Source organism: Ranitomeya imitator, chromosome 1 (genome assembly GCF_032444005.1).
Source record: "Ranitomeya imitator isolate aRanImi1 chromosome 1, aRanImi1.pri, whole genome shotgun sequence".
NCBI lineage: Eukaryota > Metazoa > Chordata > Amphibia > Anura > Dendrobatidae > Ranitomeya > Ranitomeya imitator.
In genome coordinates, this window is record NC_091282.1 from 130,832,811 (window position 1) to 130,904,899 (window position 72,089).

The following is a 72,089-nucleotide window of genomic DNA, read 5'->3' on the forward strand; positions in this document are numbered from 1 at the left end:
GGCTCCCCAGACTTCCATTGTCATCTGTAACCAGTGCCAACTGCACTACAACATTCACTTCTACCATCATTGACTTTAACATCGTAATTGCTCTGGGACTAAGCTCTACCTGTGTGAGCTGCAACAACTCTGCTGCATCACCATCAGCCCCAGTGGTCCCCTTTAAGCAGCGTCGGCCATTCCTGGCTGAGTACCACAGGTGACATCACGAACAATGCCCCTAACAACTTTATTTCTCCTTTCAATTCATTGACTCTTTTATTGGACGCCCATGGCCACAGATCAAGTCACTGCTGCCGTGACCACACCCCTTTAAGAATCAGCCTGGTACCGAGTATCCCCACGACCCTGGCGGGCGCTCCAGAATCTATCAGTAGGATCAACCCTCCTAGGCCGTCTATATGGGCATGTAGGTCATAGGAAGCTGAATAAAGTGATACCTTCATATTTGTGATCTGATGTTTTATTAAAGATAAATCCATATTATCTTAATATGTAAATGAGCTGTTCAGGACTATGGGCTGGACACTGATCTTCCTGAGAATCTGTCTCCAGAGATTACTGTAAATGAAAGGAGATGTGGATGTGCAGTACCTGGTCGTGGCCATTTTACAATTGATGGAGCTGTGTAGCTCTGCTCCACAACTGAGCTGCTGATCAGCGGGCGTGCAGGGTTTCACTCGCCCACCGGTCTAATATTGATAACTTATCCTAACAGTAGGCCATCAGTATAAAGAACTGGACAACCCCTTTAACCCTGTTTTGCACTTTTGTTTTATCTTGCTTTTGTTAGACGAGCCATAACAGTTTTATTTTTTAGCTAACGTAGCCACATCAGGGCTTGATTTTTACTGGATGACTTTGAGTTTTGAATGAGACTATGCATTTTACCATAAAATGTACAAAAAAATGGAAAAAATGCCAAATGGGATGAAATGGTGGGGGAAAAAATGCAATAGTGCCATAGTTTTTTGGGTTTTATTTTTCTGTTAATTAAGCTGTGTGATGTCTTGTTCTTTTTAAGTGTCGAACTGACTGGTTTTTTTTTTATACCAATTTGGTGTATATATGGTATTCATTTTTTAGGGAGGTGTAGTGACTGAAAAACGGCAGTTATTATGTTTCTAGATTTTTTCTATTCACGTTGTCTACCGTAGGAGTTAATTAATGCTATATTTTAATAGACTGGACTTTTATCGACGTGGCAATATGAAATATGTGTAGTTTTTTTTTTATTTCTTTATGTTTATTTTATAGAAAAGGTGGTAATTCTAATTTTTCAATTTTTCTTTTAATTTTTTTCTTTTTTTTCATCTTTGTTACTTTACTTATTTTTTAATCCACTTATAGAACTTGAACCTACAATCATTCGATCACTTATACTTTACACTGCAATATGAAAGTATTATAGTATCTGATGAAAATCACGGTCGGAGAGAATTTCAGCCTGTGGCTAGGCTTCTCAGGGGTACCAGAGTGGCTGTGGGTCACCGGCATATTGCATCGTAGGATGCTGATGGGAGCTGGTGACCCAACAACCGTGCCACCTCCTCGCCATTTAAAAGCTACTGTCAGAGATTATCAACAGAATGTAAATGGTTAATAGCAAGAATCAGAGATGAGCTCTGGCCTCTGCTGTTAGATACAGATGCTGGCTATACCGAGCAACTGACGCATGTGGAGAGAGCTCAGCTCCTCAGCCCTCTTGAAACGCAGTCACCCCGCACTGACGTACCAATAAGTCATTATGCATTAAGGGTTCAAATGTAAAATGAACTGTACAATGAAATGTTCAGTCCAACCGAAGACCCCCAACTAATCATAAGAACAAGGGGCCCGCAAGCCCCAATGTAAAATGTGCTGTAGTCCCACTATGTGCCACTTTTCTATTTATTGTGAGTGAAAAGACGTGGGCACTGCTACTCAGGTGCTCGGGTAGGTTCCCAAACCGTGTGCATATACAGGTCCTTCTCAAAAAATTAGCATATAGTGTTAAATTTCATTATTTACCATAATGTAATGATTACAATTAAACTTTCATATATTATAGATTCATTATCCACCAACTGAAATTTGTCAGGTCTTTTATTGTTTTAATACTGATGATTTTGGCATACAACTCCTGATAACCCAAAAAACCTGTCTCAATAAATTAGCATATTTCACCCATCCAATCAAATAAAAGTGTTTTTTAATAACAAACAAAAAAACCAACAAATAATAATGTTCAGTTATGCACTCAATACTTGGTCGGGAATCCTTTGGCAGAAATGACTGCTTCAATGCGGCGTGGCATGGAGGCAATCAGCCTGTGACACTGCTGAGATGTTATGGAGGCCCAGGATGCTTCAATAGCGGCCTTAAGCTCATCCAGAGTGTTGGGTCTTGCGTCTCTCAACTTTCTCTTCACAATATCCCACAGATTCTCTATGGGGTTCAGGTCAGGAGAGTTGGCAGGCCAATTGAGCACAGTAATACCATGGTCAGTAAACCATTTACCAGTGGTTTTGGCACTGTGAGCAGGTGCCAGGTCGTGCTGAAAAATGAAATCTTCATCTCCATAAAGCATTTCAGCCGATGGAAGCATGAAGTGCTCAAAAATCTCCTGATAGCTAGCTGCATTGACCCTGCCCTTGATGAAACACAGTGGACCAACACCAGCAGCTGACATGGCACCCCACACCATCACTGACTGTGGGTACTTGACACTGGACTTCAGGCATTTTGGCATTTCCTTCTCCCCAGTCTTCCTCCAGACTCTGGCACCTTGATTTCCGAATGACATGCAAAATTTGCTTTCATCAGAAAAAAGTACTTGGGACCACTTAGCAACAGTCCAGTGCTGCTTCTCTGTAGCTCAAAAGTGGCTTTACCTGGGGAATGCGGCACCTGTAGCCCATTTCCTGCACACGCCTGTGCACGGTGGCTCTGGATGTTTCCACACCAGACTCAGTCCACTGCTTCCTCAGGTTCCCCAAGGTCTGGAATCGGTCCTTCTCCACAATCTTCCTCAGGGTCCGGTCTCCTCTTCTCGTTGTACAGCGTTTTCTGCCACATTGTTTCCTTCCAACAGACTTACCATTGAGGTGCCTTGATACAGCACTCTGGGAACAGCCTATTTGTTGAGAAATTTCTTTCTGGGTCTTACCCTCTTGCTTGAGGGTGTCAATGATGGCCTTCTTGACATCTGTCAGGTCGCTAGTCTTACCCATGATGGGGGTTTTGAGTAATGAACCAGGCAGGGAGTTTATAAAAGCCTCAGGTATCTTTTGCATGTGTTTAGAGTTAATTAGTTGATTCAGAAGATTAGGGTAATAGGTCGTTTAGAGAACCTTTTCTTGATATGCTAATTTATTGAGACAGGTTTTTTGGGTTATCAGGAGTTGTATGCCAAAATCATCAGTATTAAAACAATAAAAGACCTGAAAAATTTCAGTTGGTGGATAATGAATCTATAATATATGAAAGTTTAATTGTAATCATTACATTATGGTAAATAATGAAATTTAACACTATATGCAAATTTTTTGAGAAGGACCTGTAGATCAAAAGAACCCGGCACTCAACTTTAAGTCAAACTTGTGATTTTTATTTTGTAGTACGTAAAACGTTTCGGCCTGGTCTGGCCTTCGTCAGTTACTACAGTGTTATAAAGAAAATAAATAGTGAGTACATACATGGCTACATCTGTACATACATCAGAGAATACATGCAGTGTATGATACATCAACAAACAAAAAAACAAGAAAACAGAATAAACAGAAGAACAAAAAACAGAAGTATATACAGAGTATCCTATGGTCCTGGTATGATAATCTTAGAAATCCACCCTAAGAGGAATCAACTAGTATATCCCGGCCCTCCCTAGTGGTGAAAAAATGTGAGAAACAGGGTGCTACTATGCGTACCGTACTGAGAGGTGTCTGGATAAATGGAGGAGTGCTTCTATGAGCGTAATGAGCTCCAGGGAGATCCCTGGGGAGGGAGAAAGGGAGAATAAGCCCATAATAGGAGCTACCATCAATATGCTGAAGTGGGACAGTGACAGTGTTATGTGCGGTCCCTGTCGGTGCTAATACCTTGAACAATGTAAGTCCCTGGGCAGAGCCGCGACTGCAGACGATACTGCAGGCTGTGGAGGGAACAAGGGTGAATGTCAGGATATTGAACACGAGGCTGCAGGCTGAATCGCCCGGTGGTATGCCATGCTGGGAGGAGGCAGAGTCCCTGCAAGCGGTAGTAGTGGGGAGCGAGTTACCTGGATAGGAGATGGGTCAGGACGCGGTGTCCACCGCTGTCGGATGAGCATGCCCGAGTGAGGAAACGCCAGTGCGGCGTTCCTTATGTGCGCGCTGGTCCTACCGGATGTGATGTACCGGAAGTGACCGCGTATGTTTCCCCGTGATTGACAGAGGAAAACCAGCCAATCCTGTGGCTCTCTAGTAGGGAGGCGGGACAAAAGCCAAGTGTGCACTGTGAGATGGAGCCGATGGACAGCCTCAGATGGTACGGAAACAGTGATAGTAGCGCTGGGAAGGTGAAGGTGGTGGTTATTCATAACATATCCACTTGTGACCCCGTGGAGAGGTGGAAGAGTCCTGGTGATTCAATAAAGGCGACTCTAGGAAGATAAATAAATATGTTAGAGACATAGATCTGCTTGGAACATAAATATGAAAAGTAGACATTTAGTAACTAGATCATAATGTGTACAATCAGCATCTCGGAGTGCTAAGTTGTAGGAGCCCATAATGATGAGACCCGTAGATAAATTCTAAGATTGGCACATGTCAATTAGGTGAAGGAAACAAGGTCATAATCCCTGTTGAGACCTTTAGGGTGCAGGGTATCGAGGGTATGAATCCAGAAAGCCTCCCTGTGTTTTAGGGAGGCTAATCTGTCTCCCCCCGTCTAGGTGCTGAGACCTTGTCTCCACTGCACCCAATGCAGCAATGTACTTAAGGGTAGCTCATTCCACCATCCACGATCTGGTAGATCGTTTCCCATTAAGAACTATTTCAATTGCGATTCATCATATGTGGTCTACCTTATTAAATGCCCCTGTGGCATGCTGTATGTTGGCGAGACAACCCGGCCTATCCGGGAACGCATCTCCAAGCATAAATCCACGATCAGATGCGGCAACACACTCTTACCCATCCCACACCATTTTATATCGCAAGGTCATAACATTTCTCAACTTTCGTTTCAGGTAATAGAGCAGGTCTCAGCACCTAGACGGGGGGGAGACAGATTAGCCTCCCTAAAACACAGGGAGGCTTTCTGGATTCATACCCTCGATACCCTGCACCCTAAAGGTCTCAACAGGGATTATGACCTTGTTTCCTTCACCTAATTGACATGTGCCAATCTTAGAATTTATCTACGGGTCTCATCATTATGGGCTCCTACAACTTAGCACTCCGAGATGCTGATTGTACACATTATGATCTAGTTACTAAATGTCTACTTTTCATATTTATGTTCCAAGCAGATCTATGTCTCTAACATATTTATTTATCTTCCTAGAGTCGCCTTTATTGAATCACCAGGACTCTTCCACCTCTCCACGGGGTCACAAGTGGATATGTTATGAATAACCACCACCTTCACCTTCCCAGCGCTACTATCACTGTTTCCGTACCATCTGAGGCTGTCCATCGGCTCCATCTCACAGTGCACACTTGGCTTTTGTCCCGCCTCCCTACTAGAGAGCCACAGGATTGGCTGGTTTTCCTCTGTCAATCACGGGGAAACATACGCGGTCACTTCCGGTACATCACATCCGGTAGGACCAGCGCGCACATAAGGAACGCCGCACTGGCGTTTCCTCACTCGGGCATGCTCATCCGACAGCGGTGGACACCGCGTCCTGACCCATCTCCTATCCAGGTAACTCGCTCCCCACTACTACCGCTTGCAGGGACTCTGCCTCCTCCCAGCATGGCATACCACCGGGCGATTCAGCCTGCAGCCTCGTGTTCAATATCCTGACATTCACCCTTGTTCCCTCCACAGCCTGCAGTATCGTCTGCAGTCGCGGCTCTGCCCAGGGACTTACATTGTTCAAGGTATTAGCACCGACAGGGACCGCACATAACACTGTCACTGTCCCACTTCAGCATATTGATGGTAGCTCCTATTATGGGCTTATTCTCCCTTTCTCCCTCCCCAGGGATCTCCCTGGAGCTCATTACGCTCATAGAAGCACTCCTCCATTTATCCAGACACCTCTCAGTACGGTACGCATAGTAGCACCCTGTTTCTCACATTTTTTCACCACTAGGGAGGGCCGGGATATACTAGTTGATTCCTCTTAGGGTGGATTTCTAAGATTATCATACCAGGACCATAGGATACTCTGTATATACTTCTGTTTTTTGTTCTTCTGTTTATTCTGTTTTCTTGTTTTTTTGTTTGTTGATGTATCATACACTGCATGTATTCTCTGATGTATGTACAGATGTAGCCATGTATGTACTCACTATTTATTTTCTTTATAACACTGTAGTAACTGACGAAGGCCAGACCAGGCCGAAACGTTTTACGTACTACAAAATAAAAATCACAAGTTTGACTTAAAGTTGAGTGCCGGGTTCTTTTGATCTATATGCACACGGTTTGGGAACCTACCCGAGCACCTGAGTAGCAGTGCCCACGTCTTTTCACTCACTATATTATTCCCTTACGTGGAGGCACGCACACTTGGTCATGTCCACCAATACCTTCTCCTACAATCCAGAGGAGACCACTAGTATCTTATCCCACTCTATATATCCCTGTGACTTCTTGAAAACCGCACCCCGTGAGACGAGGGGACGAGATCTGGAACGGGAAGTAAGACATCATATTAACATTGAACTTCACTGCGCAACATTATCCGAGTACCTGCGGGTACAACGCATCCCGAGAGGCTTAAGGGTTCCACTACGTCCCACACTCTTCCGGGATTCCCCGGAATACTGCACTAAATTTGAACAGATTCTCAATAAGTGCTCCCTAGACCTAATCACCCTCACTATAGAACACCTACAAAAAGAGATTACGGCCAGCTTAGAACGGGTCAAAGCTATTGAGATCCAGCTCTCATCCACAGGTACCCCAGAGGAGCTGAACCTACTGAAATCCGAAATTAAGACGAAAACTGAACAACACCGCAGAGACATTGAGAACAGGAAACGACTGAAATTCGCCCGGGACACCGAGGACTACGAGGCAAAGAGGGTATACAGATGGCAGGACAACTATTCCTCCTCTCGCCCCAGCGCAAGAACTGGACATCGTTCTTCCACGGACTACTCCACCTCGGGTTCGGAGCAAGACAGGAGTTCCTCCATTCCCAGCACATCCCATTTTTTAGGTCAACGCACCCAACGAGGCCGGAAAAGAGGACGCGGCGGAGCCAGAGATTTCGGCAGAGACACGGAGCTTACACGAATGACAAGATCTCAGGTACTGAATCTCTAATCGTGAACATTTCCTCCAGAACTCTGGGCGCATCAGACTGTAGTGTCCTTCAAAAAGGTCTTTCTTTTTGCCCCACCTATCGCTACCGGACCTTTGACCTGGACATGGACCTACAAAGGTTCTTTAGATCCCTAAGGCTTAAAGTGTATTTCTCTGATCCACAGAACCAAGTAGTAAATACCGTACGAGCCCCTACAGCACCTCAACTTCTTACAGCAGAAAGTTTAGGCTTACGTACTAAGAGCCCATTTAGACCCCCACGGGGCTCTCACGCCCTTGAGACGTTTATACAATTCATTCAAAATTCTTTCCAGTCACTCCGGGGGGAAGTTGAAATGGGTCGCCTTTACTATCCTCCTAATTTAACGTTAAGTGAACGTCAATCACTACAATCACTCCAGTCTGACTCCAGCCTAATAATTAAACCAGCAGACAAAGGGGGTGCCATAGTGATCATGGACAAAAGTGATTACTTACGGGAAATTAGGAGACAGTTAGATAACACCACCGTGTACCAAAAACTGGATTCCAACCCCACCCAAGCCATTAGAAACAGAATTTCACGTATACTACAGCAATACACAGAATTAGGGGTCTTAGACCTTAAAACCTGCAACTACCTCACCAACGACCACCCGGTGACCCCGGTCTTTTACACACTCCCTAAGATTCACAAAAACGTGGAGCATCCCCCGGGACGACCAATAGTGGCAGCCACTAATTCTATACTGTCCCCTATAGCAATCTTTCTAGAAAAAATACTTACCCCCCATATCCAATCCACTAGATCATTTCTGTTGGACACAGGGTCCTTTCTGGGTACAATACGGGACCTAGGTAGTATACCGGCTGATGCGATACTGGCATCACTGGATGTTAAGGATCTATACACTTCCATCCCACATGCGGATGGCATTAATTCGATCAAGAAATTACTATCCACCACAGGGACCCACAAACAACAAATTGACTTAGTTGTGGATTTACTCACATTGGTTCTTGACTCTAATCATTTTCTATTCCAGGACCAATACTACCTACAGATACGGGGGACCGCGATGGGCTCCAACGTAGCGCCCCCGTACGCTAACTGCTATATGGCAGATTTCGAAGAGACCATCATCTATTCCGACTCTCGCTTCCAGGATAATGTCCTACTCTGGAAGCGTTACATAGATGATATTTTTTGCGTATGGGGGGGCTCGTTGGAGTCCTTCCGGTCTTTTGTGGATTTCCTTAATACCGCATGGCCTGGTATCTCCTTCACAATGGCTCATGACCAACACAGAATGAATTTTCTGGACACTGTGGTCATTAAAGATAACACTGGCAAGCTGAGCACCGATATCCACATAAAGAACACCGACCGAAATAGCCTGCTGCATTTTGAAAGTCTACACCCCAGAGCCATCAAAAAAGCGATCCCTAGATCTCAAATTCAGCGGGTAACACGTATAGTCACGGATAACGAACTACGGACACTACGAGTGTCTGAGATGGAAGCCAAGTTTCTGGCACGCGGCTACCCCCACTCGGTCCTCCAAGAATCCCGGACACCTAGCCTTAATAGCAGACCAAAGTCCAATAAGCGTATACCATTTGTTCACTCTTTCCATCCGTTTTCGTATATTCTCCACAGTAACATTCGCAAACACTGGCATCTACTTACAACTGCCCACCCAAACATCCCGGAGTTTAGAGAACCCTTTCTCCCATGTTTTAGGAGACCCCGCAACCTAAGGGACACACTCGTAAGAGCTGATGTAGGTCCAGACAAAAAAGCACCCATCCAACGGTTCCTCCAGAACCCACGTCTCGGGACCTTCCCTTGTCTCCACTGCACCCAATGCAGCAATGTACTTAAGGGTAGCTCATTCCACCATCCACGATCTGGTAGATCGTTTCCCATTAAGAACTATTTCAATTGCGATTCATCATATGTGGTCTACCTTATTAAATGCCCCTGTGGCATGCTGTATGTTGGCGAGACAACCCGGCCTATCCGGGAACGCATCTCCAAGCATAAATCCACGATCAGATGCGGCAACACACTCTTACCCATCCCACACCATTTTATATCGCAAGGTCATAACATTTCTCAACTTTCGTTTCAGGTAATAGAGCAGGTCTCAGCACCTAGACGGGGGGGAGACAGATTAGCCTCCCTAAAACACAGGGAGGCTTTCTGGATTCATACCCTCGATACCCTGCACCCTAAAGGTCTCAACAGGGATTATGACCTTGTTTCCTTCACCTAATTGACATGTGCCAATCTTAGAATTTATCTACGGGTCTCATCATTATGGGCTCCTACAACTTAGCACTCCGAGATGCTGATTGTACACATTATGATCTAGATACTAAATGTCTACTTTTCATATTTATGTTCCAAGCAGATCTATGTCTCTAACATATTTATTTATCTTCCTAGAGTCGCCTTTATTGAATCACCAGGACTCTTCCACCTCTCCACGGGGTCACAAGTGGATATGTTATGAATAACCACCACCTTCACCTTCCCAGCGCTACTATCACTGTTTCCGTACCATCTGAGGCTGTCCATCGGCTCCATCTCACAGTGCACACTTGGCTTTTGTCCCGCCTCCCTACTAGAGAGCCACAGGATTGGCTGGTTTTCCTCTGTCAATCACGGGGAAACATACGCGGTCACTTCCGGTACATCACATCCGGTAGGACCAGCGCGCACATAAGGAACGCCGCACTGGCGTTTCCTCACTCGGGCATGCTCATCCGACAGCGGTGGACACCGCGTCCTGACCCATCTCCTATCCAGGTAACTCGCTCCCCACTACTACCGCTTGCAGGGACTCTGCCTCCTCCCAGCATGGCATACCACCGGGCGATTCAGCCTGCAGCCTCGTGTTCAATATCCTGACATTCACCCTTGTTCCCTCCACAGCCTGCAGTATCGTCTGCAGTCGCGGCTCTGCCCAGGGACTTACATTGTTCAAGGTATTAGCACCGACAGGGACCGCACATAACACTGTCACTGTCCCACTTCAGCATATTGATGGTAGCTCCTATTATGGGCTTATTCTCCCTTTCTCCCTCCCCAGGGATCTCCCTGGAGCTCATTACGCTCATAGAAGCACTCCTCCATTTATCCAGACACCTCTCAGTACGGTACGCATAGTAGCACCCTGTTTCTCACATTTTTTCACCACTAGGGAGGGCCGGGATATACTAGTTGATTCCTCTTAGGGTGGATTTCTAAGATTATCATACCAGGACCATAGGATACTCTGTATATACTTCTGTTTTTTGTTCTTCTGTTTATTCTGTTTTCTTGTTTTTTTGTTTGTTGATGTATCATACACTGCATGTATTCTCTGATGTATGTACAGATGTAGCCATGTATGTACTCACTATTTATTTTCTTTATAACACTGTAGTAACTGACGAAGGCCAGACCAGGCCGAAACGTTTTACGTACTACAAAATAAAAATCACAAGTTTGACTTAAAGTTGAGTGCCGGGTTCTTTTGATCTACTTTTCTATTTATTGTCACTAGGACTGCTGGAAATAAGTGAGCGCAGTACTCTGCTAACTCTGGCAGTCCCATAGACAATGAATAAAGGGTTGGCGTTCTAGTCTATTGGGGAATTTCTCAGGGTTGGTCGGGGTCCCAGAGAATAGCAAGTTATCTTACCAAGACAGGAATAACCCTTTAAGGAACGTGATATTTTATTTTATGTTTTTCTTATGTGTTTTCCTATACACTTATGTTAGTCTTTATTAAGATCTCATGTTTTAGAATGGACTGATTTATAATCCCTCTTCTATTTTTCTGTTTATTGCTATTTTTTCTGTTTTCTAAATGTCAAAAACATTAATAAAATAAATTTTTTCTCATTTTGTATGACTTTTATACAATAAAAAGTGATTTTTCACAATCTTTTCATTTCAAAAACTTGAAATTGTGATACAATCAAAGTATTTAAACAGACACAATATTCTAATTATGGCATAAGAATGTGGATGAGACATGACTGACGCACTCCTCTCCATTATTTCTCCAACATTGTTTTTCTTTTGTAATGCCACAAAAGTCAGAAGAAGAATGCAAGAGGCAGACATTGTAGACAGAACAAAACAGTTCTATTTCTGCTGCATAATATCCAGCTATATATTGCACAGGGGGCCATTTTTCTCTTAATATATACAGTCATGGCCAAAAGTATTGACACCCCTGCAATCCTGTCAGATAATACTCATTTTCTTCCTGAAAATGATTGCAAACATAAATTATTTGGTATTATTATCTTCATTAAATTTGTCTTAAATGAAAAAACACAAAAAGAATTGTCCTAAAGCCAAATTGGATATAATTCCACACCAAACATAAAAAAGGGGGTGGACAAAAGTATTGGCACTGTTCGAAAAATCATGTGATGCTTCTCTAATTTGTGTAATTAACAGCACCTGTAACTTACCTGTGGCACCTAACAGGTGTTGGCAATAACTAAATCACACTTGCAGCCAGTTGACATGGATTAAAGTTGACTCAACCTCTGTCCTGTGTCCTTGTGTGTACCACATTGAGCATGGAGAAAAGAAAGAAGACCAAAGAACTGTCTGAGGACTTGAGAAACCAAATTGTGAGGAAGCATGAGCAATCTCAAGGCTACAAGTCCATCTCCAAAGACCTGAATTTTCCTGTGTCTACCGTGCACAGTGTAACCAAGAAGTTTGAAGCCCATGGCACTGTGGCTAACCTCCCTAGGTGTGGACGAAAAAGAAAAATTGACAAGAGATTTCAACGCAAGAGTGTGCGGATGTTGGATAAAGAACTTCGACTAACATCCAAACAAGTTCAAGCTGCCCTGTAGTCTGAGGGTACAACAGTGTCAACCCGTACTATCCGTCGGCATCTGAATGAAAAGGGACTGTATGGTAGGAGACCCAGGAAGACCCCACTTCTTACCCCGAGACATAAAAAAACCAGGCTGGAATTTGCCAAAACTTACCTGAAAAAGCCTAAAACGTTTTGGAAGAATGTTCTCTGGTCAGATGAGATAAAAGTAGAGCTTTTTGGGCAAAGGCATCAACATAGAATTTACAGGAGAAAAAAAGAGGCATTCAAAGAAAAGAACACGGTCCCTACAGTCAAACATGGTGGAGGTTCCCTGATGTTTTGGGGTTGCTTTGCTGCCTCTGGCACTGGACTTCTTGACCGTGTGCATGGCATTATGAAGTCTGAAGACTACCAACAAATTTTGCAGCATAATGTAGGGCCCAGTGTGAGAAAGCTGGGTCTCCCTCAGAGGTTATGGGTCTTCCAGCAGGACAATGACCCAAAACACACTTCAAAAAGCACTAGAAAATGGTTTGAGAGAAAGCAGTGGAGACTTCCAAGGTGGCCAGCAATGAGTCCAGACCTGAATCCCATAGAACACATGTGGAGAGATCTAAAAATGGCAGTTTGGAGAAGGCACCCTTCAAATATCAGGGACCTGGAGCAGTTTGCCAAAGAAGAATGGTCTAAAATTCCAGCAGAGCATTGTAAGAAACTCATTGATGGTTACCAGAAGCGGTTGGTCGCAGTTAATTTGGCTAAAGGTTGTGCAACCAAGTAGTAGGTTGAGGGTGCCAATACTTTTGTCTGGCCCATTTTTGGAGTTTTGTGTGAAATTATCAATGTTTTGCTTTTTGCTTCATTCTCTTTTGTGTTTTTTCATTTAAGACACATTAAATGAAGATAATAATACCAAAGAATTTGTGATTGCAATCATTTTCAGGAAGAAAATGAGTATTATCTGACAGAATTGCAGGGATGTCAATACTTTTGGCCATGACTGTATATATATACACGGCTGTGAAAAAGTATTTGCCCGCTTCTTCTATTTCTGAAAATATGTACTTTAAAATGCTCAGTTCATCCAATTAATTTTAATATAGCAAACAGGCCATACACATCATCACAATATGCAGCATTAAAATGACTCTTTCTATTTATTGAAGATAAAGATTATTCAAAACCTAAATAACCAACTTCACAAAGTTGTGGAAAGTATAAGCTAGCACTCAATCAGATAAAGTTCACGGTGCCAGTGAAAGGGATGCTAGATCCCACAAGTCATAAAGTCAAAGTAATCACTGCACTCGTCTATTTTCAAATTGCAAAAAGTTTATTAAATTTGAATTCATGAAAGGTACTTGGCGAATTAAATTCGCCAAGTACCTCTTTTCACGAATTCAAATTTAATAAACTTTTTGCAATTTGAAAATAGACGAGTGCAGTGATTACTTTGACTTTATGACTTGTGGGATCTAGCATCCCTTTCACTGGCACCGTGAACTTTATCTGATTGAGTGCTAGCTTTCAATACTTTCCACAGTTATTAGCCTCGTAAGTTATAAGCACCAATCGAATCCATGTCAGCCGAGACATACGTCTATGATGAAACTACAGGCTCCACCATCTTGTCTAAGATAAAGACGAATACTGATTTTCTTCATCTACCAAGCAAAGATGTAAAGTTGAGAGATTGGGAGAAGGAGAGGAAGAAGCTCATCAGCTACGATCTGCATTGTGCAACATTGGGAGAGTACCACCGACAAGCCAGAATACCTCGTGGTTTACGCTGCAACTTACGTCCAACACTATTCTCGGACAATGTAAAGTACTGTGCCACATTTCAAAAAATTCTGAATAAGTGCTCTTTCGATATAATACTATTAACTATTGAATACCTGCAAAAGGCTATAAAAAATACTGAGGAAAAAATCGAGAGTATCGAAACTCAATTAACAGCCACTTTGAACACTACTGAACTGTCTACACTCAAAAGTAAAATAGACTCAAGCCTTGTAACCTACCAACGGTCCCTTGAAGAAAGGAAACGGACTAAATTCCAAAGGGACACCGAGGACTATTTATCTAACAAGGTGTACCGATGGGAGGAATCAGCTCCCCGCCGAACAAGATCAAGGTATCGACGCACACCAGGAGGGAACTACCCCTCAGGGGGCTCCTCGCCGGCCGGGGGCTCGTCTGCAGGATCCGGCAGCGAGACTGGTGGGGCCCAAGCCATAGGACCGCGTTTTTTGGGACAAACCGCGCGCCCACAAGGAGGGGAAAGAAGAAGAAACGGGGACCGCCACATGACATTGAGATCACAGGTAGGAGTCCAAACTCTGTAGTAAACATCTCTGACTACACCCTTTCTCCTTTAGAGCTTAAAGTCTTGAACATGGGCCTATCTTTTTGCCCTACTCCCAAATGGGATTCGTTCCAATTAGAAAGAGATCTCCAACGCTTCTATAGGAACATAAGGTTAAAGGTACACTTTGAGGAACCCCCCAGTTCAACAGTCAATAGATTAGGCATAACACCAAGTCAGAGAGAAGAGGCTAAAATCACCTTAGGATCACTTGGCCTGAGAAATCCTAGTACCTTTGTCCCGCCCAAGTCCAACCACGCGGTAGAAACTTTCATTAATCTCCTAGATAGAGATATCAAGGGGACTATACATGAACAGCGCCTTGGTCTCCTCCCAGTCCGGCACAATCTCAACCCTTTAGAGAAACAAGCTTTAGACACGTTGAGTGAGAATAGGAACATCGTAATCAAACCAGCGGATAAGGGGGGAGCCATCGTCATCATGAACAAACACCAGTACGTCACCGAGGTGAGGAGACAATTATCTGATACCGGTACTTACAGGAAACTTCAAGGGGATCCCACATTTTCCATACAGCGGAAAATCAATACTGTGATAGATAAATATATGAATTTAGGAACCATAGACAGCAAAACTAAAACCTTCCTCATTAACCATCACCCAGTAACTCCAGTATTGTATATCCTCCCGAAAATACATAAGAACCTCCAGAATTATTATTATTATTATTATTTATTTTTATAGCGCCATTTATTCCATGGCGCTTTACATGTGAGGAGGGGTATACATAATAAAACAAGTACAATAATCTTGAAAAATACAAGTCACAACTGGTACAGGAGGAGAGAGGACCCTGCCCGCGAGGGCTCACAATCTACAAGGGATGGGTGAGGATACATTAGGTGAGGGTAGAGCTGGCTGTGCAGCGGTTTGGTCAATCGGTGGTTACTGCAGGTTGTAGGCTTGTCGGAAGAGGTGGGTCTTCAGGTTCTTTTTGAAGGTTTCGATGGTAGGCGAGAGTCTGATATGTTGTGGTAGAGCATTCCAGAGTAGGGGGGATGCACGAGAGAAATCTTGTATGCGATTGTGGGAAGAGGAGATAAGAGGGGAGTAGAGAAGGAGATCTTGTGAGGATCGGAGGTTGCGTGCAGGAAAGTACCGGGAGACGAGGTCACAGATGTATGGAGGAGACAGGTTGTGGATGGCTTTATATGTCATGGTTAGGCTTTTGTACTGGAGTCTCTGGGTGATGGGGAGCCAGTGCAGGGATTGACAGAGGGGAGAGGCAGGGGAATAGCGGGGGGACAGGTGGATTAGTCGGGCAGCAGAGTTTAGAATAGATTGGAGGGGTGCAAGAGTGTTAGAGGGGAGGCCACAGAGCAGGAGGTTACAGTAGTCAAGGCGGGAGATGATGAGGGCATGGACTAGGGTTTTTGCAGATTCTTGGTTTAGGAATGTGCGGATCCGTGAAATATTTTTGAGTTGGAGGCGGCAGGAAGTGGAAAGGGTTTGGATATGTGGTTTAAAGGAGAGATCAGTGTCAAGGATTACCCCAAGACAGCGGGCTTGTGGGACTGGGGAGAGTGGGCAGCCGTTTACTGTAATGGATAGGTTCGTTGGGGAGATCGCGTGAGATGGGGGAAAGATGATGAATTCTGTTTTGTCCATGTTAAGTTTTAGAAATCTAGTGGAGAAGAAGGATGAAATAGCAGACAGACATTGAGGGATTCTGGTTAGTAGGGAGGTGATATCTGGTCCAGAGATGTAGATCTGTGTGTCGTCAGCATAGAGATGATACTGAAAGCCGTGAGATTCTATGAGCTGTCCCAGGCCAAAGGTGTAGATGGAGAAGAGCAGGGGTCCTAGAACTGAACCTTGCGGGACTCCGACAGATAGGGGGCGAGGTGAGGAGGTGGTGTGTGAGTGGGAGACGCTGAATGTACGGTCAGTTAGGTATGATGAGATCCAGGATAGGGCCAATTCTGTGATGCCAAGGGATGAGAGGGTCTGCAGCAGCAGGGAATGGTCCACTGTGTCAAAGGCAGAGGACAGGTCCAGGAGGAGGAGGACAGAGTAGTGTCGCTTGCTCTTGGCGGTTAATAGGTCATTGGTGACCTTAGTTAGGGCAGTTTCAGTGGAGTGGTGTGACCGGAAGCCTGATTGAAAGCGGTCGAAGAAGGAGCAGGAAGATAGATGGGAGGACAGTTCAGTATGGACATGTTGTTCCAGTAGTTTTGAGGCAAAGGGGAGAAGTGATATAGGGCGATAGCTAGATACAGAGGATGGGTCAAGAGAGGGCTTTTTGAGGATAGGTGTGATTGTGGCATGTTTAAAGCTTGAGGGGAAAATGCCAGTTGTTAGTGATAGGTTAAAGAGATGGGTTAGGGTTGGGATGAAGACTGTGGTGAGGTTTGGGATGAAGTGGGATGGGAGTGGGTCAAGTGCACAGGTGGTGAGATGCGATCTTGAGAGTAGAGTGGAGAGTCCGTCTTCTGTAATGGTGGAGAAGTTGGTTTTGGAGGTGGAGGGCTGGGTAGTTGGGAGGAAGGGTTCTGGGGGTTGTTTACTAAAATTGTCTCTGATGTTCTCAATTTTCTGCTTGAAAAATGAGGCGAAGTCTTCAGCTGAGATGAGTGGGGAGGGAGGAGGTGCTGGGGGACGGAGGAGAGAGTTGAAGGTGTTGAATAACTGTTTGGGGTTGTGAGACAGGGAGGATATGAGAGATGAGAAGTAGGTTTGTTTTGCTGTGGCGAGCATGGTTTTGAAAGCAGTGAGGGACTGTTTGAATGCGATGAAGTGTTCGATGGAGTGGGATCTTTTCCATCTGCGCTCAGCAGCTCTGGAAGCTCGCCTCAGTTCTTTTGTCATGCTGGTGTGCCAGGGTTGTCTGTTGATTTTGCGAGCTTTGGTATGTGTGAGAGGGGCAAGAGATTCCAAAGCTGCAGCTATTGTGGTGTTATATAGAGTGGCAGCATCATCCGCATTGTGTAGGGAGCTTATGTCTGTGAGAGGGAGGAGGGATTCAGAGAGTGAGTGAAGATCAAGGTGTTTAAGATTTCTGCGAGGGTGTGAGAGTTTGTGGGGTGGGGGTTGTAGACAAGGAGTGGAAAGGGAAGAGAATGTAAGTAGGTTGTGGTCAGAAAGAGGAAGAGGTGAGTTTGAGAGGTTAGATAGGGAGCAGAGGCGGGTGAGAATGAGGTCCAGTGTGTGACCATCTTTGTGGGTGGCTGTAGAAGACCATTGAGTGAGGCCAAAGGAGGAAGTGAGAGATAGAAGTTTAGTGGCAGCTGAGAGGGAAGTGTCAATGGGGATGTTGAAGTCGCCCATGATGATAGTGGGGATGTCAGCGGCGAGGAAGTGGAGTAGCCAGGTGGTGAAGTGGTCGAAGAAGGTGGTGGCTGGCCCTGGGGGACGGTAGATGACAGCCAGTTGGAGGTTGGAGGGGGAGTAGATGCGCACAGAGTGCACCTCAAAGGAAGGGAGGATAACAGAGGGTGGCAGTGGGATTGGGGTGAAGGAGCAGTTATCTGACAGGAGAAAACCAACTCCTCCGCCATGCTTGCTGCTGGGGCGGGGTGTGTGAGAAAGGTGGAAGCCACCGTAAGAGAGTGCCGCAGGGGAGGCTGCCCCCCGGCCGCCCCATTGTAGCCTCGACCGACTCAATACTCAACCCCCTCTCCAAATTTTTGGAGAAAATACTCACACCGTACACTCGGGTGACCAAGTCATTTATATTGGACACCAGCGACTTTCTAACCAGAATCCGCAACATCTCGAGCATTCCCCCTGACAGTCTTCTATGCACATTAGACGTCAATAGCTTGTATACCTCCATCGTTCACGATAGGGGGATTGCAGCTGTTTCACTTACATTACAAGAAGCAGGAATTGACAACAATACACATGACCTATGCATAGACCTCTTGAATCTGGTGCTCAGGGAAAACTTCTTCCTCTTCGAGGATGACTTCTTTGTACAGACATGCGGCACAGCCATGGGGTCCAACGTGGCCCCGGCATATGCTAATCTGTACATGGATCATTTCGAGAGGAAGCATGTATATGCCAACCCCCACTTTCAACAACATGCACTGATTTGGTATAGATATATCGATGATATATTTTGCATATGGAAGGGGAACCACACCAGCCTTCAGGAATTCTACAATGACATTAATACCACCAGACCAGAACTCACCTTCACACTTTCATACCACCACAGTGAAGTCACCTTCCTGGATACTAAAGTCCTCAAAGACTCCGTGGGTAACTTGAGTACAGATATATATTCTAAACCAACTGATTGTAACAGTCTTCTGCTTTACAACAGTTGTCACCCTAAATCCACAAAAGACAGCCTTCCAAGGTCCCAGTTCAAGAGAGTATCTAGAATTGTTTCTGATCCTGAAGTGAAAACAACCAGGTTACAGGAAATGTCAGACAAATTTAGGGCCCGCAACTATCCCGCTGACCTCCTTAATACTGAGTCCATCAAGGTTCTTAATGAGACAGAGATTGGTGCAATAAAACCCCAAAAGAACCCTAGACTCCCATTTGTTCATAGTCACCATCCGACAATGCGGAGAATACATAACTTGATTCGGGCACATTGGCCACTGTTGCACAGGGCATATCCAACCATTCCCATATTCAAAGAAACCCCACTGATGTGCACCAGAAGGCCCAGGAACATAAGAGATAGGGTCGTCAAAGCGGATTTGGGCACACAAAAAACACTAACAAATAGAACACTCTCGGGGCACAAACGATCAGGGACCTTTCCATGTTTGGGCTGTATGAGCTGCTCCAACGTGATTAAGGGCAGTGAAATAGTACACCCACGGACAGGCAAGTCATACAAAATCAAGGACTACTATACTTGTGAAACAAATTTCGTTGTCTACATTATAAAATGCCCCTGTGGGCTATTGTATGTAGGGGAGACAACCCAAGCAATCAGAGATCGGATATCTAACCATAAGTCCACGATTCGTTGTGGTAAACTATGGCTTCCTCTCCCCCTACACTTCAAAGAAGCCAACCACAATGTAGCACAACTAAGGTTCCAGATTATAGAAAAGGTCTCCCGCCCTAGGAGAGGAGGTGATCATGTGAAACTTTTGAAACAGCGTGAGACTTTCTGGATATACACGCTTGATACACTGCATCCGCGTGGCTTGAACCGCGAGATAGACTGGCTAACCTAATTTTATCTCCTATATAGAACCAGTGACTGCTTGCACTAACAACCTCTGTGAGACACGCGCTCGACTTGGTAAGACGCATACCCCACTAGTCTCTCCATAAGTTTCATTTTTTTAGCGTTTTTTTAGCCTTTTTTCCGGCTTATTTTTTGCATTTTATTTTCCAGTCAATTAATTTCCCCCCCAATTTTTATTTATTTTTCAATTATTTTTTATTCATTGTTTTCATTTATATATTTTTTTATTTTTTTATTTTTTCTCATTATTTTTATTTTTTTTCATTTTTTTCATTTTATTATTTTAATCATTTTTTTCATTTTTTCAATTTTTTCATTTTTCTTTCATTTGTTCATCTATTTCATTTCAGTATTTCATTTCTCTTCATTTCATTTCATTTCTTTTCATTTGCATTCTCATTTCTTTTTTCTTTATTTTCAGTATTCAGTTTGGACTCCTACCATTTAATATGTTCTTGTATTATTGCGTGATCTGTTGCATTCACTGTGATTTGTCAATTCCCTTCTCCTGTGGTCAGCTCATATCTAAGTCCTGTGCGTGATTTGTTGCATTGACTGTGATTTGACATTTCTTTCTCCTGTAGACAGCTTATATCTAAGTCCTGTGCCTCTATTATACACACATACAATGCCGGCAGACAGTCAGGCCATCCCCCTTTCCCCCCCCCCTTTTCAGGTACCTCCTGGGCACGATTATACACTGGTAGGCTTCTCTGAGCTGGATACACTATGCCAGCATCAACCACTGAACGTAGAGCGCAGGCGCCAGTAACGCAGTAACATACTAACTAGGACGCAAGCGCCGGCCTCCGTTGACATCACACTTGCGTCCAGCATGGCTCCTAGTGCGCAGGCGCCGGGACTTTGGCACACTAGCACCAGGGATTACACTTGTGCGCAGGCGCCGGCGTTCCCCTGCACTTCCGGTCCCATGACCGGCCGGGGAGCTTCTTATACTTCAGACGCCATGACACATATCAAGCTGATTTACCGCCAGGACACAGGATTGTGTCGGCTTCCTCCACTACGCCACCAACGCTTGCCCCCTGCATGCAAAGGGAAAACAGAGATGTGAGATTCCGGCACAACATTAAGATAAGTGTACCACCACCCCTGATAGTTGTTGCTTAGTTTGTACCATCCTCTTTTCAACAGGGACGCCACCCTGTAACATACCACAATATACAGGGAGTCCTTTTCCGCAACTATACCCCTGAACACATCTATGCCTCCGAATACATATGGGATACAGGTACCATCAGTGACTCATGGAGAGTGTGTGTGCACTATTCAGCATTTCCCCTATAAGTCTCAGCCAGATATTACTTTCTTGCCCACAGCACTACATTTTCTCGTTCCCTCTGGGGCTCTCCAGATTACGCAGGAAGAACATAGCCTGAGCTGTACCTCTGACATTACACGCAGGGCAGGTATTTCAATGACTATGTATATTTCTACAGTCCGGCTAGCCTATATATTTCCTCCCTGATCCTCACATATATGTAAACGTGTGTTTCAGCTACAAGTCTCTTTCCAGCCGGAACTGCGGCTACAATACACGGGCAAGCGTCCTTTATGATTTCAGTCTGGTTAGTATGTCTAGGGCATACTTTCACTTCTGTGGCAATAGAGGCATGTAGTCATATAACAAGACACATAGACGGGGTACAGCAGTTTACTCGCCTGACGGCCTGTATGTGGTGTTTTATATTTATCCGGGTTGATTTGTATTACCCTCTACCCAACACTCTACCCTGGAAGGTCCGGTTCTCCTATATGGGGGGTTGTGTATGTGGGGGCATGTGTATATATTCAGTCCTAATTGCAACCTCACGCTCTATTGCTCTTTCCAGGTTATGCAACTTTATTCCTTTACCTGACTTACCGGTCATACAGGGTCCTTTCTGTATATACAACAGAGTCATAACGGGGTATGTCCTCTTTCCAAGTTAAATTCCACCATTCAACGTAATCTTGTCCTTTGAACTTCTCTCCGCCATGTTATCTTCTGGATACAGTAGATGGTCTTTTTTCTTGATGGAGTATGTCTGACCATGGCAGCTACACTCTTTTGACATGTATTCCTTTATGTATATAATGTAAATATGTATATGTGTATATGTGTATATACCTGTCTGTTAGTAACATTGTTCTGTCTTTTACTTGTTACAGCGATTTTGTGAGCAAGGCCACGGGTTGGCCGAAACGTCAATTCGCCAAGTACCTCTTTTCACGAATTCAAATTTAATAAACTTTTTGCAATTTAATTCGCCAAGTACAGTACCTCTTTTCACGAATTCAAATTTAATAAACTTTTTGCAATTTGAAAATAGACGAGTGCAGTGATTACTTTGACTTTACAACTTCACAAAGTAACTGCCCCCTAAACCCAAGAATCGGCATTGCCACTCTCAGCAGTAACAACAGCAATCAAACATTCAAAATAAGTTGCGATGAGTCTTTTACATCACGGTGCAGGAAGTTTGTAATACTCTTCTGTGCAAAACTGTTTTACTTTCTCTACGTTGGAGGATTTTTGCACATGAACTGACTACTTAAAGGGAATCTTCCAGCAGAATTTCACCCCCAAAGTATTTATATGCACATGTAGCTTTTTCTAAGGCAAGTCTAGCAATACCTTCACATGTCCAGTCGATTTCTCTCTTACTTAGAAACAAACATATGAATTGATATGCAAATGAGGCTGTAGATCTGAAGCCTCTGTCACTCCAGCTCTATTCCTCACTCAGAGCTGCCTCCTCCTGCATGACTGATAGCTTCTGTGCTGGGTGGATCCAGACAAAAGAGCAGTCTGTCAAGTGTTATGAGGCAGCTCTTGGCAGGGAATAGAGCTGGAGTGACAGAGGCTTCAGATCTATAAATAATGTTTCAGCCTCATTTGCATATCAATTCAAACACTGATTTCTCAATAATGGAGGAAAAGGCCGGCCATGTAAAGGTACCGCTGGACTTGTCTTTGAAAGAGTTACATGTGCATACAAATAGTTTGGGGTATGAAATCCTGCTGCTGACGGATTCCCTTTAAAGTGCAACTTTACGACATCATAGGTTGGAGATTGCAAAGGGAGCTGCCAACAGCATGGCAGAACATAACTCAGACAACCATTATTACAGGGAATATGCTAGCCGGATTTTGCTACCTAATCTGAGAGCAGCATGATGAAGTAAAAGAGACGCTACTCCATCGCTGTGTCACTTAGTTTATTGGGTACAGCTGCTCTGATACAATCAGAATTTTTAGATTTAGCAATGCAGCAAAGCTGAGAAAGCTGGTCCCGCCCACAGCAGGCTCTGTATATACATTGTCTATAGACTGGCGCTTACCACAGAAAAGGGCAGAGTTGGACTTGCAAGTATGTGGCCAGCTAGACGCATCAATGTTAATCACAAGGTGAGTAAAGCTTCAGTCTAAGCAAATAACAGCACAAAGCCGGACATATGACACATCATTGAGTTCAGTGTTTTAATCCTTTTGTTCATGCTGTCCTCAGTTTGCATAGCAAAAACCTGCTGACAGATTCCAGTTAACCTTGATAATAGTAACAAAAATGTGTAAGTGCCTGCATTTCTGTGGGTGGCACTCATACTTTATACTGAATAAAATCAAGATGTTCTGAAAATGTTGTTTCCTTTTTTCATACTTTGCATATCATTACCATATCTATCCATCCTGTGATTTCCAAATTTCCACAAACTTTCCTTCAATTTCCAGCTTGAGGAGTATATATATATATATATATATATATATATATATATGTATGCAGTGCTCAACATAAATGAGTACACCCCCTTTGAAAAGATTTTAATCAACATCTCACTGGTCACAAAAACAATTTGTAAAACATTGACAAGACATAGACACAGTTTCATAGAACATTGTTTTTTCACCCATAGCATGAAAGTAAGCTTAGTAATATAACCTTCATTACACAATCTTCAATTTTGCTCAAATTAGTTGATGAATACACTCCACATCAAAAACCACTACATCGAGTATTTTGTATGACCTTCATGATTTTTAAGGATAGCACCAAATTTTCTAAGCATGAACAAGGTGATGACATATGTAACATCTATATTTTTCCATTCTTCATGATCTTCCTCTTTTAGAGCGTGGATGCTGGATGAAGGGTGATGCTCAACTTGTTTCTTCAGAATTCCCCACAGATGGTCATTTGGGTTCAGATCAGGAGACATAACTGGCCACTGAATCATGTTTTCCCTTTTATTCTTTGGAAATGTAACTGAGATCTTATATGTGTGTTTTGTATTATTGCCATGTTGGAAAAGTCCCCGACTACCAAGGGCACGGAGGGATGGGAGCATCTTCTCTTTCAACATAGAGCAGTACATCTGTAAATTCATGATACAAAGAATGAAATGTAGCTCCCAACACCAGCAACATTCATGCAGCCCCATATAAGGACTCTGCCACCACCATGTTTCATTGCCGACACCATCTATTTTTATCTGTACTCACCTTTATGACACCATATAGTTTGAAGCCATCAGTTCCAAAAACATTTATCTTGGGCTTAAACTGTACCACACATCCATGAACTACTAAATTAATTTCTGACTTACACAACTCACATATGCCAACCTAAACCATTCTAAAACGGGGTCACTTGCCTGAGATTTCCACTGTTTAGGCAAATCAGGGGCTCTCCAAACGCAACGTGACACCTGCAGACCATTTCATCAAATTCTACATTCCAAAACATCAGTTCTTTCCTTTCAATGCCTGCTGTGCGCCCAAACAATAGGCTTCCTCCACATATGGAGTATCAACATACTCAGGAGAAATTTTCTCCTGTTACCTTTGTAAAAGTAAAAAAAATCATTGCTAAAATAACATTTTGTTGAAAAAAAAAATCAAATTTTTTATTTTCACAACGCAACTTTATAATTTTCTGAAAAGCACCTGGGGGTTCAAGGTGCTAACCACACATGTAGATAAATTCCTTGAGGGGGTCTAGTTTCCAAAATAGGGTCACTTGTGGTGATTTCCACTGTTTGGGCACATCAGGGGCTCTCCAAACGCAACATGACACCCGCAGACCATTCCATCAAAGTCTGCATTCCAAAACATCACTCCTTTCCTTCCGACCCCTGCCGTGCAACCAAACAGTAGTTTTCCTCCACATATGGGGTATCAGTGTACTCAGGAGAAATTGCACAACATATTTTGGGGTCCATTTTCTCCTGTTACTCTTGTAAAAATAAAAAAATGGGAGCTAAAATAGCCCCTCTCTGACCTTAGACGTACTATACCGTCGAGATGACCTGGGCCTACCTGACTCTCGACAGGATAGTACATCATGCCCTTTAATGTGACTTAAGTTGCGGTGATTACATTAAAATTCCGATGCCATCTTACCTTAGGAAAGATGGTGTCGGCATCCAGGGCACTGTCACTGCCTACCCGGCCTCCCGATCGCTGTGATTAGCTGTTCAATTCTGAACAGCCAATCGCAGCCATTCTCATTGTTTCAGCCAATCGGAGCCACTGAAACAATGAGGTCACAGGCTAGGATCGAGTACCGATGTACTCGATCATAGGTACGGTGCCTGGCACCAGTAAAAACACCCCGGATTGGCGCAATTGCCGATCGCATCGATCGTGCCAATCGCAGGGCACAGCGTGGTATTACCGCGCTGTGCCTTGCCGGAACCTGCCTGGATCGGTCCTCTAATAGCACCGATCCTAGGATAGAACCTAGGCCAGGCCCAGCAGGGCCTACAGGAGCTGATTGGTGCTATCGATGTCATCGTTGATCGCGCCAATCGCAGGTCACAGCAGCGGTCTCACTGTGACCGCTCTGTGCCCTGCTGGTTACCTGGCTGTGACCTGCCTAGGATCGGAGCTGTGAGCAGTTGCCAGGGTGACCAGGAAAGCTCTGGTGGGATCGATGTTATGGTCGATCCCACCAATAACAGGTCACAGCAGCGGTATGACCGCTCTGTGACCTGTCTGTCACCTGCCTGACTTGTGTATGACCGCTCTGCAGGGGTCCTCACTCTTGCTGAGGATTCCTACAGAGCGGTCATACTGCTGGATCTCCCTGCTTGGTCTCGCGGCTGGATCTCCCTGCTGGATCTCCTTGCTGTGCTGGGTATTGTGGTGCACTGCAGCCTGTAGCACCACAATCCCTTCTAAAGAAAAAAGACAACTAAAATGTAAGTTTTATCCCTGATCTCTGCCCAATCCCCCTTCATCCACCCCAATCCCCACATCCACCTCAATCCCCACATCCACCCCAATCCCCCTCCCCCTCTTTTTACCCCCTCCACCCCCATTTGCGCCGCCTCTGTGCGCACATTTAGTAGCCGCCGAGCGTTAATTGGTGACGCAGTTCACCGATCAACGCTCGTGCTCACTTTTTTTTCCTCAGCCCCCTTTGCGCCAACCCTGTACAGACATCCCGCAGCCGCCAAACTTTTATAAGTGACGCAGTTCACTTATCAGAGTTGGTGCCTGCCGTTTTCCTTATTTTTTTCACCCCCCTTTGCGCCACCTGACTACAACCGTACGTGTTGATCACTGATCCCTGCCCAATCCCTACATCCACCCCTATTTCCCTTCCCTCTCTTTTTACCCCCTCCAACCCCCTTTGCACCTTCTTCCGTGCACCCATTTAACAGCGGCCAAGCGTTCATTGGTGACGTAGTTCACTGATCAACTCTCGCGCTCGCTTTTTTTTCCTCAGCCCCTTTGCGCAACCTCCATACACACATCCCGCAGCCGCCAAACTTTGATAAGTGACGCAGTTCACTTATCAAAGTTTGTGCCTGCCGTTTTCCTTTTTTTTCACCCCCTTTGTGCCACCTGACTACAACCGTACGTGTTGATCACTGATCCCTGCTTGATCTCTTCATCCACCCCATCCCCCCTTCCCCCTCTTTTTACCCCACTCCACCCCCTTAGCACCGCCGAGCGTTCATTGGTGACATAGATCAATACTCGCGCTCACTTTATTCTCACCCACTTTACGCCAACTCCGTACACACATTCCACAGCCGCCAAACTTTGATAAGTGACAGTTCACTTATCAGAGCTTGTGCCTGCCGTTTTCATTTTTTTTTCACCCCCCCTTGCCCGATCCTGTGCGCACATCAAGCAGCCGCCAAACTTTGATAAGTGAAAGAGTTCACTTATCAGAGCTGGGCCTGCTGTTTTAGACACTTTTATTCTTGCCATCTCCGTGCGCACATCCATCAGCCACCGAATTTTGATAAGTGACGCAGTTAACTTATCAGAGCTACGGCCTGCTGTTTTAAACTTTTCTTTTCACAGGTATTTTTTTCTCCTTACTTGTTTTATTTTCTTTTAGTGTTTTCTTTTCAGATAATAGTTTGCACCAATCACTATCCCCCCCACACATACATATACAGTTATCAATAAAGTACACCCAAGCACCATATTCACACAAAAATGTCCCTCTCGTCCCGTTCGTCCCAACAGCACTATTCATTGGAGGAGGCATATTCTTTCCTTGCCTCCGACACTGATAGCGAGGGAGAGGATCCCACTTTTCTTTACTTTTCTGATTCTTCATCCTCATTCTCTTCCTCCTCCTCCTCCTGATCTTCCTCCTCGGGTCCTGCAGAACTGCCACGCAGATGCCCCAGGACAGAAGATGAGGCAGCGCCCACCATTCCCGAACCTGAACCAGCGTTCCCCATATGGACTTCGCCTCCCGAAAATTACGAGACACTTTTGTGGCAGAATCAGGAATCAAGTTTGACACCGCCGGCCTCACAGAAACAGACTTTTTCAAAGTCTTTTTCTCTGAGGATTTTATTAACCTCATGGTGGAGCAAACTAATTTGTATGCTCGTCAATTTTTGGTGCAAAACCCCGATTCATCATTTTCCAACTGGTCTCCTGTAGACGCAGTTGAAATTATGCAGCTTTGGGTCATGGTCCTCCACATGGGGATCGTGAAGAAGCCAGAAATTCGGCAATATTTGAGTGTAGATATTTTATATAACACTCCAGTGTTCCGAATGGTCATGGTTCGGAAGTGTTTTGAGGTCATCCACAAGTTTCTGCATTATTTCGATAATGCACAGTTTCCCGCACGAGATGACCCCAACTTTGACAGTCTGTTCAAAGTTCGGCTGGTCATCGAACACTTCAGCAAAATGTTTTCTGAAGTGTACGTGCCAAAAAGGGACATCTGTGTGGATGAGTCCTTGGTTCATTTTAAGGGAAGGCTCGGATTCCGCCAGTACCTGCCCAGCAAGAGGGCCAGGTATGGAATCAAACTCTACAAACTGTGTGAGAGTACCTCAGGGTAGATCCACAGGTTTAGAGTGTACGAAGGGAAGGACACCAGGATTGAACCCCCTGAGTGTCCTCCTGTCCTGGGAGTGAATGGGAAGATTGTGTGGGATTTGGTGCACCCACTGCTGGATAAAGGTTATCACCTCTACACATATAACTATTATACCAGCGTCCCACTCTACAAATCCCTCTCTGCACTAGGTATCGCAGCCTGCTGTACTGTCCGCAAAAAAAACAGAGAGGCCTCCCAAAGACGCTTCTTGGGCAGATGCTCAGAAAAGGTGAGAGCAGAGCCCAATGTAGCGACCACCTGCTGGTGGTCAAGTACAAGGACAAGAGGGATGTCCTTCTCATGACCACCATACACGGTGATGGCAGCGCCCTCAGCACTGTATAGGGTACCTCTACACAGGTCAGCAAACCGGACTGTGTACTGGGGTAGAACAAAAGCATGGGGGGCGTTGATCTCTCTGATCAACTCCTCCAACCGTACAGTGCTTTGAGAAAGGCCAAGGTGTGGTACAAAAAGCTGGCCGTGCACATTGTATAAATGGCAATGCTCAACGCTTTCCTGCTGTCACGATGTGCATGCCACACCGATACATCATACCTTCAGCTCCAGGAGGTAGTGGTTAACGCCCTGATATTTGGCACTCCGTAAGGAGTGGGCCCCAGTACTTCTGGAACTGAAGGTGCTCGTATCGTACCAGGCCAGCATTTTCCGGGGATAGTCCCGCCAACTGGAAGAAAAGGTAAGCCGCAAAGAAGGTGCCGAGTGTGTTACAAAAGGGGAAAACGCAAGGACACCATTTATCAATGCGACACCTGCCCCGACAAACCTGGCCTGTGTATGAAGGATTACTTCAAATTGTACCACAGCTCTATGCACTATTAATTTACAAGAAACAGTACATTAGTTCCAAAAAAGGTTCACAAGTTCCTTGTGGGTCTAGGTTCCAAAATGATGTCACTTGTGTTTTTTTTTTTACTGTTTAGGCACATCAGGGGCTCTGCAAACGGAACATGACGACTGCAGACCATTTCATCAAAGTCTGCATTACAAAACGTCACAACTTCCCTTTCGAGCCCCAACGTGTGCCTAAACAGTTTTTTCCCACATATGGGGTACCAGCGTAATCAGGAAAATTTGGACAACTTTTGATGTCCAATTTCTCCTGTTACCCTTGGGAAAATTAAAAATTGGGGGACTAAAAGATCATTTTTGTGGGAAAAAAATAAGATTTTTTATTTTCAAGTCCGGGCATTATAAACTTTAGTGAAGCACTTGGGGGTTAAAAATTCTCACCACACACCTAGATAAGTTCCTTAGGGGGTCAAGTTTCCAAAATAGGGTCACTTGTGGGGGGTTTCTACTGTTTAGGCACATCAGGGGCTTTGCAAACGGAAGATGATACCCGCAGACCATTCATCACAGTCTGCATTCCAAAACGTCACTACTTCCCTTTCGAGCCCCAACTTGTGCCCAAACATTAGTTTTCTTCCACATGTGGGGTACCAGCGTACTCAGGACACACTGGAAAACAGCTTTAGGGGTTCAATTTCTCCTGTTACCCTTGGGAAAATTACAAATTGGGGACTAAAAGATCATTTTTGTGGGAAAAAAATAGGATTTTGTTGTTTTCACGCCCGGGTGTTATAAACTTCTGTGAAGCACTTGGGGGTTCAAAGTGCTTACCACACATCTAGATAAGATCCTTAGGGGGTCTAGCTTCCAAAATGGGGTCACATGTGGGGGATTTCACTGTTTATACGCATCAGGGGCTCACCAAACGCGACATGGCGTCCGATCTCAATTCCAGCCAAATTTAGCTTGAAAAAGTCAAACAGCGCTGCTTGTCTTTTAAGCCCCACTGGACATGCAAACAGTGGTTTTCCCCCCATATGTAGTATCGGCATACTCAGGAGAAATTGCACAACAATATTGGGGTCCATTTTCTCCTGTTACCCTTGTGAACATAAAAAATGTTGGACGAAGAGATAATTTTTGTGGAAAAAATGTGATTTTTTATTTTCACGGCTCTACGTTTATAAACTTCTGTGAAGCACCTCAGGGTTCAAGGTGCTCGCCACACATCTAAATAAGTTCCTTGCGGGGGTCTAGTTCCAAAATATGGTCACTTGTGGAGTGTTTCGACTATGTAGGCACATCAGAGGCTCTCCAAACGCAATATGGCATCTGTTCTCGATTCCAAACAATTTTGTGTTCAAAAAGTCAAAATATGCTCCTTCCCTTCCGAGCCCTGTTGTAACTTCCTAAGAAAAAAATTATTTAAAAAATTGTGCCTATGTAAAGTAGACATGTGGTAAATGTTATTTATTAACTATTTTGTGTGACATATCTCTCTGATTTAAGGACATAAAAAATAGAAGTTTGAAATTGCAAAATTTTCAACATTTTTCTCAAAATTCTGTTTTTTTTTCACAAATTAACGCAAGTCATATTGAATAAATTGTACCACTATCATGAAGTACAATATGTCACAAAAAAAATCTCAGAATCAGTGGGGCCCGTTGAAGCATTCCAGAGTTATTATCTCACAAAGTGACACTGTTCAGAATTGTAAAATTTGGCCTGGTCATGAAGGTGAAAAGAGGCTTGGGGGCTGAAGGAGTTAAAGAAATTATTTTCTTGTGACATTTCTCTTCCATGTGGGGTTACTGCTGACAGCATAAAATGGGAATTAGTCACATGTCTGCTGGACCCTTGGTTAATATGTAATTAGACTCACATGTGGCTGAAATCTTGTTAATTAGAATTTTGGAGTCTAAACTTTAGCTTTGCTCCTATGACTTTCATTGGGATGTATTCATTTTTGCAACATAGTCATGAATTAATTTGTTAGTAAAATTATATTTTTGTATGTGTAAAATAACAAATCTTGTTTGAAATCAGTGACCCACATTTGAATGAGGATTATGAAATAAAATGTCCCATAAAAATGTTGACAAATCTATTGGGTTATACTCATATATGCTGAGCGTTGTATATGTATATGTGTATACACATACAGGTGCACATACTCCTCATGTCTTGCAAGGAGATTTAGAAAATTAGATCCAATAAAAGAAATAAATAAAAATAAATACATATATGGGTGGGTATATACAGTGGGGCAAAAAAGTATTTAGTCAGTCAGCAATAGTGCAAGTTCCACCACTTAAAAAGATGAGAGGCGTCTGTAATTTACATCATAGGTAGACCTCAACTATGGGAGACAAACTGAGAAAAAAAAATCCAGAAAATCACATTGTCTGTTTTTTTAACATTTTATTTGCATATTATGGTGGAAAATAAGTATTTGGTCAGAAACAAAATTTCATCTCAATACTTTATAATATATCCTTTGTTGGCAATGACAGAGGTGAAACGTTTTCTGTAAGTCTTCACAAGGTTGCCACACACTGTTGTTGGTATGTTGGCCCATTCCTCCATGCAGATCTCCTCTAGAGCAGTGATGTTTTTGGCTTTTTGCTTGGCAACACGGACTTTCAACTCCCTCCAAAGGTTTTCTATAGGGTTGAGATCTGGAGACTGGCTAGGCCACTCCAGGACCTTGAAATGCTTCTTACGAAGCCACTCCTTCGTTGCCCTGGGGGTGTGCTTTGGATCATTGTCATGTTGAAAGACCCAGCCACGTTTCATCTTCAATGCCCTTGCTGATAGAAGGAGGTTTGCACTCAAAATCTCACGATACATGGCCCCATTCATTCTTTCATGTACCCGGATCAGTCGTCCTGGCCCCTTTGCAGAGAAACAGCCCCAAAGCATGATGTTTCCACCACCATGCTTTACAGTAGGTATGGTGTTTGATGGATGCAACTCAGTATTCTTTTTCCTCCAAACACGACAAGTTGTGTTTTTACCAAACAGTTCCAGTTTGGTTTCATCAGACCATAGGACATTCTCCCAAAACTCCTCTGGATCATCCAAATGCTCTCTAGCAAACTTCAGATGGGCTCGGACATGTACTGGCTTAAGCAGTGGGACACGTCTGGCACTGCAGGATCTGAGTCCATGGTGGCATAGTGTGTTACTTATGGTAGGCCTTGTTACATTTGTCCCAGCTCTCTGCAGTTCATTCACTTGGTCCCCCCGCGTGGTTCTGGGATTTTTGCTCACCGTTCTTGTGATCATTCTGACCCCACGGGGTGGGATTTTGCGTGGAGCCCCAGATCGAGGGAGATTATCAGTGGTCTTGTATGTCTTCCATTTTCTAATTATTGCTCCCACTGTTGATTTCTTCACTCCAAGCTGGTTGGCTATTGAAGATTCAGTCTTCCCAGCCTGGTGCAGGGCTACAATTTTGTTTCTGGTGTCCTTTGGCAGCTCTTTGGTCTTCACCATAGTGGAGTTTGGAGTCAGACTGTTTGAGGGTGTGCACAGGTGTCTTTTTATACTGATAACAAGTTTAAACAGGTGCCATTACTACAGGTAATGTGTGGAGGAAAGAGGAGACTCTTAAAGAAGAAGTTACAGGTCTGTGAGAGCCAGAAATCTTGATTGTTTGTTTCTGACCAAATACTTATTTTCCACCATAATATGCAAAAAAAATGATAAAAAAACAGACAATGTGATTTTCTGGATTTTTTTTTCTCAGTTTGTCTCCCATAGTTGAGGTCTACCTATGATGTAAATTACAGACGCCTCTCATCTTTTTAAGTGGTGGAACTTGCACTATTGCTGACTGACTAAATACTTTTTTGCCCCACTGTATATATATATCAAACTCTAATTGTATATACATATATGTATATATATATATATATATATATATACACCATATATATATATATATATATATATACTAGATGGAGGCCCGATGCTATCACATTGGGAGGGCGGTAATGTCACGATGGGGGCAGGCATGCGGCGCTGTTGTTGCCTAATGGCATCCTGTGATAATCTAATGACTTTTGCATCAGGGGACTCATGTGCTTGACGTCTACGCTTTTATGCATTGTTTTTGTGCCAGTTATGCTGTTGCTTTTCAAGAGTTTCATTTGCCCTTTGTTGTCTTCGATGTTGTGCCTTTGCTGCTTTCCTTTCACTATCATTGGCGCTGATATTTGCTTTATAAAGGGGTTTTCCCACAAACAAAAGTTAATTTTAAAAAATGTCTGTGTCTGACCGTGTAGGTATAACCAGAGAACTGAAAAAACCCTTTAAAATATAACTTTTAATAAATGCTGAGTAAAAAATACCCATAAAACCAGGTCAGGAGACAGTAACACCTTAATCTATCTTAACACAGACAATGAAAGGATAGAGACTAAACGGTGGGGGGGGGGCGTGATCTTTCCCTCACTCACCCTACCTCACGCGGAGGTTGGCACCCTAAAATCGATGTGGCGCCCCCACTCGTCGACGGCTCTCCCTTATGACCCTACAGGATCTTATCCAAAATGAAACCACCACCACACCATAACTTAATATAAAGTGTACAAATACTTATAAGGTGTAAAAAGATAGTTTTAAAGATCTAATGTGGGATAGTTTCCACAAGAAGAGGGTCCTGTAGACTGTAACCCTTCTATTGATCTTTATATAAAAAAGGTGCACAAGGTGTCTAATGTATAGAGGCAAAATAATCAATTGCAATATACAGTAATCATAGGCCTTTTATCAACACCTCATGGTATACCCTAATCATAGGCACAGTGTATTCACAGGAGTATACCTTGTGTTAGCAGATGTACTACAGAGACAATCTTATGCCAACATAACAAACACTAGCACCTCTCAGATAATAAGACAATGGTCAAAAAATAAAGGATGTACTCATCCATATGCTGCCGCCCATCCCGACGCGTTTCCCCCCAGGTAAATACACCAGGGTTCATCAGGGGAAGGATTGGGGCCTCTAGCGGACCGGGGAAGCTATAATAAGCTGCGTCCCGAAGTAACCGCTCAGCAAATCCGGGGCAACTGTAATGAGCTGCGTCCCGGAATGACCGCTCTCAGTGAAGGGCTGCACGTGTCTTACCAGAAGGGCTTTCTTATACACCGCCATTCCAGAGCGTCCGACGAAACCGGAAGTGGCGCTTAATCTATGACGCCAGAGTACTTCCGTTCTGTGGAGCACATAGCATTCCACACTGGTCTATCTAACTTGTACCAAGCCTCATACAAGCTTGCTGGCCTGCATGATCAGGACATACTCGGCCAATAGAGCTCACCGCATTGTAAACTGGTCAGAAAAAACAGAAGGCGGTACCAGGCATTGTATATCATACCGCAAATGTACACGAGCTCAAATAATACAAAACTTTTAATAAAACAATGACCTAAACCAAAAAGAATATATATATATAACGGGGAAGGTAATGTTTTGTGAAAAAAATGACCGTGCAGCAAAAATAAAATCAGTGAGAGGGTCCACAACTGACCATCATACAAAATAAGTATGATTACATTTTAGAAAGACCTATTAGTTATGTTCACACCATAAGGTACTGAACAAATTGGTGGTCACTAAAAGGACCTATACCAATAAACAGTTTTCATCTTTTAAACCAAAATGAACACTACTTTAAATAAACCGTGTACCCAACATACCACAGTTCCTGGGCAAGGGAGGAAGCAAATGACAATAGGGACTAGCGGCAGAAACCGCGTCCGTCTCCACTTCTGGCACCTGTGCCATCCATCCTCTCTTCCCTCTCTCTGCAGCAGGCAGGGTTTCTACTTATGATCACCATAGTGACCCATTATATTCTGTGTTTTTTTGAGAGGTACATTGATGAAGGTCTATGTTTGACCGAAACGTCAACTCTGTATGTACTCTCCTCATTAAAATCTTTTCACTGCATCCCACTGAGTGTGTGCCAAGCTTATCTTTCATATTATATGGTTTGGGCGCCTACTTGAGCACCACTATATTAAAGCTGTGCCTACGGCTGTCTATCAATAATGACATTACAGCAGGAGATGGCAGAGGATACATTTTGTTAGCTAAAATATTTTTTAAAAACAGTCAGTGAAATATTTTACCTCACAGACTGAATCATATGTGATCCCCTGCTGTAATGTCAGTATTATCTTTTGCTTCCTCCCCTGCCCAGGAGATGTGGTATGCTCCTTACACGGTCAGACACAGTCAATTTTAAAATGAACGTTCATTCATGGGAAAACCCCTTTAATGTGGCCGGCTTCCTCTGCCTGTAGACACGTCGCCCATCTGTGTGAGTGAGCAATTACATAAATATATGTATATATATACATCCAAATGCTTCTCATTAACCCCTTCACCCCGGAGCTTTTTCCGCTTTTTCATTTTCGTTTTTTGCTCCCCTCCTTCCCAGAGCCATAACTTTTTTGTTTTTCTGTCAATATGGCCATGTGAGGGCTTATTTTTTGCGGGACGAGATGTACTTTTGAACGATACCTTTGATTTTACCATGCCATGTAACAGAAAACGGGAAAAAAATTCCAAGTGTGATGAAATTGCAAAAAAAGTGCAATCTAACACTTGTTTTTTGTTTGGCTTTTTTGCTAGGTTCACTAAATGCTAAAACTAACCTGCCATTATGATTCTCCAGGTCATTACGAGTTCATAGACACCAAACATGTCTAGGTTATTTTTTATCTAAATGGTGAAAAAAAATTCCAAATTTTGCTAAAAAAAAAGCGTGATTTTCCGATACCCATAGCGTCTCCAATTTTCGTGATCTGGGGTCAGGTGAGGGCTTATTTTTTGCGTGCTGAGCTGGCGTTTTTAATGATACCATTTTGGTGTAGATACGTTCTTTTGATCGCCCGTTATTGCATTTTAATGCAATGTCGCGGCGACCAAAAAAACGTAATTTTGGCGTTTTGATTTTTTTTCTCACTACGTCATTTAGCGGTCAGGTTAATCCTTTGTTTTTATTGATAGATTGGGCGATTTTGAACGCGGCGATACCAAATATGTGTATGTTTGATTTTTTTTAATTGTTTTATTTTGATTGGGGCGAAAGGGGGGTGATTTGAACTTTTATATATTTTTTATTTTTTTTATATTTTTAATCACTTTTTTTTTTTAATTTTGGCATGCTTCAATAGCCTCCGTGGGAGGCTAGAAGCATGCATAACTCGATCGGCTCTGCTACATAGAGGTGAAGTACAGATCACCTTTATGTAGCAGAAATGCAGGGTTGCTTTGAACGCTGACCACAGGGTGGCGCTCAAAGCAATCGGCCATCAACAACCATAGAGGTCTCAAGGAGACCTCTGGTTGTTATGGCAATGCACTGCTGACCCCCGATCATGTGACGGGGGTCCGCAGTGTGAGCACCACCGACCGCGTGGCCGGGAGCGCTAGTTAAATGCCGCTGTCAGCGCTTGACGGTGGCATTTAACTAGTTAATGGGCGCGGGCGGATCGCGATTCCGCTCGCGCTCATTGCGCGCACATGTCAGCTGTACAAAACAGCTGACATGTCGCGGCTTTGAGGTGGGCTCACCGCTGGAGCCCACCTCAAAGCAGGGGATCTGCCAGCTGACGTACTATTCCGTCAGCTGGCAGAAAGGGGTTAAATTAGAATATCATCAAAAAGTTGATTTATTTCAGTTCAAAAATTGCATCTCATATATTATGTAGAGTCATTACAAGGTGATCTATTTCAAGTGTTTATTTCGGTTAATGTTGATGATTATGGCTTACAGCCAGTGAAAACCCAAAAGTCATTATCTAAATAAATTAGAATACTTTATAACACCAGCTTGAAAAATTATTTTAAAATCAGAAATGTTGGCCTACTGAAATGTATGGAAGGAAGCATTATTTACAAGATGTCTCCCATCAATTGGTTGGGAGTCATCTTGCAGGTGAACGCTGCTACTAAATGCCTCCCAGCAATTGGTTGGGGCTTCATACTATGTGCACGCTGCCCATTTCAGAACGGCCAGGAAGTGAGGTGTGTACAGTAAGCAGGCACACCAGCAGATGGGGAGGAGATTGCGCGATGCGTATGTTGTTACATAAGTTTTATATTCCTGGTAATAAAGCAGTATGGTGGCTTGTTTAGTAGAAGTTGCAGTTTTTATAGTGCGCTGGGTCCATAAGTATGTAATTATGCTGTACTACTTCATTATTGTAGTGCACCAACATTGTTTGCACACTGCAGTCTATCATTTAATTAGAATTTGGGCGTCCGCACCAACCAAATTGTATATGAACAATCAATGTGCCATGTAAAGCATTTGGTGCTAGATTGGACAAGACAACTGACTGACCGGACAATAGAGGGAAGAGTGCCTTGGAAGTTCTAGACTTCACAAGTATTTTGGGGGGTACAGTTTTTTTTTTATTTGCAGATTTCAACTTTGCCATTGAACCCAATATGGAAGATCTGTTATAAACCAGCAATCACTTCTCTATATAAAAACTGACAGGCAGCGAATATAAAATCTTATTGATAGGAAAACATGGTTATCTTTGAATGCATGAACCATTCCATACCTCAGGTTCTATTAGATCGCAGTCCTCCAGTTGTAACATTTAGAATAATTGGCTGACATTTTACTACTACACAAGTATAACATAAAATTGTGTTAACGTTGATATATGCCCCCAGTCCCCAAAAGAGAATACCATTTGTCGTCTTGCAAGCTCGTGGCAGAACATCTTCACATCCGCTGCAGACTGGTGAAATGAACTGCATTTCAGAGCACTTTGCTCCTGTGTTAAATGGTCTGGCTTCAAGCTAAGCGGCTTTTAATGCTGTATAAATGACTTTATTTGCAGTGTAAATTGTTTTGATGCCATGCAAGATGATCTGGAGCAATTTTCTTTAATGTATAAAACACAAGTGCCTGTCAGTAAACTCAACTGCAGCCTGTCTAACTGTATCACTATCAATTTCAATCGCAGGCACTAACTGCCATGATAACAATTTACGGGGATAATATGTCATAATATTGCTGCTCACATGATAGGTTCTGCCTCAATATTGATTTCTGCTGTACACTTTAATCTGTTTAAAATGTCTCCTCATCAGCTCCTCTTCAGGTCTGCCAGGCACCACTTTTAGAAAATAGATCATAGCAATGTAGAAGTACACTGGGGGCATATTTATTATACGTTTGACTCAATTTTGGAGTGGAAAAAAAAAGGTGCACACCTGTGAGCTAAATCTAAAAGCATCTGACTTTTATCTATTGTCCATATTTTCTGTGTGGCCGACAGATTTAATTTAAGTGATGAGATCTCATGCTAAATTTAAAACAGTTTGTATTCCAGAAAACAGTCGTCCAACCCACTTGTTCAGACCAGCCATATTGTACAAGGTTTTTTTTTTTTCCCATTATGGCAGCTAGAAGAGACTAAACGACAGGACCTGATCCAATCATGGTTTCTAGAAACAAATCTGTGAAAATGTAAATGTAGATACTGTTGACGGGGCGTGGCTATGTAACTGAGGAGGAAAGACGCACCTTCTGTGAGCTCCAGCAATCCTGCACATATCCTGCCATTTGGACCCTTAATTCACACACTGTGCTGGCTGGTACTGGTACCGCACAGTCTCAGGAACCCGGTGGACCCTCCGGACGGCTGCGGTGAAGGTCTGGGACGAAGGAGCTGCGGTGGCCTGGACGGGCGGCAGACTCCACGTGCAGCGGCGGCCATTTTGTGAGTGCACGCTCTGAGGAGACCAGACACAGCGCCGGCTTCTCTTAGTGCCGGGCGTCCTCCCTCTTGAAATCGGCGATCCCCGGACACAAGCGGTGATCGCTGGAGAGTACCGGTGAGCGGGAGCAGGAGGACCGGGGGTGAGCGGCGGTGTCCACGGGGGGGCACATCTCTACAGCGCGCGCCCTGACAGTGGGGGAAGCGGCGCTTTCAGCCACATCTGCGGCGCAACTCAGGAGGTGAGAGACTAGCCTGAAAGAACAAGGAGGTGGCACGGTGTGTGTGCCCTGAAAGATTGGGCCCCGTGCCCCCTGCCATACAAGCACTCCTCCTGCCAGCACCATAACTTCAGAGGGGTTAACCCTCCCCCCCCTCGCTCTGCTGTTCCCCCTGTGGAGCCTGTGGATCTGCTCTAACACATAGAGCCTGGGTGCATATTAAAACTGCTGCCTATATCACTCTCAATATCCCAGCTGCCCATCTAGTGGTCTCTCTGGAATACAATCCTACATTTAACTCTGTTGTGACCGGAACTGGAGAGTGCACTATATACACATATAACTGTAATTAACCAGTGGAGCCCTTCTAGCTGCCTGCCATGCATCACCCTAAGGGAACAGGGGCTGCTGATAAACTACGGAAGTACGCCAGGGAGGATCCTTCTGATAGTACACGCACTCTCAGAAATAACCCTGCACAGACCCAAAGTAAAAATCGTCTTTCTGATAGTAATGAGGAGGGAGAACAAGATGAACTGACTCTTAAACAGGCGTCAGAGCAGCTAATGCAAGCTATATCCCTCACTAGATCATCTCTCACAGAAAAAATAGAGGACGTGCATACTGAGGTGGGTCGTCTGCGGCATGACATGCAAGCTATGAGAGGGCGTATTTCGGAGGTTGAAACAAGAGTGTCTCATATAGAGGATACCATCACCCCTATGGAGGCTAAGTTGACAAAAGCCGCTGGCTCTGTAAACGCCTGGAAACAAAAGGCAGATGACTTGGAAAACAGACTGCGTCGCAATAATATTCGAATTATCGGTCTGCCGGAGCGTTCGGAGGGTCAGCAACCCGAACAATTTCTGGAGGACTGGCTTAAGGCCTCCCTGGGGGATGAATTTTCTTCAACATTTGCAGTGGAGAGGGCCCATAGGGTCCCAGCAAGACCTCTTCCCCCTGGAACTCCACCCCGACCCTTCCTGGCACGTCTTCTCAACTGTAGAGACAGAGATGCTGTTCTTCGTCTGGCGCGACAGAAGGGCCCTATTAAATTCAACAATGCTACCATATCGATTTTTCCCGATTTCTCCATGGAACTCCAAAAGCAGCGAGCGCGGTTCATGGACATCAAGAAACAACTTAGAGATAAGAGCATCATTTACTCCATGCTTTATCCGGCTCGACTGCGCATTGTTCATGATGGTTCCACCTTATTCTTCACGGATCCAGCGGAGGCGGCCGAATGGTTGCGGTCTCACGGGGTGTCTAATGTGAAAGACTCCTAATTTATGCTCCTTGTCTAATGGTAACATAAACGGAGCTCTCTAAGTGGGTGCTAAGGTTGTTAACAATACCGGACGCTGGATTCAGTGAGGGCATCCCCTTTTATATTTGACTGTAGGAGTACAGGATCTTACTCCTCTACTGTTCAGTTTTTGTTAAGTTGTTGTTTTTTTTTTCTGTTAGATTTAATTAGTTTTAGTAGGTATTTGGGTAAGAGCCGCCTCCAAAGCCATTATGACTTCCCATGCGTAATTAGTGGACTTTTCTCACCATCAATGCATACCATGTTTTTTAATGGCTAGATATGGGGTCTGAGTTTATATGTATGACATGGAACATTCGGGGTATTAAATCTCCCCGGAAGAAAATCAAGGTGTTCTCTCAAATTAGACGATATTATCCCCATATTGTGGCCCTGGTAGAGACACATCTAACCAGAGATACAGCCAGAGGTGTACAGAAACCATGGGTACAGTGGTATGCTCACGCGTTTCACACTAGCTACTCGAGAGGGGTATCACTATTAATACACAAAGACGTCCAATGGGAGGCCCAGACGACTCAGCGAGATCTAGAGGGACGTTTTGTTTTTGTCCATGCATTAATTAATTCCCGCGAATACGTCATACTATGCATATATAACCCCCCCCCCCCGGCTAATACTTCAGTACTTAAGATGGCAATGAGCTTTGCGTTAAGCTACCCGGACGCACATGTTATTTGTATGGGTGACTTCAACTTAGTTATGGACAGTAGTTTAGATAGAATGCGATGGGGAGATGGGTTGCCTGGGGAACCTTTGTCTTCTTCTTCTTCTTCGACCCCGACTCAGTTAACACTGTTCATGGAAAGTAGCGGCTGGATAGATCTATGGAGGATACATCACCCCGGGGAGAGGGGATATACCTGTCACTCATCCACTAGAAGTTCCCTCTCTCGCATAGATTATATCTTCGGATCCGGTGACCTGGTGCGGTGGGTGGATAGTGTGGAACACGGTAATAGAGGGACCTCGGATCATAGTCCGATTATCCTTAAACTTGTGTTTGGGACGTTAAATAATGGTAGAGTATGGAAATTGAATCCCTTTTGGCTCAAACTAATAGATTCGGACGATAGGACAGTTGACCAGCTGAACTGCTTCATTCAGTCACACTCAGAACTTCAGAATATTAACTTATTTTGGGATACACTTAAGGCATATCTGAGGGGTTGTCTGTCTTCTACAATTTCATATATTAAAAGGGTAACATCGAGGGAGGACGATGAGATTGAGCAACGTTTGAGAAATGCTGAGGCAACATATACAGCTGACCAGACTAATGATAATAGGGTTGAGTGGTTGACTCTGCAAAGACTGTACACCCAACACATAGACACCAAGTCTAAGCGTAAGTTATTTTTTACGCAACAATCGTACTTTGAAATGGGGAATCAGGCGGGGAAATTTCTGGCCTACTTAGTGCGTCAACATAATACATCTAACATGATATTGCAAATTCGCTCACCAGACGGCTCATTGAATTCCACTACTGAGGGAATACTTCAATGTTTTTATAACTATTATAAGGGGCTGTATGAATCTAAGAGCGGTTTTGATGTTTCCGATTGTCTGGGATATTTGTCCGATATAACACTCCCTGTGCTGAGTTCCGCCCAGCAGACCTTTATGGACGCTGAATTTACCCTGGAGGAAGTGGAGCAAGCTATAACAGACATGGCCTCTGGAAAGGCTCCTGGGCCAGATGGCTTCCCTGTAGAGTTGTATAGGAAATACCGGGGGATACTGGCTCCGCTTCTATTGAAAGTATTTAAAGAGATATGGAAGGGAGGGTGTCTGCCAGATACTTTTTATGAGGCACATATTATTGTACTTAAGAAGGAGGGGAAAGATCCTTTGGAATGCGGATCCTATCGTCCTATATCCTTGGTAAATGTGGATTATAAGATCCTAGCCAAGATACTGGCTACCAGGTTGAACTCCATTATACTAGATATTATACATCCAGATCAAACGGGCTTTATGCCTGGTAAGAACACCTCTATAAATATTAGACGGGTCCAGTCAGTGATTCAGTGCGGTTCTTTGTTGCCAGACAATGCCTGGGCATTGGCGTCACTGGACGCAGCCAAGGCGTTCAACTCACTTGAATGGCCCTTTTTGTTCGCTTGTCTGCAGAAATATGGCTTTGGGGAGAAATTTTTGAAATGGGTTGGTGTGTTATATCTGAAACCCAAGGCCCGTATAGTTATCAACGGCTCTATGTCTGAACCCTTTTCACTGTATAGGGGAACCCGTCAAGGGTGCCCCCTCTCTCCGGCCCTATTTGCTCTAGCAATAGAGGCATTGGCTGTGCGCTTGCGCTCAACCCCTGGTATTGATGGTATTAAGATAGCGGACCGCACTGACATCATTGGTTTGTATGCTGATGATATGATAATATTCATGGATAGGGCAGAAGAAACGTTGCCAAAAATAATTGCTACCATAGATAAATTTAGTGGGTTCTCAGGCCTATATATTAATTGGGATAAATCTGCCCTATTACCTTTATCTCAACACCCAGCACCCAATCTTAGTACTCTTTCTTTACTGCCCATAGTGTCTAAATTTAAGTACCTGGGTATCTACATGTCCCAATGCAGTGGGTTGGACCTACAGCTCATTGTTCTCCCCCTGTTGGAATATACTAAACTGAAATTTGCATCTTGGAGTAAGCTTCCATTGTCCGTAGCAGGCCGCATTAATCTCATAAAAATGATTTTGCTCCCTAAATTCAACTATTGCCTCCAACATAGTGCAGTAACTGTACCAAAATTCTTCTTTACCAGTTTAAATTCTCACATTACTTCATTTGTGTGGGGGAAAGGCAGACCCAAGCTCAAACTAACTACTCTGCAAAGACCTAAACAGGAGGGAGGAGCGGCACTGCCAGATTTTTTTTATATTATTTGGCGGGACAGGCTAAAGCATTATGTAAATGGATGCCTCATAACTATCTCCCTAATTCTGAAAATCACTTAGTTAGTTCTGTTGGTGCTAAGTGTCCGCTGGGTCTTTTGGAATCGGGGAAAATAAGTGCTCCTGGTTTGCTGCCCATGATTCGATTGGCGAGATCCACTTGGAAGAAAATTAGAAAAGTTACTGGATTTGGGGACATTGTGGCCGAGATGCCTCTGTGGGATAACAGTTATTTCCCAATGTTAGTGAATCACCCATCTACAAAATTTTGGGTTTCCTACGGGGTTCTTTTGATGGGAGATTTATATGATCAGGGGGTTTTTATGTCCTTTGAACAACTACAAAATAAATATGACCTTCCAAGATCTCAATTTTTTCGATACCTGCAACTCAGATCTGCCATTCAGTCATTTGTCAGGAATGAGGGGATGAACCGTAACATCTCATCTTTACCTCTGATAGGTATTCTTAAGTCCCAGGGCCCTCAGGGTCTTATCTCGTCCCTATACACATATCTGCTATCAGCGGGAACGAACTCTGTTGTGGATTCGGTGAGAGGCAAATGGAAGGGGCTTTTTCCTGATATGCAAAGTGAGGAATGGGAGGATATTTTGGAATCACCCCTCAGAGTCTCCCCATCAGCCAATAATAAGATGACCCAATTATATATAATCCACCAGTCATATTTGACTCCATTGAGACTTTGTCGGATGGGTAGATACTCGACGTCGGAATGTTTGCGTTGCCACTCACCTGACGCTAATTTTGTACACATGATATGGCAGTGCCCCATAGTCTCTCATTACTGGAGGGAGGTGACGTCATTATTAGCTTCAATACTGTCAATTCCGATTCCTCTTGAACCCTTAATTTGCCTGTTTGGAGTGTGGGACGAGGAGGCCTGGGAACACTATACGGGGATTTTTCTACGAGAGACACTTTTCTTGGCAAGGAAGCTGCTAGCTATGCGGTGGATGGGGAACTCACCCCCCTCCGTTAGGTCCTGGATTGAACTGGTGAATGCAGTCGTCCCCTATGAGCGCACTCTTTATCAAAATAGGGGCTGCCCGTATAAGTTCAGCAAAATCTGGGATAGATGGAACGCCTCTCATCTCACTCTGTGACCTGACTAATTGGGAGAAATGTGGTTTACCTGGTCCTTTGATCTGCAAATATTGCGCAATGGGAAAAGAACAAGATAAATAATGTATTTAACTTTGGTTAAGTGGCGGCTTAATAGTTTTTGGAGGTTTAGTTGGGTTGTAGTTCAAGAACCCTATGTTCTGACTGTTTTTCTATATGTGAAATGATTGACATATGTATGTTCTGTCCTTTTCAATCCCTGTAATGTAACCACGCAGATTAATGACAAGGACAAATATGTATGCTGTAATTTTATTCTATGTTTAATAAATAAACGAATTAAAAAAAAAAAATGTAGATACTGTTACTTATTTTAGCTTTCAACAGAATCATTCAGCACTTAGACATTGGGGGTGACTGAACATTTTTATTAGGGACATACAGCAATCATTATCTTCATCATCAAAACATGGAGGATTCTGGGACTGACGCTAACAAACCAAAAAGCTTGCATAATACAGTATTAACAGGCTATAACAATGAATACAGTGCCATGTGCTGTCTGCTCAACATAGCCCGTAGCATAAGCCGGCAGCTGTTGTATACTCCAACAGATTCAAAGTGAGTAATTGTCTTTTGATGTCTCCATTTAACCGATGCCATTATGTCCTATGGGTGACAAATGTCTAACAGTGCCATAAAATACTCTTAGAATATAGGATATGGGGTACTCCAAACTAATCTTCCGATACAATTCCACATGTGACCTCCGATTCTCCCAAGGCCTCCTTCTCTCCTTCACACTCATATGTTTCTCGCCCAATTGCCTCCAAAACTTTTCCTGAGCATCCGCCATCCTCTGTATTTCTGTGGCCCAACACGTCCAATTATCCTCCACCTTCAGAACTTCCAAAACTTAAGGGCAAAACTTAAAAAAATCTCTTCAAGATAGCTTACAGTCTGCAGTAAGCACCTGCCACCTCACCGCCACCTTCTGCAACCCCCAACCTACTGTCTTCTTCTTCATTGTCCTGTAGATTATAAGCCGGCAAGGGAAGGGTCCTCTCCTTTCTGTACCAGGTCCGTATTTTGTATCTAACCAATTCTATACAGAAGGGGTGTACAGAACCACAGAATCAATGATGCTCTAAAAATAAATAAATAATAATAAGGCAAAGGAAATCAAACCATGTGATGAGATCCAGATCTTACTCCTACCTGGTACAGAAGAACCACAACAAGCACCAATCTCCATCTAATACGTTCCAGTATATGGATGTATTTCCAGTTGGTGAAGCACAAGCTGTGCAGTCTTCACCCCTCTGCATCATTAAATAGCACCAATAGGTACGATTGAATGAGCTATTGAATAGGTATTATTAGAAGCGGTCATTTCATTGATCTTGCTATTCTGATTTCGGTCTTTTGATTTTCCTTTAAGTTCTAGTTTCTGTCACAGTTGTGAAGTGAATAATCTGTAGTCATTGGAACACAAAGCACATAGTTGTAATAAGTGGTTAAAGTTTAGCTGACAGAGAGGCGCTGAAGCAATTTAACAGAAGGATGGAATTTCTGTGACTCATCTTTTTCATAATCTGTTCTGAGGTAGATTCAATAGAACCTTCACTGGTTCACCACAGTAACTGGCAGCGTGTGACTGGCAGCAGTGGTTGGGAGTCTGTCTGCATCTTCTCTGCCTTTTTAATCCTCTCATTATTTTTATTATCGGTGTTTAGTGACGAGGCGATGCATCAGATTAATTTTTTATCTTCTGTTTGTTTTGTGTCTACCATATTAAACATGACGTCGTGCTATAGATGAAGTGAAGGGCAAAAAACAACAGGTGGAGGTCCATTAAGATTCAAGAGTAAACAGCTCAAAATCTATCATGTCATTACTCACTCTTACGAGACCTAAACTAGTAATACAAGTGATAAAAGGAGAAAAACAACATCTGTAAAGGTTGCGTGGGTTTCCTCCGGGCACTCCGTTTTCCTCCCACATTCCAAAGACATACTGATAGGGAATTTAGATTGTGAGCCCCATCGGGGACAGCGATGATAATGTGTGCCAACTGTAAAGCGCTGCGGAATATGTTAGCGCTACATAAAAATAAAGATGATGATGATGATGATGATTGGACGTCTGGTGAGGACACAGCGTATAGAGTTTAGAAGCGGCGCTTGTCAGGCAAATTCTGGTAGTTTTATCTGATTACGATTATACCCATGCGGCCAAAAGAACTTTAGTTAAAATTCTACTGGAATTATATCTTATATGCTCAGTTGGCCCAAGTTGTTACCTAAAGTCAATGTGAACAATGTTCCTGGCCCAGATGGGTTGCATCCAAAGGTTCTTAAAGAAATTGATTCAGTTATTGCTGTGCTCTCCCACATTTATATCTATTGGGTAAACTCAGATCCAGTAGCGTAGCTACCAGGGGGGCAGAGGGTGCTGCCGCCCCGGACCCACCGCTCACAGGGGCTCACCTGGAGCTACACTACACTTAATTATATCAGTGTTCACCCACCGATATAGTTAAGCTCCGTGGTAGATCAGGGAGACACAATCTCCCGACACTACCTCGGGTAGTGGCTGGAGAAAGGCAGTGAAGCATATGCCCCTCCCCCCAGTATACAGCAGACACGCCTACATTGCACGCTCAGTGAACGTGTCTGCGGCAGAGAAGTCAGGACCATGGCGCTGGGGCTTCCCTCCAGAGAGGAGCAGGACAGGACTCAGTGCTGCAAGTAACAGCTCACACTTCTGCCTGTACTGGCCGGAGGTGTCTGCACTGTGCCGGGAGGAGGTGGCAGGACGCTGCTCCTCTCCTGATAAGTCCCTGCTGGATTCTTGTGCTGTATCTGCAGTCTCTGAGACACAGTAGATTTATGGCGGCAGCTTGAAGTTTTAAACAGATCGGGTCACTGTCAGTGCAAATCGCTGGAGCATCACCGGATCTGTAAAAAACTTCAGAGCAGCTGATATAAATCTAATGGTTCCTCAGATAGAGAGACAAGACTGGTCAGTAATGTGCACTGATAGACGTGACCCCGGCTGCAGGACCCCACAGATGATGATATAGGTCTCCTATATATATGTAAATTTATATATATATATATATATGTATATATATAAATATATATATATTTATACTGTATATAGGAAAGAGACCTATATCCTCATCTGTGGGGTCCTGCAGCCGCGGTCACGTCTATCAGTGCACATTACTGACCAGTCTTGTCAGTATATATACCTTGGATTTACTGATATGAGATCTTACAGACATTGGACGGGTAGGATCCTGACCCGGCTACAGGAGATTATATATAACTAGATGGTGGCCCGATTCTAACACATCGGGTATTCTAGAATATGTATGTATATAGCAGCCACATAGTATATAGCACAGGCCACGTAGTATATAGGAGCCACGTAGTATACAGCAGATGTGCAGAATATAACACAGCCACGTAGTATATAACACAGCCTACGTAATGTATAGCACAGGCCACGCAGTATATAACACAGGCCACGCAGTATATAACACAGCCCACGCAGTATATAACACAGCCCACGTGATATATAGCACAGCCCACGTAGTATATAACAGCCCACGCAGTATATAACACAGCCCACGCAGTAGATAACACAGGCCACGCAATATATAACACAGCCCACGTAATATATAGCACAGCCATGCAGTATTTAACACAGCCCATGCAGTATATAACACAGCCACGCAGTATATAACACAGCCAACACAGTATATAACACAGGGCACGCAGTATATAACACAGCCACACAAAATATAACACAGCCCACGCAGTATATAACACAGGGCACGCAGTATATAACACAGCCACGCAGTATATAACACAGCCCATGCAGAATATAACACAGGCCACACAGTATATAACACAGGCCACACAGTATATAACACAGGCCACGCAGTACATAACAGTGGCCACGCAGTATATAACAGTGGCCACGCAGTATATAACACAGCCCATGCAGTATATAACACTGCCCACGTAGTATATAACACTGCCCACGTAGTATATAGCAGCCACGCAGTATATAACACAGCCCACGTAATATATAGTATAGCACAGCCCACGCAGTATATAACTGTTATGATACGGTGGTCTAGGAGCAACATGGAACGAGCTCTGAAGGAAGTGGTAACTGTACTGACCGCAGTCCCTAAGCTCAACACAACACTAGAAGTAGCCGTGGAATGCTCCTAACTCTCCCTAGGCATCTCGTCACAGCCTAAGAGCTAACTACCCCTAAAGAAAGAAGCAGAAAAACTATCTTGCCTCAGAGAAAATCCCCAAAGGATAGATTAGCCCCCCACAAATAATGACTGTGAGTGGAGAGGGAAAAGACATACACAGAATGAAACCAGGATGAGCACAGGAGGCCAGTCTAGCTAAATAGATAGGACAGGATGGAATACTGTGCGGTCAGTATAAAACACTACAAAAATCCACGCAGAGTTTACAAAAAATCTTCACACCTGACTAAAGGTGTGGAGGGCAAATCTGCCTCCCAGAGCTTCCAGCAAGACAGAATTAATTCACACTGATAAGCTGGACAAACATAGAAAGCACAGAATGGATAAGTCCACAATCTATGGACAGAAAAGAGCAAGCAAAAACTTAGCTTAGCTGAACTGGTCAGGATAACAGGGAACTCCAAAGAGATGTGAATCCAACCAGGAACCATTTACAAGTGGCACTGGCTGAAGAAAGAGCCAGACCTAAATAGCCGAGCAGAAGAGAAGATAAGTGGAGGCAGCTGATGACAGCTAACTCCAAGGAGCAGCCATACCACTAGAAACCACAAGAGGGAGCCCAAGAGCAGAACTCACAAAAGTGCCACTTACAACCACCGGAGGGAGCCCAAGAGCTGAATTCACAACATATAACACAGCCAGTTCTGTAGGACTGGTATCTACCACTGTATGGGCACAATATGGTGGTAATATGTTGGTCAGTGTTGGTCTTTGTGGAGATGTTTCTTTAGTTACAGGAGGATCATCGGCTGAGGTTTTTATACCCACAATTACAGTGCGACACTGTAGTTGAAATCAGGGGTTAGGGGCCCACTCAGATGTCTCTATAGGATTACAAAGTAAGGTTTTTAATTGGTTTGAAAACTGCCTCGAATACCGCACCCAGAGAATTGTGGTGAATGATTCATACTCTGAATGGCCTTCAATTAGGTGGTGTATGCCAAGTTTCAGTGCTGGATGGGCTATTATTCAACATATTTATTAATTATATAAAAGATGGGATTAATAGTGTTGTTTCAGTTTTTGCAGATGACACCAAACTATGTGGTATTGCAGTCTATGGAAGATGTTCAGAAATTACAGGCTGACTTGGATAAACTGAATGTGTTGGCATGCACTTGACATATGAGGTTCAATGTGGAGAATTGTAAAGATACACACATGGGAACTAATAATATATGGGCACTAATATGTTCTAGGGGGAGTAAAACTAGGAGAGCAACTTGTAGGAAAGGCTCTTGTTAATCACAGACTAAATAACAGAATGCAATATCAATTAGTGGTTTCTAAGGCCTGCAGGATATTGTCATGTATTAAAAGAGGCATAAACTCAGGGGACAGAAACATAATACTACCACTTTAGGTCCCCTTCACATGTCTATTTTTTTATGTCCGTATGTGGTCCGTTTTTTAAGGACTGCAAATCCAGACACACGAACACACATTGTATTCGATAGTGGTGTGTACATAAGAGGTTTTTCATACGTGTGAAAAACCCGCACCGATGTCCTTTTATTTCACGCACCATGGACGAAATGCATGCTGCACACGTGCACACTGGTGACACATCCGTGTGTCATCACTGTGATGTGCACCGGCACCTGGGAAAAAGCAGTACAGTTATCACAATTCCCAGGCACTGCGTGCTGAATTAAACTCATCATTGTTGCCTGGTCTCCCTGCGATCAACGAGACCAAGTAACACTGATGGGAGTTGGAGTCAGCACCCGCTGTATGTGTATATCGTGATTTAAATAAATTATTTAAAAAAAAACCACGGCATGGGGTCCCCCTTCATTTTCCTAATGAGCTAAGGGAAAGCCAACTGCTGGGGGCAGATTCTGGGTAGGGGCCAATAGCCATAAAGGTTCCAAGGCTATTACTATCAGCTCACTAAAAATAATGACGTGGGGCCCCCCTATATTTACTAACCAGCAAAGGCTAAGCAGACAGCTGTGTGCTGATATAAATAGCCTAGGAAAAGGTCCATGGATATTGGTCCCCTCCCAGACTAAGAACCTCAGCCCTCAGCTGCCCCAGAAATGGAGCAACCATTATATGGACTTAGCCTCCACTCCTCCCACTTGCCCTAGTGCAGTGGCAAGTTGGGTAATAGTTGTGGGGTTGATGTCAGCTGTTTTTTGTTCACTGACATCAAGCCCAGGGGTTAGTAATGGAGAGGTGTCTGTCAGACACCCCCATTATTAACCACAAAGTACAATTTAATAAAGATTCAGACAAAGTCCTTTAATTTAAATAAACCCTCCAGACCCTCTTTTACCCATTTATTCACGAAAAAAATAAAAAGGCAAAGTTATACTCACCTTTGTGCTGATAATCCATTAATACCCATGACGATTCATATGGTTTGGTGAGCAGTCACATCAGTGATACGATGGCTCACCACACCAGCTGGAACTCACTGAGCTGAGCGTGATAACCACTGCCTATGACTGGCTGTAACCTTAATTACGTTACATGCAGTCGCACAGGGCACTGTGAAACTAATGGGAATTGGCTAGTGTCACGATATGGTATGAAATATCATAAGTAGTTCTCTTGCTAGCCTGCATGGGCTAAGCCCCCTTCTTGGAGTAACAGTTTGTAGCTGCAAATTCCTGGCTTTCCTTCTCTGAGAGTATGGGGGAAGAGAGGTTTTATTGCCGCATGGAATTTACAACTGGCATTTCCTGTGTAAGCTCTTGTTCAGCTATAAGGGAAGTAGAAACTTCAAGAATCCATGAAAGATTCTTTGTTTAGTTTTTGTTAGATATTAGGCAAACGATTTAAGCTAGGAACATGAAAATATATATTCATAGTCTCACTCGGTGTATCTACACATCCCATGAAACTCGAGTTTCTAACTCCATCTGGTAAAGAAGTAGGGTTTTCTCTGGAAAAATGTATCCCAGATAGGACATATTTGATCTCATTAGAATGCTCACGTTAATCCGAGATGAATTATGAGTATGTTAGGACTCTGACATGTTTTGTAGTGAAGTTATAGAAATCAGAGGAAATAGTTTAAAGTTTACTCAGAATGTAGAGAGAGGAGGGTCTGGATAAGCCAGCCCTTCTGTGATGTCAAAGCCTTAAGGTATTAAGTTTGTGGCAGGAGCCCCAGCTCACTCTCTTCTGCTGATTGCTCCTTCTGGACTGCTTGTCTTCTGAAGCCAGCAGCACGTCCAAATGAGCTGGGACATATGGAAAAACTCCACTAGCCTGGATGCCTGTCATGCTTTAAACATGTGAGTGTTGCTTTTCTCATTTATTCCCTTTATGTTATAATTACCCATGTACATATTTGCAATTGTCTCATTTGTAACATCTTTATAAACTATTTTTGATAAAGCACTGCCTAATTATTTTTAATGGGATATACTATTATATGTTAGTTCTTCTCCATGCTCTAAAAACCGTACCCTAAGTCTTCTGAAGGGAAATACGCTACTGTTACTGTTGTGTTGGGTTAGCTTCGGACCCGTTTAATCGAAGCTGGTGGCAGCGAGAAGTGTGCAGACTTTTGGGTTATGTTGTAGTGGCTGCGGCGTTAATAATTATTGTTCCTGCCTGAGTGGGAGTAGTTATCGCGTCGCTGCAGCGTGCCCAATAGCCAGTACATAGCAGGCAGCCTTTCTGGCGACTAATTACCCAGGGTGCAGTACCTAATCTGACCTGAGAGTAAGGGGGGCGCCAGAGAGCTGCAAGTGTTAAGTGGAACTGTAAGCGGAATATACATAAATCCCTGCAGTTCGTGGTATATAGAAAAGCATTGGGATACCTAGAATAAGCCCCTGCTGTAAACTAAGAGGTCAATAGCCTTGTGTGTGGTTTTTCATCACATCGTGGAGTGGAGGGATAACTAAGATAAGCCCCCCTGCACATGTGATAGGCTACGTTCACATTAGCGTCATGCGACGCAGCGTCGCCGACGCACGACAACGCATGCGTCATGCGCCCCTATCTTTATCATTGGGGACGCATGCATTGCGTTGTCGTGCGTTTTCGGTAAAACGCACGACGCATGCGTCGTTTCACCGCACCTGGGTGGCGTCGGAGACGCTACCTTGTTGCATTTTTCTAGCGTCCAAAAAACGCACGCGTCGCACTTGCGTCGCTCGTGCGTCGTCAATGCGTTCAATTTCCCATTGAAACCTATTGACAACGCACTTGCGTCGCGGGTGTGCGTCGTGCGTGCGTTGTGCGACGCATGCGTCGTTAGATAAAATGAAACAAAAAAGTGTCTAGACAGTGCAAACAGTGAGAAAAACATCCCCCATATATAAAGAAAATGTTGGATTGTTTGTCACTTCTGCTGCAGCATCTTGAGGCAAGACACCAGAGGCACATCTCCAGAACATCTAGAGGCATCACACCAGAACCCCAGACGACTTCTACTATTCATCCGCTGTCCAGAGATGTAAGTATAGAATGATTCTGTGCATTTTCTACATGTTTTTTAAAATTATTTTTGCAAGTTGTGTATTAAATTCTGCACTGTGGTTAAAGATATTGTGGTATTTTTAGTCTGGTTGTGATGTATGGCGTTGTATAGAATGGCGTTTCATTGTCTGCGGCCTTGATTATTGTTACAGGATAGATTTTTCATTTCCATTTTTTGGTTTGGTGGTGTTTTTTGTATTCAGTTGTGATGTTTTATTCTTGCGTTATATGATGGCGTTTAATAGTCTCCGGCCCTGTCGGTTTTATTGTAAAGTATGGTAGTATAGAATGATTCTGCGCCCTTTTATTACATTTATTAATTTTTTATTGCAAGTTGTGTATTATGTTCAGCACTGTGGTTGTGTAAAGACATTGTTGTATGTTTTCTGGTTGCGATGTATGGCGTTGTATGGCCCTTTTATTGTCTCCGTCCCTGTCGGTTTTATTGTAAATTATGGTATAGAATGATTCTGCGCTTAAATGTAATAATTTATATTGCAAGTTGTGTATTATGTTCAGCACTGTGGTTGTGTAAAGACATTGTTGTATGTTTTCTGGTTGCGATGAATGGCGTTGTATGGCCCTTTTATTGACTCCGTCCCTGTCGGTTTTATTGTAAAGTATGGTGTGTTATTAATGTTTCTGCCCTTAATTTTTGGGGGTTGTTAATTTTTTACTTTCAAAAAACTATTGTGTTTTTTGGGTTGCTCCATGCATACTGTACTTTTAAAAAAAAAAAAAAAAAACTCTTTTGGGATTACTACATAGGGTCTGTTGTAGATTAGTTTTCTTATCTTTAGGCTTTTGTACTCTGGCATTGGGTTGTCTCTGCCATTGTTTCTTTAATTTAATCAATGTGGCCGTGTTGTTTGCTCAGCATTAGTTCAGTTGGAGTGCAATGTTCTTTGTGGTTTAACCCCTTAGTGACAGAGCCAATTTGGTACTTAATGACCAGGCCAATTTTTGCAATTCTGACCACTGTCACTTTATGAGGTTATAACTCTGGAACGCTTCAATGGATCCCGCTAATTCTGAGATTGTTTTTTCGTGACATATTGTACTTCATGTTAGTGGTAACATTTCTTCGATATTACTTGCGATCATTTATGAAAAAAATGGAAATATGGCGAAAATTTTTAAAATTTTGCAATTTTCAAACTTTGTATTTTTATGCCCTTAAATCAGAGAGATATGTCACAAAAAATAGCTAATAAATAACATTTCCCACATGTCTACTTTACATCAGCACAATTTTGGAAACAAAATTTTTTTTTGTTAGGGAGTTATAAGGGTTAAAAGTTGACCAGCAATTTCTCATTTTTACAACACCATTTTTTTTTAGGGACCACATCACATTTGAAGTCATTTTGAGGGGTCTATATGATAGAAAATAATGAAGTGTGACACCATTCTAAAAACTACACCCCTCAAGGTTCTCAAAACCACATTCAAGAAGTTTATTAACCCTTTACGTGCTTCACAGGAACTGAAACAATGTGGAAGGAAAAAATGAACATTTAACTTTTTTTTGCAAACATCTTAATTCAGAACCATTTTTTTTATTTTCACAAGTGTAAAAACAGAAATGTAACCATAAATTTTGTTATGCAATTTCTCCTGAATACGCCAATACCCCATATGTGGGGGTAAACCACTGTTAGGGCGCACCGCAGAACTTAGAAGTGAAGGAGCGCCGTTTGACTTTTTCAATGCAGAATTGGCTGGAATTGAGATCGGACGCCATGTCACGTTTAGAGAGCCCCTGATGTGCCTAAACAGTGGAAACTCCCCACAAGTGACACCATTTTGGAAACTAGACCCCTTAAGGAACTTATCTAGATGTGTGGTGAGCACTTTGAACCCCCAAGTGCTTCACAGAAGTTTATAACGTAGAGCCGTGAAAATAAAAAATCACTTTTGTTTACACAAAAATGATCTTTTCGCCCACAAATTCTTATTTTCACAAGGGTAACAGGAGAAATTAGACCACAAAAGTTGTTGTGCGATTTCTCCTGAATACGTCGATACCCCATATGTGAGGGTAAACCACTGTTTGGGCGCACCGCAAAGCTTGGAAGTGAAGGAGCGCCGTTTTACTTTTTCAATGTTGAATTGGCTGGAATTGAGATTGGACGCCATGTCGCGTTTGGAGAGCCCCTGATGTGCCTAAACAGTGGAAACCCCCCACAAGTGACACCATTTTGGAAACTAGACCCCTTAAGGAACTTATCTAGATGTGTGGCGAGCACTTTGAACCCCCATGTGCTTCACAGAAGTTTATAACGTAGAGCCGAGAAAAAAAAAATTGCATTTTTTCTACAAAAATGATCTTTTTGCCCACAAATTTTTATTTTCACAAGGGTAACAGGAGAAATTAGACCACTAAAGTTGTTGTGCAATTTCTCCTGAGTACGTCGATACCCAATATGTGGGGGTAAACCACTGTTTGGGCGCACGGCAGAGCTCGGAAGGAAGGAGCGCCGTTTTGGAATGCAGACTTTGATAGAATGGTCTGCGGGTATTATGTTGCGTTTGCAGAGCCCCTGATGTACCTAACCAGTAGAAACCCTCCACAAGTGACCCCATTTTGGAAACTAGACCCCCCAAGGAACTTACCTAGATGTGTGGTGAGAACTTTGAATGCCCAAGTGCTTCACAGAAGTTTAGAATGCAGAGTCGTGAAAGTAAAAAAATATTTTTTTTTCCACAAAAAAGATATTGTAGCCCCCAAGTTTTTATTTTTACAAGGGTAACAGGAGAAATTGGACTGCAATAGTTGTTGTCCAATTTATCCCGAGTACGCTGATGTGCCATATGTGGGGGTAAACCACTGTTTGGGCGCACGGCAGAGCTCGGAAGGGAAGGAGCGCCTTTTTGGAATGCAGACTTTGATAGAATGGTCTGTGGGCATTATGTTGCGATTGCAGAGCCCCTGATGTACCTAAACTGTAGTAACCCCCCACAAGTGACCCCATTTTGGAAACTAGACCCCCCAAGGAACTTATCTAGATGTGTGGTGAGAACTTTGAATGCCCAAGTGCTTCACAGAAGTTTAGAATGCAGAGTCGTGAAAATAAAAAATATTTTTTTTTCACAAAAAAGATTTTGTAGCCCCCAAGTTTTTATTTTCACAAGGGTAACAAGAGAAATTGGACCCCAGAAGTTGTTGTCCAATTTATCCCGAGTACGCTGATGCCCCATAAGTGGGGGTAACCCACTGTTTGGGCGCACGGCAGAGCTCAGAAGGGAGGGAGCACCATTTGACTTTTTGAGCGCAAAATTGGCTGTCGTGTTTGGAGACCCCCTGATGTACCTAAACAGTGGAAACCCCCCAATTCTAGCTCCAACCCTAACCCCAACACACCCCTAACCCTAATCCCAACCTGATCCATAATCCTAATCACTAACCCTAACCATAATCACAACCCTTACCCCAAAACAACCCTAATGTCAACCCTAACCATAACCCTAATCAAAACCCTAAATCCAACACACCCCTAATCCTAATCTCAACCCTAACCTCAAACCTAACCCTAATCCCAATACACCCCTAATCACAACCCTAACCTTAACCCTAATCCCAAACCTAACCCTAATCCCAAGCGTAACCCTAATGCCAACCCTAACCCTAATACCAACCCTAATCCAAACCCTAACCCTAATCCCAGCTCTAACCCTAACTTTAGCCCCAACCCTAGCCCTAACTTTAGCCCCAACCCTAACCCTAGCCCTAAGGCTACTTTCACACTTGCGTCGTTTGGCATTCCGTCGCAATCCGTCGTTTTGGACAAGAAACGGATCCTGCAAATGTGCCCGCAGGATGCGTTTTTTGCCCATAGACTTGTATCGCCGACGGATCGTGACGGATGGCCACACGTCGCGTCCGTCGTGCACTGGATCAGTTGTGTTTTGGCGGAGCGTCGGCACAAAAAAACGTTCAATGAAACGTTTTTTTGTACGTCGCATCCGCCATTTCTGACCGCGCATGCGTGGCCGTAACTCCGCCCCCTCCTCCCCAGGACATAGATTGGGCAGCGGATGCGTTGAAAAACTACAGCTGCTGCCCACGTTGTGCACAATTTCACAACGTGCGTCGGTATGTCGGGCCGACGCATTGCGACGGCCCCGTACCGACGTAAGTGTGAAAGAAGCCTAACCCTAAGTTTAGCCCCAACCCTAACCCTAAATTTAGCCCCAACCCTAACCCTAAATTTAGCCCCAACCCTAGCCCTACCCCTAGCCCTACCCCTAACCCTACCCCTAACCCTACCCCTAACCCTAACCCTACCCCTACCCCTAAACCTAACCCTAACCCTAACCCTAACCCTACCCCTAAGCCTACCCCTAACCCTACCCCTAACCCTAACCCTACCCCTAACCCTACCCCTAACCCTAACCCTAACCCTACCCCTAACCCTAACCCTAACCCTACCCCTAACCCTAATTTTAGCCCCAACTGCTGTTCTCCTGCCGGCCGGCAGATGGAGACAGATGGCGGGCGCACTGGGCATGCGTCCGCCATGTTCTTCTGCCGGCGGCCAGGAGGAGCAGCAAGAGGGTCCAGGGACCTAGGTGAGTATGCTAGGGTCCCCGAATCCCCCTATTTCTCTGTCCTCTGATGTGCGATCACATCAGAGGACAGAGAATTACACTTTACTTTTTTTTTTTGCGGTCGCCGGTAAACAGTTAATTACCGGCGATCGCAAAACAGGGGTCGGTAATACCGACCCCGATCATGCTCTTTGGGGTCTCGGCTACCCCCGGCAGCCGAGACCCCAAAGATTCTCCCGGTGCCGGCCGGCGGGCGCACTGCGCATGCGCCCGCCATTTTGAAGATGGCGGCGCCCACCGGGAGACACGAGGAGCATCGGGGGAGCTAGGTGAGTATTGGGGGGCCACCTGGGACCCCTTTTCTCTGTCGTCCGATGTGCGATCACATCGGAGGACAGAGAAATTAAAAAGAGATCGCTTTTTTTTTTTTTTGCGATCGCCGGTAAACGGTTAATTACCGGCGATCGCAAATGCGGGGTGGGTTAAAAACCCCCCGAATCATGTTCTCTGGGGTCTCGGCTACCCTCGGCAGCCGAGACCCCGGAGAAAATCGGCCTCTGGGGGGCGCTATGGACTTTTTCCACAGCGCCGTGGTTTAAGTACCCTTAGCGGCCGCCGTTAAAAGGCGTATCGGCGGTCGCTAAGGGGTTAAATGATTTTTTTTATTTTTATTTATTGCTGGATTGTGCATAGGAGCATAGTATCAATGTTATTTTGTTCTTTATTTCAGAATTGCATTAGTCATGGCCAGCGGCAGCGATTCCAGCCACACCCCACCGCTGAGGAGTCCGGTGAGTACATGATCTACTATTGCTTATATTCGCTGTCATTAGTAGATGGGTCACTCATCTTTTTGGTAAACTATTTTGCAGGCTTCTTCAAGTGAGGAGGAGAACCAGGAGGAAGAGAGGGAGAAGCAGCAGGGACCACGGGGCCAAGCTGTGGCTGCAGGACGGAGAGTAAGTATTTATTTCAAACCTTTTCATTTTTTTTGTTTAATTTTTTTGTTTTTGCGGTTATGGGGGGTGGTGGGAGGTTGTGGTGTTGTGTGTAGTAGGTGGCGGTGGAGGAGGTAGGGACCATTGTTTTTATCTTTCAAACATTAATATTTTCCATTTTTTCTAGGTTTCACAACGGGCCCTGGATGAACCACTCAATATTGACATGATGGTGGCATCCATTGAAGCACGGGGCCCGTTGTGGGACAGCCGTGACCCCCGGCACGCGGACCAGGGCATATTGCGGCGTCTGTGGATAGAGGTGGCACAATCGCTGTGGGATGGCTTCGACAGCGCTTCACCAAAGGCCAAAACTAGTTTCCGTAAGTATTTACAAAATGCTGCTGTGACCCATCATGCCAGGATTACACAACCGTCTGTGATGTCTTCTATTGGGATTGCACACGGTTGCGTAATCGTTTTCAATATATTATCTAAAACCTTTTTTATTTTTTCAATTTATACACAGTTAAACAATTAAAGACCAGATGGCGCTCCATGAAGGACCGCTTCCGGAGGGGCCTGAAAAAGGAGGGACAGACTCGTAGTGGTGCTGCCGCTTCAAGGACCTCGGTGTATAAGTACAACCGTATACTGCAGTTCTTGCGACCAGTCCTTGAAAGCAGAGAGTAAGTATAGTACTTATGCACACACCTAGTTTTTACAACATGCATATTCACATACTACATTCCAGCCACGTAGCTTATTGCCCAGCCAGTTATTTTGGCAAGTACAAAGTATAGAAATGAAGAAAAAAAGGAAAGCTCACCGAGGCGTGAAAAGTAAAAAATACATACTTTTATCCTCTTCAATCATAAGCAGAGGATGAAACATCAGCACAATACAATAGACACTATCTACGCGTTTCAGGTGACAGGGAACATCAGACCTGAAACGCGTAGATAGTGTTTTTATTGTATTGTGCAGATGTTTCATCCTCTGCTTATGATTGAAGTGAATAAAGTATTTTGTTTTTACTTTTCACGCCTCGTTGACCTAGAATTTTTTATTCATTTCTGGTCTTCTCACACTTGACACAGCGACTCCGTGCTCCGAGCCTTCTGGGATTACTACAATGTTGAGCTTGATTTACTAGCAATTTCACTGAAATCTGAAGTATACAGAACACAGAAAAATAGTAGATTGGCCATGCCCAGCCAATATTTAATAGTGTAGTAGTATAGTGGCTATCCAGGTGTATCCCCGATTTTTTATACACAAAAAAGTAAAATATAATAGATACGGCATACATTCCACTGCAAAGCAGGTTATGTTCCCATGGTTGCTCAGCTCGCAGGACCTGTGATGACGTCTCGGTCACATGACCGTGACGTCATGGCAGTTCCAACGTAAGCATAATTGTCTGGCGTTGCAAACCACAACCATGGGTGACTATTGTGAATTAAATAAATACCTTTTTTTTTAATATTGATGGTGCATATGCAGTGTCAATATTAAAAATAGGTTAATATTAATGGCGGCAATGGATACCTGGCGGTAAAGTTAATTAATGACGCATGTGAAATGTGATATTTAGTATACTAATGGTTTCCTTATGTTTTCACAGAACACACAGCAGCACCCGCGAGACTGTCCGACCCTCTGGAGCGGTCCTTTGTGAAGCGCCATCTGAACAGTCGCAGCCATCCCACAGCGAGAGCAGGTCTGCACCACCACAATCTGGCGAACCGGCAGCCGGTCCATCAGATGTTCCCCTGGCCGAGGCCTCTGTCGCTCCTTCCTTTGGGTCTTCCCGACAGCGTCAGCGGGCCTCGGACAGGGCGCCCATGCCCGAATTTTTACATCTGAGCACCGTATTTCAGAATGGTTTCAAGGCGCTGTGCGATAAAATGTGCAATATTGAACGGCGTCTTGAAAACATCGAAACGGATCTCTCGAGGCCGGCCAAACATTTTTTTACTGCCATTCACAACGGCATGGTTGAACATCTTACGCCGGAACTCCAGATTTCGGTCATGCAGGGCTGCAACAATGTATATGTCAGTGCTCTGCAGCAGGCTCGGGTCATGCAGTCAGCGACAAATATGCCCGCAGTACCATCGCTGGCTGCCATGACTCCGACTCCTGCTGCAGAGCACCACCACAGAGCTCCGCGTGCCGAGGGCCACCGCCACCGCCACCACAGAACAGAGCCCCAAAGTTCAGAGCCTGACAGGCCTTCAAGGGGACACAGACGGGATGCCGACCCACACCCAGAGGGAGAGAGGAGGAAAAAGAAGAAGAAGACGACGACAAGTACTACGACCTTGGCTATGGCTGCTCCCAAAAGTACCACCAGAAAACACCCCGGGTCGACCCGGAGCACACCAAGTACCCAGGCTGGGTCTACACGGAGTACACCCAGTACCCAGCCTGGGTCTACAAGGAGTACACCATCACAGCCTGGGTCTACCCGGAGCCGGAGTAGCCAGCCAAGGACACTGGTCGTCCCTCCTCCTCCCTCACCTCCTGCTTTGCTAATCTCGCCACCATCCACTGCCTGGATTGATGTCGGCATCCCGTCTAGTGTGATAGAGTATGCTGCTTCCTCCCCCTCGTCCTCCTCCTCGGTCTCCTCAACACCCCCAAAAAGTGTGGGATATCAATCCCCTTTAATTGCTGATGTTGGTACCCCCTAATAACATTTCCCAATTTTTTTTTTTTGTACCCTAAATAAATGTTATTTTTAAAAAAAAAAAATTAGTTTTTATTGTCTCAAATAAAGTTTGCACCAAATCACACCTTGCGCCGTATACACAAATCTTGTCTTTGTAACACCTGATGTGCAATGTCTGACAATATTTATCAATTTGTTTTTTTCATTGTTTTATAGGGCTGTCGCTCATTGTACTCAGATGTTACAAACACAAACAGCATTGCTCAATATGTCAAGTTTACAATGTACCATCACACAACAATTTCAGTATAGATAAAGTTGGTTTTTGTGTGTAACCAACGTTATCTTTTCTGAAATCGTAAAACGATTGAGCCCCTGCTGTGAGTTTTTTGGTGTCAGCGAATGATTTGGAATTTTTTTGGGGTAACTGATCAGACGCTGTCATTGTTGGATCGGCGAGTTTAGACCGATCCAGCGATGTCTTTGTTTTAAACAAGGGAATATTGGGTTACTAGCGCACTGTTTTAAACACTCAAATAAAAAGTGAACAATACCCCACAAATATAAAAAGGTGTCTACCACGTCCCTCGCCGTCATCTTTCCGCACTGACACTGTGATTCCCGCCCGTAAAGCTGAGCACACCGTTGACTTAATAATAAACGCTGTGCTGGGCTTTAGGGCTGCCACAGTACGGGAAGTTGACGACGATGGACGTTTCACACACCGGAGTGTAAGGGTTTTTTGTATTTTTTAAAATTACATTTACAATGGTAAACAGGGAAAACATCATGAGTGTGGCAAAGCGCTTCATAACATTACCCAGATTACACGGGACTTGCTCTTTTTTGGTCGCTGGAGAGCTGTCTGTGTGACAGCTCTCCAGCAACCACGCGACAACTAAACAACGATCTCGGTCCAGTCGTATCACTGGTCGGTATCGTTGGGTAATAGTTTTATTAATGTACCTTAAGAATATTGGTCAGGTGAGGTGGAAGCAATGTTCACAGTGTCGCCACTATTTGACTCTGGACGAATTCTTTCATCCTGAGTACAATAGTGTTAACTCTGTAGAGTTTTGCAAACATGATCGTCTCCCTCCTTGTCTAGCCTGGTTCCATATGCAAATAGTCTGCAGGATTAAATATGGTTGACAAGGTGGGAGCCGATTATGTAATTATATGTCAAAACTATGGAACACAAATTTTGTGTGACACACATTACTTTCAATAAAATTGGATTTTACAATTCTATTACTATGGAAAAACGTATGGGAGATTTGTTTGGTGAAAACGGAAAGGCACAAGAACTTTATTTCAAAACACAACGCATTATACAATCAGGGGACATTTTAACAATAACCATACATAGTATGGTTAAATGACATGGACTACACAGTGTTTACATGACATCATAATAACACGAAGAATTAAACCATTTGATCTTGCCATGAAACACGGCCAACATCAGAAACAAAGTATGCAGCAAATTGGTCCCTCATATGAGCAATCTCCACAGTTGTCCGCAGAGGATGAGCTTGATAATCAGGCAATGGATTTGGTATGGGTTCATCGAGTTCCACGTTGACTCTCTCTTTATCAATAATAAAATTGTGGAGAACCACACACGCCTTCACCACCTCATCCACTGTCTCAATTTTCAAATTTATAGCGGATCCTAAGATACGCCATTTGGAGACCAGGATGCCAAAGGCGCACTCCACAGTTCTTCTGGCCCTGGACAGTCTATAATTAAATATAGTTTTGGTGTGGTCCAACCCACGACTTGAGTAAGGTTTAAGTAGGTTGCCACTCATTTGAAAAGCCTCATCACCAACAACAACAAATGGCATGGCCGGGCCGTCGGTGTTGGGAAGAGGTCGTGGATGGGGGAAATTAAAATTGTTATTGTACAATCTTCGGCCCATATCAGACTCCTTAAATGTCCGTGAATCATTTGCACGACCAAACGCTCCAATGTCCACAGCGAGAAACCTGCAGTCCGCACCTGCAATTGCCATCAGCACGGTGGAAAAGTATTTTTTATAATTAAAAAAAAGAGATCCACTTCTTGAAGGCTTGGTAATCCTAATGTGCTTCCCATCCACGGCTCCAATACAGTTAGGGAAAGAACACACTTGTTCAAATTTTTGGGCGTTGGCAAGCCATATTTCTCTTGTAGGGATGGGTAAAAATTCCTCCCGGAGGTTGTCCCACAATGCGCGGCAAGTGTCGGCAATAATACCCGACAGTGTTGAGACTCCAATCCGAAACTGGAAATGCAATGATCTCAATGTCTCTCCGGTAGCCAGGAAACTGACAAGAAGAAAAATAAATAAATATAATTAATAAAATTGTTATGAAAGAATTTTTCATTTTTAATAACAATCCCCCCACCCCACAAAACAAAAACACGTTACTTTAAAAAATGGCAAGAACATATAAATCCTTCACATTCCATTACGTACCGTAGAGTCACCAGCAGACGTTCCTCAGGGGAAATCGATTTACGGAGCTGCGTGTCCTGCCTGGAAATGGTTCCTTCCACCAGACGCAGCAGATATCGGAAGCTGTCTTTTGACATCCTGGTGTATTCAAAGTATTTGTCCTGGTTCTCATTTAATTCGCCAAACAGACAATGGTAGGCTCCACGACTCTCTCGGACTTCCACTATAGGGTGTAGCCAAAAACGCCGACGACTCCTTCTCCGTAGTTTGTCTCTTTTCCTCTGTTCATGACAGGCAATAGCATAAGCAATAGCAAGGGCTAATTCCAGCTGAAAATTGAGGTAGATACTCTCCATGGAACGATCCATCTTGATGCTCTATGGTTGGAAATAATCTATGCCGGGGTATATATACCACTATTACATTAATACCCACCCCCATTTACCCATTGGTGGCATTATCGATTGTCTAGACACTAGACCCACCCTCTTCTATTCATTGGTGGTGTTATCTAGTGTCTAGACACTAAATTGTGTGTAAAGATCTAATCAGTGTTTGACAACGCATGCGTCGTAAAACGCTGCGTTTTTTGTAAGAACGCAACAAAAACGCACCAAAAACGCTGCGTTTTACGACGCATCCGTCCGACGCTTGCGTCAAAAAAGGTGCGTTTTTGCGTGCGTTTCCGATGCGTCGTGCGTTGCGTCGGCGACGCTGCGTCGCATGACGCTAATGTGAACGTAGCCATAGCCGTCTGTTGGCCTAAAGTCACCTCAATCCGTGACGTAGGGGTGACGGTCACGGTGTGAATCCTGACCCATTGGTGACAGCGGTCAGGGGAATCGTGACAATTGGTGGCAGCGGTGGGATATCTTAGAGCATTAGGGATTTGGTTTGAGTAATCATTCCTCTCACTAAAAACTTGCAGAAAGTTCTTGCGAGGACTCTGCGCAAATAAGTTTGGAGAACGAACTCAGTGCTTTTTAGTTGTGAGACAATTGCGTACTGGTAATTATCCCCTCCCTCTCTCTTCGTTTTTCTATCCTATCTTTTATTTGGCAACCATGGCTGCGAAAGGGGAAGCCTGGTACAACCAGCAGAAGAAGGACTTTCTTGCTGGGATATGCACGTGCCATGGCCTGAACCCCCAGGACAAGTCCAAGGCTCAAATGGTCGCTGACCTGGTGCAATGGGAAGCCGACCAAGCCAGGCCACAGAGCCCAGAGGCCGCAGAGGACAGCACAAGCGAACATGGTGCTGCAGCAGAGGTCCAACCACTGAATACGGGCCCTACTGGCAACCAGGGGGACGCAGACCTCCTCCTGCAGCTGGCTCTGCAACAATGCTCCGCAGATGACCTAGAGAGATGTCTGCAGCTGATCCAGCAATACCAGGAGCGAGCCGAGCGAGAGGCCCAGGCCCAGCGAGCCGAGAGAGAGGCCCGAGCCGAGCGGGAGGCTGAGAGAGCCGAGCGGGAGGCTGAGAGAGCCGAGCGCCAAGCCCAGCGAGAACATGAACTGGAGATGCTCCGGCAGGGGGGAATGCCCTCCACCGCCCAGAGACGTGAGCCCAGCAGCGCTCAGATACCTAAGCCCCGGCCCGATCACTTTCCTGTTATGGAGAAGGACGGGGACTTGGACACTTTTCTGCGGGCCTTTGAGAAAGCCTGCAGGCAGTACCAGCTGCCTACAGATGAATGGGCCCGATACCTGACACCAGGGCTGAGAGGTAAAGCTCTGGAGGCGTTTGCTGCCCTCCCTCAAGAACAAGATGGTGACTATGAGGCCATCAAGCAGGCTCTGATAGCCAAGTACCAGCTTACACCCAAGGTGTACCGTAGAAAGTTCCGGACCCTCCAACGTGGCCCACACGACAGCTACAGTGATGTGGTGCATGGACTGGGGACCCACTTTGACCAGTGGACCCAAGGACTGTCAGTGACCACCTTTGCACAGCTGCGAGACCTGATGATCAAAGACCAGTTCTTTCATCTTTGCCCAGCTGAGGTGCGACAGTTCGTGATGGACAGAGAACCCAAAGACGTGACGAAAGCAGCACAGATTGCCGATGCCTATGAGGCCAACCGTAGATCGGAAGGGCGGAAGCCAGTCACCACCAGCTGGAGAGGGGGGTAAGCCTGCAACCAACGCCAGTACCCCTGCCAGCCAACACACCAGAGGTCCTGGCCCCGTGGCCAACAGCACCAGACCGACCACCGAACCTCGCACGTGTTACACCTGCCATCAGACTGGTCATATCAGTCTCTCCTGCCCAACCAAGCAGAAGAACACCCAAGCCAAGGCCCCAGGGCCTAATGCAGCAGTTCTTTTGGTGGGTGGTGTGGTTGGGAGGGTGTGTGACAACGTACAGCACGTCACTGTGGGAGGCCATGTTGCTACAGGCCTCAAGGACACCGGGGCTGAACGAACCCTCATCCGACCCGAACTGGCGGCCCCTGAAGAAATCATTCCGGGGAAAACCCTAACTGTCACTGGGATTGGGGGCATCAGCTGTCCCTTACCGATGGCCCGGGTTTTTATTGATTGGGGTGCTGGGAGCGGGGTGAAGGAAGTGGGGCTGTCTGATAATTTGCCCACTGATGTTTTGTTGGGGACTGATTTGGGGAGGATGTTTGCATACTACGTTCCTGACACCCCTCCCCAATCTACTAATGCGGGTAACGTTAACCCTGATGATGATGATGATGATGGGAAATCGCATGTGTTACCTGACCATGATTTATCTTGTAATGATGCATCTAATAACCATTTTTTCCCTAGGATTGATGGTGAAAATGTTGTACCTGTGCCAGCTGAACCTGATAATGATTTTTCTGTGAAGGTTAATGTGTCCATAGGTACAGGCGTGCCCAGCCACGTCGCTCTGCGGAGTGAGACGGCTGAGGAACCCCTAACAGGGGCAAGTGTCGGTGCTACAGGAAATGGGGAGATGCATGGGAACCGTGAGGAAGGTGATGCCATGAAAGTGACCAGTGCCACCGAGGAAGGTAACTGGCCCATAAGTAGCACTGCCCCTGGAGTGTTGGGGGTGGATTGGGAGGTAGAGCCCATAGCAGCGCCGGCTGATGGGACTGTAGAAACCCCCGGGGAGACAGCCTACGTAGCTGCTGTCACCCGCAGTCAGAGTGCCCGGAACGCAGATAACTGTCAGCCTTCCGGACCCTCCTCAGTCATCACTGTGACTGAACCAGAGGTGGACCCAGAGCAGGTCCAAGAGGGTTCCCGTGGGGAAGGGACCCTGACGTCGCTTCTGGCTTCCCCTAGCCAGGAGTTTCAGGCCGCTCTGCACACAGATGCGAGCCTAGAGAGTTTGAGACAACTTGCCGGGACGCACTTCTCCGAGGCTGATAAGGAGAAGGTGTTCTGGGAACGAGGAAAGTTATACCGGGAGACAGTACCCGGAGAATCACAAAAGGAGTGGGTGAGGGAAAGACAGCTGGTCGTCCCACAGCAATTCCGGGGTGAGTTGTTGCGGATTGCCCATGAGATCCCGCTAGCTGGACACTTGGGGATCAGCAAAACTAAGGCCCGGCTGTCTCAACACTTCTATTGGCCTAAGATGGGGACAGATGTGTCAAACTACTGCCGCTCCTGTATCACTTGTCAAAGAGTGGGGAAGGCGGGACCTGCTATTAAGGCTCCCCTAATCCCTTTGCCAGTGATAGAGGAGCCTTTCCAGAGGATCGCGGTGGACATTGTGGGCCCGCTGGCCGTCCCCAGCAGCTCTGGAAAGCAATACATCCTTACTGTGGTAGACTATGCTACCCGGTACCCAGAGGCAGTAGCTCTGTCGTCAACTAGGGCAGATAAGGTGGCGGATGCCCTGTTGGCCATCTTTTCACGTGTAGGGTTTCCCAGGGAAATGCTTACTGATCAAGGGACCCAATTTATGTCTCGCCTAATGGAGGCTCTCTGTAAGAGAATGCAGGTGAAGCACCTGGTATCGAGTGCGTATCACCCACAGACCAATGGCCTGTGTGAACGCTTCAATGGTACCCTCAAACAGATGCTACGCATGCTGGTTGAGACCCAAGGGCGCGACTGGGAGCGGTACCTCCCACACCTGCTGTTCGCTTACCGAGAGGTTCCGCAGGCCTCGACGGGGTTCTCCCCCTTCGAGCTCCTGTATGGCAGGCGAGTCCGGGGACCCCTTGGGTTGGTAAGAGAATCCTGGGAAGAGGAGCTGAACCCTTCTGAAGTGTCCATAGTGGAGTATGTCATGCGCTTCCGTGACAAGATGCAGACCTTGACGCAGTTGGTGCATGACAACATGACGCAGGCTCAGGCTGATCAGAGGCACTGGTACGACCAGAACACCCGGGAGCGGACCTACCACGTGGGTCAAAAGGTGTGGGTGCTGGTCCCCGTACCAACGGATAAGCTTCAGGCCGCCTGGGAGGGCCCGTACGTCGTCCACCAACAGCTCAACCCGGTCACTTACGTGGTCACGCTTGACCACGCTCGGGGTAGGCGAAAGGCCTTTCACGTCAACATGATGAAGGCTCATCACGAACGTGAACCTTTCGTCCTACCGGTCTGCAGCTTGCCCGAAGACGGTGAGGAAGACATCCTCCTGGACTTGCTGGCCCAAGCCAAGGCCAATGGGTCCATCGAGGATGTGGAGGTAAGCGCCTCGTTAACTGAACCCCAGCGGGTGCAGTTGCAAACCACACTGGAACCTTTCCGGGTCGTGTTCTCCAACCGACCTGGGAGGACTGAGTTAGCAGTCCACGAGGTGGATACCGGGAATCACGCCCCACTACTGCGAACACCCTATCGAATCTCTGACCAGGTGCAGCAGATTATGCGCCAAGAGATTGATGAGATGTTACAGCTGGGGGTGATTCGACGGTCAAAGAGTGCGTGGGCCTCACCTGGGCTCAACGTCATCACAGCCTCTGACGCGCACCCCATGCCGCGCATCGAGGAGCTGCTTGAGAAGTTAGCTGGCGCAAAATACCTGACAATAATGGATTTGAGTAGAGGATACTGGCAGATTCCCCTGAGCCCCGAGGCGCAGGAGAAGTCCACCTTTATCACGCCCTTCGGACTGTACGAGTCCACGGTCATGCCCTTCGGCATGAAGAATGTCCCTGCCACTTTCCAGCGGATGGTCAACCTCCTGCTTCAGGGACTGGAGACGTACGCAGTGGCGTACTTGGATGACATTGCCATCTTCAGTCCCTCCTGGAAGGAACACCTGCAGCATCTCGAGGAGGTGCTCAGGCGAATTCACCAAGCAGGACTGACTATGAAGCCGGGAAAGTGCCAGATGGGCATGAGGGAGGTTCACTACCTGGGGCACCGGGTAGGCGGGAACACCCTGAAGCCAGAGCCTGACAAAGTGGGAGTGATCGTGAACTGGCCCACTCCCGTGACCAAGAAACAGGTGATGTCCTTCTTGGGCACTGCAGGGTACTATAGGCGCTTCGTAAAGCACTATAGTAGCCTGGCAAAACCTTTGACGGACCTCACCAGGAAGAAGCTACCTCACATTGTCAACTGGACAGATGGCTGTGAGGGGGCCTTCCAGGCGTTGAAAACTGCACTGTGCAACGCCCCTGTGTTGAAAGCAGTCGACAGCAGTCGACCGTTCTTGGTGCAGACCGACGCCAGCGAGTTTGGCCTTGGTGCTGTACTCAGCCAGGTTGACTCGGAGGACCAAGAGCACCCCGTGTTATACCTGAGCCGGAAACTTTTGCCGAGGGAAGTGGCCTACTCCACCATCGAGAAGGAGTGCCTGGCCATAGTCTGGGCCCTGCAGCGCTTGCAGCCCTACTTGTACGGTCACACCTTCACTGTGGTGACCGACCACAACCCTCTGCGCTGGCTAAATGCCATGTGTGGAACCAACGGCAGGTTGCTACGCTGGAGCCTTGCCCTTCAGCAGTTTGACTTCACCATTGAACATAAAACGGGCAAAGAGCATGGGAATGCAGATGGACTCTCCCGCCAGGGTGAACCTACTGAGGTGCCCATGGAGGCATACCGTGGGGTACTGCCTCCCTAGCGCACACCAAAAGGGGGAGGTGTCACGATATGGTATGAAATATCATAAGTAGTTCTCTTGCTAGCCTGCATGGGCTAAGCCCCCTTCTTGGAGTAACAGTTTGTAGCTGCAAATTCCTGGCTTTCCTTCTCTGAGAGTATGGGGGAAGAGAGGTTTTATTGCCGCATGGAATTTACAACTGGCATTTCCTGTGTAAGCTCTTGTTCAGCTATAAGGGAAGTAGAAACTTCAAGAATCCATGAAAGATTCTTTGTTTAGTTTTTGTTAGATATTAGGCAAACGATTTAAGCTAGGAACATGAAAATATATATTCATAGTCTCACTCGGTGTATCTACACATCCCATGAAACTCGGGTTTCTAACTCCATCTGGTAAAGAAGTAGGGTTTTCTCTGGAAAAATGTATCCCAGATAGGACATATTTGATCTCATTAGAATGCTCACGTTAATCCGAGATGAATTATGAGTATGTTAGGACTCTGACATGTTTTGTAGTGAAGTTATAGAAATCAGAGGAAATAGTTTAAAGTTTACTCAGAATGTAGAGAGAGGAGGGTCTGGATAAGCCAGCCCTTCTGTGATGTCAAAGCCTTAAGGTATTAAGTTTGTGGCAGGAGCCCCAGCTCACTCTCTTCTGCTGATTGCTCCTTCTGGACTGCTTGTCTTCTGAAGCCAGCAGCACGTCCAAATGAGCTGGGACATATGGAAAAACTCCACTAGCCTGGATGCCTGTCATGCTTTAAACATGTGAGTGTTGCTTTTCTCATTTATTCCCTTTATGTTATAATTACCCATGTATATATTTGCAATTGTCTCATTTGTAACATCTTTATAAACTATTTTTGATAAAGCACTGCCTAATTATTTTTAATGGGATATACTATTATATGTTAGTTCTTCTCCATGCTCTAAAAACCGTACCCTAAGTCTTCTGAAGGGAAATACGCTACTGTTACTGTTGTGTTGGGTTAGCTTCGGACCCGTTTAATCGAAGCTGGTGGCAGCGAGAAGTGTGCAGACTTTTGGGTTATGTTGTAGTGGCTGCGGCGTTAATAATTATTGTTCCTGCCTGAGTGGGAGTAGTTATCGCGTCGCTGCAGCGTGCCCAATAGCCAGTACATAGCAGGCAGCCTTTCTGGCGACTAATTACCCAGGGTGCAGTACCTAATCTGACCTGAGAGTAAGGGGGGCGCCAGAGAGCTGCAAGTGTTAAGTGGAACTGTAAGCGGGATATACATAAATCCCTGCAGTTCGTGGTATATAGAAAAGCAGTGGGATACCTAGAATAAGCCCCTGCTGTAAACTAAGAGGTCAATAGCCTTGTGTGTGGTTTTTCATCACATCGTGGAGTGGAGGGATAACTAAGATAAGCCCCCCTGCACATGTGATAGCCGTCTGTTGGCCTAAAGTCACCTCAATCCGTGACGTAGGGGTGACGGTCACGGTGTGAATCCTGACCCATTGGTGACAGCGGTCAGGGGAATCGTGACAGCTGGTATGATAATGAAGAACGGAGGCACAATTTTCTTCCAGTCTCTGCATGCCCCAGAGCCAGGTAAAAAAGTCATTAGAGCAAAGAAATAAAAGACAATTTCATAACAACCAAAGATATGGGCATACAGGTATGACTAGTTTAACCATTCACCTGTATGCCCATATTAATAGATTAAAAATGTTCCAGGGGGTGACAGATTACCTTCAACTATCCAATATGAGACCTTTAGTTCATAAGGAATTTATGTTCATGATATCTCATCAATGTGATTTTAAAAATTGTATTGAACCCATGCCACAATATGCCTGTGTAGTTAGCCAGAATTACACTATCTAATGTGCATAGTACATTGAACGATTCTGTTAAACCTTTCAGTTGTCTCTTGAGTTATGGAGCTATTAGACACACTTTATCTATAGAATTGCAATCTTTACATAATTTGATCAAATTACTATTATGTGAATCATAGTATTTTATTTGCCTATTTATTTCCAAGCGACAGTGAGATCAAGACTCATGAGGGGCTGAAAGGTCATGTTATGTCACAAATAATTCATGTTCTTCTTCAAGCATGCATTTTGTCTCCATGCCCATTTTTATGATTTTGCAAATAAAGCTTTCATAATTGCAAGAAACGAGGAGAGTACTGTTTTCTTAGGATTTCTTCTGATAATAGTGCACCATACAGTAAAAGTACCCACCAAGGCATAGTGCTACCCTTTGGCCTGGATCTGTCCAGGATCAGGAGCTTTCAGTGAGATAGAGCAATCCCAACTAGCTTCAGTGCAGAGCCTACAAGCTCTATTGGAAATAGCTTGTAAGCACTGCTTATGTTCCTCTTTAACATTAGTCTAAAGTGGTCCCACAGATTGTGATATGGAAAAAAG

At 44.7% G+C, this 72,089-nt stretch overlaps 1 protein-coding gene across 1 annotated transcript; it reads left to right on the top strand.

The window, feature by feature from the left end:
• The first annotated feature begins 6,711 nt into the window (after window positions 1-6,711).
• Window positions 6,712-10,952, top strand: LOC138657047 (uncharacterized). Its single transcript, XM_069744576.1, has 2 exons — window positions 6,712-7,452; window positions 9,899-10,952. The coding sequence occupies exons 1-2, from the start codon at window positions 6,712-6,714 to the stop codon at window positions 9,911-9,913; spliced, it is 756 nt and encodes a 251-aa protein (XP_069600677.1). The 3' UTR covers window positions 9,914-10,952.
• Window positions 10,953-72,089: the final 61,137 nt, after the last annotated feature.

Bases quoted from the DNA above. Each gene is read 5' to 3' on its own strand.
- LOC138657047 (XM_069744576.1), top strand. From the start codon at position 6,712: ATGTCCACCAATACCTTCTCCTACAATCCAGAGGAGACCACTAGTATC.